A 72,089-nucleotide genomic window follows, 5' to 3' on the forward strand; every position below is an offset into this window, starting at 1 on the left:
TCACGTACTTACTAGCAAGTACTATTCCAACACAGACACAGCACGCCGTACATAATATATACACATACTGGTTGGTGGCAGCTGAAGTGCTGATGGCAGATGACCTATGCAGCGGTAGAAGGACACAGTATTAATGGAGGACAATATGAGTAACAGCACTGACATGTATGAAACATAGGAAATAGCATACCAATTACACCCTCCCTGTGCCGTGACTGTGGATCTTGTAGTGGAAAAATATAAACAAAGCACAAGATGTGGGTGTGCAACAGTGATGAATGCGGGCAAAGGTGCACAATGGCATAAATCACAGTGACAGGATATGGTAATACTCATGTGACATATGGTGCACATGTTGGCCAGATGTCCCTGTGTATGAAAAACAGCAACATTAATTTCATATAACACAGGTGTACTACACAGTGCAGCAGTCTATGAGCATGGTGGGAAACCACACCTGGTCTTCCCATAGGTGCACCTGCATGGCTCATATCTCCTGAAGATATATCTGTAGTTTAAAATGGCAAGAAAACATCAAAATGTTGGTATACACTACTGGCATGACAAGTGGCTGAGGAAATAACAGGTAAAGTTCACAGTAACAGTATATGGAGACTGTCATGTTTTGGTGCTGTGCATAAGTGGATGGATACGCATAAGTGAATACAGACAATTTTGCACATGTTTCTGGAAGTGTTATGCATGTACTGCAGTTGTACAATAACATACTATTACACTTACTTTGGTTGTTGTCAGCATGTGTGCCCCAATGTGAACAATGCAGTTCTGCTGCTGCCACACAAAAATAGCAGTACATGAATATGCATGCAACAACAATCTGTACTGAGGTACTCTGTATGCAACAATGTTCTGCAAAGTAACATTTGCGGCCTGGCACACCTGCTTCAATTCCAGCACTGGATATAAGTCTTCACCACTTGCTGTATGCAGGGAAGTCAGACATTGTGCCAGCCTGGGGGAATCAAGTGTGGGCCACCACTGGTGGCATCCCTCATCCTCTTATACCAACATATGCTGTTGCCTGCATGAAGGATCATGTCAGAGCACTGCTAGGAACAGTGCTCCTGGAATCCACTGTGACCTCTTACTGCATTGATCACATTGGTAAGGTCAGTCCATGCTTCATTCCTCCAAACTGTAAGGAGTCTACATTCATTCTGGCACAGAGCATCAGTTAAGATTTCATTCTCTTGGTTCATAGGTTCATAGGTGTGTACTATGCTAATGGGCCTGGAGCCTTTACAAGCCTAGCCCAGTACAATTGCCCAGGCACCTTGCTACCTGATGTTAGTTCATGGTGCCCCTATTCAATAGGGCAACTGGAATGATCCCTGGAGCGAACTTTCTGTTACCCATCCACTCATCAAGATTTCTCTTGAAGAGGGACAGCGAGGTGCACTGCTTGACATGAATGGAAAGTTTATTCCAGAGTATGGGAGTCTTTGGGAGATAAACCTGTCCTTCCAGCATGTTCTGTCAATTGTGGTAATGAGGTTGTGATCTCTGGAGTGTGTGGCACTGGAGGATTGGGATTTCTTTAGGTGTAGCATTTTAAGTAGGGCTGGGTCAGACATGGCTTTGTAAGTCAATCAGAGATCACCTCTAAGTAGACAATAAGAGACTGAGAACAGCTTAAGCTTCTTGTCTATCATGTAGGACATGTGTTTAAGGCCTAGGATCTTTTTTGTGAGGTACTTTTGTGACCTCTCCAGCTGTTGTAGGAGTCTGGTCATGTACATGCCAAATGGGGCGTTATATTTGATGACTGGTCTAATGAAGGATGAGTAGAGAGGAATGATGACCTCTTTCTTCCTTGATTCAAAATCTTTGGTTACAAGATGTGCCACATAGAAGGACTTTCTGACCATAGTGGCAATGTGGTTGTTGAAGGTGAGGTGGCTGTCGACCTGGGTGCCCAGATCTCTTATGTCTCTTCAGTGTTCAGTGGGCTCCCATCAATGTGGTAATTCAAGAAACTGAGTTTTTTCCAAAGGGAATGATAATGCATTTTTTGGCATTAAGCTTCAGGCCATGGTTCTAACACCAGTCATTGGTCTCAGGGAGGCCATTTTGTATGATGTCTGCATTACTTGAGGAGTTGACAATGACTCTTAACTTTCAGTCATCAGCGAACGTGGTCAGCCAAAGTCCTTCTGTGTTGGTCTGAACTTCTGAGAATTGTGGTGAAAAATTGTTACACTTAGGTCTGCTTGCCATCTATAAGACAGTTAAATGCACGTGGTTAGATTCATTTGGTGGCCCACATATGGACATGATTATGTCAACGGCATATGTCAATTAACCTTCTCTCCATTTACGTTCAGTACAAAACTATATACAATAGTCCCTGTTCTATATAGTACTGTGGTATATAAAACATATGTGATATGAAAACAATGTCTAAATATGTAACAACATCACAACTTGTAACATCTGTAGAGGTTGGATACAGGACTTGATCCCATTACAGTGGATATCATAACTGTGAAAAAGCCAGCCACAACACTGTTGTGCCCCATAACCAGCCCAACATAAATGCACTTCAGTCATTAATGTATTCATCATAACATATGTGTAAACCAGTAATGTTTTAAATGGCTGTCAGACACAAGTTCATGAGGCACAGCCTACTACTAACATGTACTGTCAACAGATGTTATGAAACACAAGGCTATATATAAAATCAATGGAAAACAAGTCAATATAGTAAAATGAACTATTATATGCTAATAGCTACATATCAAAATAATCAACAGTGAGCAGTCAATACTATCCCATTTCATTTGTATGAGATGAAATTCAATAACTACTAATATATTACTCTTATAAGAAAGTATCTGTACAGTAGCAATTGCTCAACTTACAGAAGCCATCAGAATGCCTCATTATCCGTAAGCATACTACAGACTGTGTAAGGTAACCAAAGATAAACACGGATATGTTTTTATTGGGACATTATTTATAGTGCATGAATTACTAAGCATCAATGGAAATCCATAACATAATCAATGAACATGCAACGTACAGATGCTCTCAGAACATGTCAGTTTCCATAAGTATACCACAAAATGTACAGGGTCACCATCAATATATATGGATGTTGTGGCAGTACCTCCTTAGGTAATGTTTACTGGGATTCTGTGCATTTATTTGTACAAGTGCATATGTGGAATTCCTGCTTGTTAGTGATGCACATGTACCCACCTGTATGCATACAGGTCAATCATACACTCTTCCGGTAAGTCACATACATTTGGTATGGCAGACGACATCAATGTAAGCCTGTACAAATACATTTGCAAGGAGTAATAATAGCACAGGCCAAGTAGAAGAGACATATATCCCACTACAGCAGTACCAGCAGTTGTCACATTACCTTTGAATCTAACTGTAAGTCAGGTATACCTGAAAGTAAGCCCAGCTATGTGCACACAGCTTTTAAGTCTCACTTGCACTATACATAATTAATGAAGTTCATTAACATTCAAGGTTCTGGAATCCCATTTGTACACATCCACATAAATTCTCGAAATTCAGCACACTATCCAATAATTCGGCATAAGGAAAAGGTGCTCCACACAAGTACCCAGTAGGTATCATTAAATGACACTATGTGTAACATGTTCCCATTACCCTCCAATGATCTCATAACACCTTATAAGTGTCACTTTTAAAATGTGAATTTGATACAGCTAGTTACGAAAATAAAATTGCCAAAGATTCCAAAGACAACCACAAAGCATTCTATAACTATGTCAAGAATCTAAATGGCAATGCTCAGATCTGCTCTGAGCTAAAACAGAATGGCATTAAATATACTGATCCAAAGGATATTGCCAATATCCTGGCAGATCGATTCAGTGCCAACTTCACCCCCCTCTCACCCCCTAAATGGCCCATCTCAATACCGGAAGATTGCCAGATTCCAGTAATAACGGCCACACAGGTACAAAACGCACTCTCTAAAGCCAAGAATACAGCATCCATGGGACCAGATGACATCCCGGGCTGTGTACTACATGAACTACACTATGAACTGGCACCTCACCTAAGTGTCATGTTTAATCATAGCCTCACCTCAGGTTTCATGCCCACTGAGTGGCGCAGAGCTACAGTTATCCCAATCCACAAGGGGATCCACCTTGGATCCCGGAAACTACCGTCCCATCAGTCTGACAAGCCTTATCTGCAAGGCCATGGAGCGTATTATCATGGAACTTATAAACAAAGACATTGGCAACCTTCAAACACTGGACCCCACCCAGTTTGGGTTTGTGAAGGGCCGATCGTGTCTCCTGAACCTGATTGACTTCTTTGAATCAGTCTCCAGAGCCATGGACAAGGGTAAGGTGGTCCACACAGCCTATCTAGACCTTGCCAAGGCCTTTGACACCACCCCCCACTCTGGAATCATAGATAAACTTACTAAGTTGGGCATTAATCCCTATGTCACCCAATGGGTTGCTAAATGGCTTACTGATAGAACCCACACTGTAAAAGTAGCCAACTCCAAATCCAGCTCCAGACAAGTGACAAGTGGAGTACCTCAGGGTTCAGTCCTGGGGCCGCTCTTGTTTGGCATCTACTTCTCTGAAGTACAGGTCAACACTAAGAGACTCTGGCTAACAAAGGTTGCACATGACTGCAAACTGGAAGCCATTATTGAATCCCCAAATGATGTGGATACACTACAAAAGGGCCTTACAGAAACAGATGCTTGGTGCCAGAGCCATGGGCTCAAGCTCACTGCCAAGAAATGTATTGTTATCCCCTTTGGGAAAAAACATGTATCCATGAATTACCCTATAGGTGGCAGTACACTAAACACAGAACGTGTGATAAGAGACTTAGGGACACAGGTGGACAGTGGTCTCACCTTCGATAACCACATCGCCACAACAGTCAGGAAATCCTTTTATGTGGCACACCTCATCACGAAGGGCTTTTCATCCAGAAAAAAGGAGGTCATTGTCCCACTGTACTCATCCCTCATTAGACCTATTATAGAATACAATGCCCCATTTGGTATGTACCTCTCAAGACTTCTGCAACAACTGGAAAGGCCTCAGAATTACCTCACTAAAAGAATTACAGGCCTAAAGCAGATGCCCTATGCTGACCACCTTAAAAAACTCCAGCTATACTCTGTCACATATCGTCTACTCAGAGGCGATCTCTGCTTAACATACAAGGCCATGTCAAACCCAGAGCTGTTGGACATGCTACACTTAAAGAAATCCCAATCCCTCAGAGCTACACGCTCCAGGGATCTAAACCTTGTCATCACAATAAACAAAATATGCTGGAGGGATAGGTCCCTGACCCAGAGACTCCCCAGACTCTGGAATAGATTGCCATACATGTCAAGCAGAGTGCCTCTTTGGACCTCTTCAAGAGGAACCTTGACGATTGGATGGGAGAAAGGAAATTCACCCCAGGGATCACGTCAGTCGCCCTGCTAGATAGGGGTCCAGGAAAGTAAATAATGTTGGAAGAAATAGCCAGGGAATTGTTATGGCTAAGCTTGTATAGGCCCTAGGACTGATAGCCTAGTACCAACCTATGAACCTATGAACCTATTTACAGATCAGACCATTGCTACCTGTGAACTGACTGGGACCTCAGTGAGCAATTTTTGGAAGTTTGATAATCTGAAGATCATCATCAACATGGCTACTGTGATGTGGCTTTGGTGTCTGTGCATGATGAATTCAACAGAGGAGGAGACCACCCAGATTCTGACCATCTATGCTGGCATGGAGCATCACATCTGAGTAAGACCATGGGACTTCGCTATGACTGACATCTGGAACTGGATTGCGAGGGAGCAGCAATGTCACACATGCATTTACCAGACTGGAGCGCAAGTTCACCACCATTATGATGACCTTCATCAGAGAGACACTGCGGTTATTTGCTCGGCACTGAGGTGTGGAGACAGCCTGTGGATGCGGACAGTAAGTGTTATAATTTCCAGTGTATCTGCAAATTCCTGTGCGACTCATACATATAGCTGTGACCCATATGCCAGAATTATTCTTTTATAATCATTGCTTAGTAGTTCTGTCATGTAGCTCATCTGCTTAATCAGTAAGGCAAGGTAACTGCTCCCCCCAAATGCAGGTTCAATTCCCATAGTGGTCCTTTCTTTAATATTGCTTTTGATGTATATACTGTTGAATATAAGACCTGTTTGCTTTCTAAGTTATAGAGTAAATAATTTTTAACCTCCAGCATGGCCATGTTTCACTGATGCCTATAGCACCAGGGCCACAGATGACTATGCATGTCTCCATTATTCATAATACACTGAGACCATTGGACAGTATATTTCTGTTTGCATGAATACTGACTCATACAGAAAACATCAGTCAACTCTACTTTAGAAAATGTACAGTATCGTTAAATATCTATTTGTTGAACACATTAGTGTAAGACCACTGCAGGTTGGCATGTCTAGCAGACTGTAAAACTTAAAACTATCTGGCTGTTACATATCTTGAGTGTGTGTGGAACATAAAAAGCCTATAGCATTTAAGTTTCAGATGGGTGTGTATTCCTCCATTATCTGCAGGGATAAAGACACACGCATCTATCAGTAGTTTGTTATGAGGTAAGGCATTAATCCATTGGTTAGCACAACCTGTTAAGCAACACACCACATACATATATTTTGGATAGGTGTGGATTCAAATCCACATAGGGCCTAGCTTATATTTAATTGTTATTTCTTTGTAAACATTTTGAAAATGCTTATATAGATGCCTGCTTATTAATGTTTACAGCTAATTTATGCATGCTTACATTTGTAGCATTTATTTGTCAGATTATTCTGAATATCTCCATTATCTGCATTTTTTTCTGGTAACAGCAGCTGTTGTTAATATAGCTTTATGTGTAAGGCTTTGAACAGAGGGGTACTTCAACTGTACACTTAAAACAAAGCTCTCAACCAATCAGGGACATATCTCAAAATAATCAGATTAATTCAGAAATAATCAGTGACAATCAGAGGCACATTTTCTGTTACTACTATTAACATGTGGCAGTGACAGTATACAGGAATGTGAAAGATTTTAAAATTTCCAAAGGTATACTGTCCACTGTCATAATTTAGTAGGTGCAATGCACAACCTTTCTCTTAGTGTTATTAAGAGGGAGTGAGAGGGACCAATAGACACTCCTGTCTAACCTACATTTTGGTGTACGTGATGATCAAGAAATCTGGTGTATTTGTCTGTTAAGAGAGGATACAGTATGAGTTCTATTAAAATGTCCTAGACTCTTTTTATGAAATATTTCAGTTGTAAGTTTTTTTTATGACCAGTGTGCTGACATGCAGTAAGGCTTGCATGTTTTAGTTTAGAAATGTACATCATATAATGAATGCTGGACTGTAGTTCACCCGTCTTGTCGTGTGGAAGTCCTGATCCTTGTTTTCAATCTTTCCTTGCACTGTCATACCTGTTAGCTGATTAACTGCAGTTACTCCATGCAATCATAGACAAGATGGCTAGCTAGGCAGGTGGTTGTCAGGGTTATAATTTGAACATAACTATGGGTCACAGTTTTTAATCTCAGATCCTCCAATCTGTGTTCAGTAGTCTTCCAGTTTGTAAAGTATTTTGTGTGACACACCAATAAATGAATATGCAGAATATGTAATATTATTCAATGTAACAGGTATAGGACAGGTGCTGCTCACTGTATTTCATTGTTATTTTATACATACCTAGTCTTTGCCATTTATACACGCTTTGCATTTTTTGCATGTGACAAAGACAAAGCAAGAAATCGCGCATTGTGCATCGAGCAGCTGCACAGACTGCAGGAGCAGCAGAGGAAGAGAGGTATGTGTTAGACATTTCCACGTTATTTTACCTAGAATTAATCATACCATTGTTAGAGGAGTGGGTTTGGTTTGCAGCTCCATGCATTCTATTATTAATGGAAGAGTACCCAGCATGCATCTGCAAGATAACTGCAATAGTCATAAATTCCCTGTGCTTATTAGTATAAATTTCATTTAAAACATTTACATGTAGTCATGAACATGGTATGTTTGCTGAGAGTAATATTTTTCCTTTTATGTCACAACCTAGATGACAAACATCTCTGTGTAACTCTGTAGTGGTTTTCATTTGTGCTGTTTCTCATGCAAGTTAGTTTTGTTTTGATTGTGGTTTATATGGTTCTGTGTGATTATTATGGTGCTTTTGTCTGTGATGTTTTCCATGTAAATGAGGTGTGCTTTGATTGCAGTTTGTGCAGCAGGTGGTGGCACGTTTGCAAAGCTGGCTGTGCTGTCAGCAGACTTTGTCTGGGTTGTAATTCGCTTTATCAAGGCTGTCACTTATACTTACAAGAGTGGTGATGCTTTGTTTAGAATATATTTGTATCCTGTGTTTAAGAATTGTTATGCCCATGGCCAGTAATTCTCTTCATTTACATTTACCTGTTACATAATCACTGATCAGCATTACGCTAGTTGTATTTTCCAGTTATATACATAGAAATCACTAAAAGATTTATGTAGGCCAATAATACATTAGCTGACAGACAGTAATGTGTGTATGACACAACTTATGGATTTATATGTCACGTGCTGTTACTATGTACATGATTGCCCAGTTGTTCTAGGATGTTGTATTTCATTCCTACTATTTGATGTTGTTGTTTGTCTGCTAGTGACCATGTTGCATTGTTCATATTATTTGCATATAACATTTATATTTCTCATTGATTTTTAATCTTACTAAATCTTCGTAAAACACATAGGTTATTTGGGGGCTGTTAACATGACTCATTACATGCACAGACACCTGGGTTACAGTTGTAAGTGGTTCACATATTCACACTCAATATAAATGTGAGAGGTACACATGCAACTTAGGAAATAAAAACATCATGAACATTTTTCAATCAATTTGCTATTGTAGTGAGGCATATGTTAAGTATTAACTACTACAGCCTGTAATGGTTATTTTTAGTTTTAAAGTGGTCTAACAGTGTAGTACTTGGTTTGTAAAATAAATTCATACCAGTGTTACATGCTACAGCATCATTGCATGCTTGCTGTCATATATCATTATGTTTGTGTGCTGCCTATGCACGTTTGCCATACATAAAAATGGCTGGTTACCAATTAGTCAGGTAATGGCATATTTCCATAGAGAAGCTGCCTAATGCATACTGTGTCATGCACTGGAGTAATTAGTTTACATTCTGTGATGGATATAGTAGCCCAAACACATGGGGTTTCTATTGATATCATCCATAAATACAGATAATAGGACATTGAGAATGTGTTGCATGCATGACTATCCACCTGCTGCTCTCACTTGTTTTTATTATACACCTTGTACATAATCCTTATAGGCCATATCATCTGAGAAGGAAGTTTTAATGACACCTGCAAAGTATGGTGATATACCTGTGCTCTCATATGCAGAGATCACGTGGAGGCATAGCACTTAATATCCATTTCATTCTTTATGTGCACATCAGTTTGTGTTTCATGACAGACATGTTTTGCACAAGAATGTGTGGACTGATAGAAAAGTGCTTTTTGATGTTATGGTTTGGATTCATCCCTTACATCACATATGGAGGTAGATTTAACTATGGCATATCTTATTATAAAGCATCATACCGAATGTTTTCCACCTGTGCATTGTGTCATAGTGGGTATGTTACGTAGTCATATAGCTGCAGGAGTGCATATTATGTACATTCCTTCTTATGTGTTTCACCTTGACAGAGCATGGAATCCATGGCTGCTCTCCTATTAGGCATTGGAAATGACCACATGCGAGACCACTACCTGCTTACTTGGATTCTGATGATGATGATGATGATGATGACCATGATGGAGATGATGATGACAATAAGGAAGGACTTGGACCTGCATGCGCCTTTATTTCTACTGCATCCTGGAGGAGCCATTGACCACTAAACAGGTAGATAATTTTTGGGACCAGATCAGGGAGGTGGTGAATGATGCCTTTCAGGCACAGATGAGGCACCTGATGAGTATTTTCTTCCAAGACATGGCATGAGTCATGCAAGACTCATTCAGGGAAACAGCCCACAAGATAATTTGTGATGTTCAGCCCCATAATGTCAGACTGTTAGGACAGTAAGTATTGTCTGTGTGATCAACTTATGTATTGCTGCCACCATGGTGTTTTCCATAAAACCATTTGTACTGTATAGGTACACTTCTACATGCATAGCATATTGCTGCCATGCTTATGTGATACATATTCACATGCCATTTTGCATTATGTTACAGCTGGAGTATTACAGGACAGACACTGCCACATCAGACATGCAGTAATCATGCTGATGTCCATGAAATGCTGCACTCGATGCACCCATTGCTCAATGTGGGCAGGTGTGGCAGTCCTTACATCTGAGTTTATATGTGCATTCTTGTTCATGCAATGCAGCATATTGTTGTTATGCCCAGTATACTATAACCTTATATGTCACACATAAATTTTGCAGTAAACTTGCTGCTACTGATGAAAGGGTTCCAGTGTATACTTGTGTGGGATTGACAGCAAGTTGCAAACATTTTCCCTGGTAGTTCACATATAACACAGAGAGATGCGTATGCCTTGTGTGTTGCCATGTCATGTCTGTTCACCAACAGGGCAAGTCCTTGCCCCTGTGCTTTCTAGAAAACTGGTGGGTCATGCTGTCACACTGGCATACTGGCTTTGTTTGTGGCATGTATTGGCCATGATAGTAATATATTGGTAATTATATTAGTAATATAGGTTCATAGGTTGGTACTAGGCTATCAGCCCTAGGGTCTATACAAGCCTAGCCATAACAATTCCCTGACTATTTCTTCCCACGATATTTACTTCCCTGGACCCCTGTCTAGCAGGGCGACTGATGTGATCCCCGGGGTGAATTTCCTGTCTCCCATCCAATCGTCAATGTTCTTTATGAAGACGGCCAAAGAGATGCTCTGCTTGACATGTATGGGCAGTCTATTCCAGAGTCTGGGGAGTCTCTGGGTCAGGAACCTATCCCTCCAGCATGTTTTGTCCATTGTGATGACAAAGGTTAGACCCCTAGAGTGTGTGGCTCTGGGGGATTGGGATTTCTTTAAGTGTAGCATGTCCAACATCTCTGGGTTTGACATGGCCTTGCATGTTAAGCAGAGATCACCTCTGAGTAGACGATATGTGACAGAGTATAGCTGGAGTTATTTTAGATGGTCAGCATAGGCATCTGCTTTAGGCCTGTGATTCTTTTAATGAGATATTTCTGTGGCCTTTCCAGTTGTTGCAGATGTTGTGACATGTACATACCAAACGGGGCATTGTATTCTATAATGTGTCTAATGAGGGATGAGTACAGTGGGACAATGACCTCCTTTTTTCTGGATGAAAAGTCCTTAGTGATGAGGTGTGCCACATAGAAGGATTTCATGACTGTTTTGGCAATGTGGTTATCGGAGGTGAGACCACTGTCCACCTGTGTCTCTAAGTCTCTTTTCCCACTTTCGGTGTTTAGTGTACTGCTACCTATGTGGTAATTCATGGGTACATGGTTTTTCCCAAAGGGGATAACTGTACATTCCTTGGCATTGAGCTTGAGTCCATGGCTGTAGCACCAAGCATCTGTTTCTGTAAGGCCCTTTTGTAAAATATCCACATCATTTGGGGATTCAGTAATGGCTCACAGTTTGCAGTCATCTGCAAACTTTGTTAGCCAGAGTCCCTCAGTGGTGGCCTGTACTTCAGTGAAGTAGATGCCAAACAAGAGCGGTCCCAGGACTGAACCCTGAGGTACACCACTTGTCACTTGTCTGGAGCTGGGTTTGGAGTCGGCTACTTTTGCAGTGTGTTTTCTGCCAGTAAGCCAGTTGTCAACCCGAGTGACATAGGGATTAATGCCCAGCTTAGTAAGTTTATCTATGATTCCAGAGTGGGGGATGGCGTTGAAGGCCTTGACGAGGTCCAGATAGGCTGTGTTGACCACCTTACCCTCATTCACTTCTCTGGAGACTGATTTGAACAAATCAATCAGGTTCCGGAGACAAGATCGGCCCTTCACGAACTCAAACTGGGTGGGGTCCAGTGTTTGAAGGTTGCCAATGTCTTTGTTTATAAGTTCCATGATAATACATTCCATGGCTTTGCAGATCAGGCTCGTCAGACTGATGCGGCGGTAGTTCCTAGGATCCAAGGTGGATCCCCCCTTGTATAGTGGGATAACTATAGCTGTGTGCCACTCAGTGGGCATGAAGCCTGAGGTGAGGCTATGATTAAACATGACACTTAGGTGAGGTGCCAGTTCATTTTGTAGTTCATGTAGTACCCAGCCCGGGATGTTGTCTGGTCCCATGGGTACTGTATTCTTAGCTTTGGAGAGTGTGTTTTTTACCTGTGTGGCAGTTATTACCAGAATTTGGCAATCTTTCAGTATTGAGATGGGCCCTTTAGGGGGTGAGGGGGGGTGAAGTTGGTACTGAATTGATCTGCCAGGATATTAGCAATATCCTTGGGATCAGTATATTTAATGCCATTCTGTTGTAGCTCAGAGCAGATCTGAGCATTGCCATTTAGATTCTTGACATAGCTATAGAATGCCTCGTGGTTGTCTTTGGAATCTTTGGCAATTTTGTTTTCGTAACCAGATCTGGAGGATTTTATGAGGGATCTCAGCTTCTTACTGAGGCTGGTAAGGGAGTTTTTTGCATCCTGGGATTTTCCTCTTTTCTGCAACAGTTTCTTCCTTTTGTTGTAAAGTTTGTTTATGGCAGGGGGACCACCAGATTGACTTCCTTTTTTGGAGGAGAGCATCTTGGTTCTATTTGGGATGGCACGCTTCATGCATGAGTGGATGTACTCATACAGTGCCTTAGTGTAGGATTCAGCAGTCGAACTTTCAGTTCCTGTCTGTATGATTGTCATGAGGTTTGTCACTTCTTTCTTTTGAGTAGCATGAAGTTGGCTTTGGAGAAGATTTTTTATGGAGGTTTCCTTACTGGACGTTGGGGAAGGGAAGTCAAGGGTAATTAGCTTATGGTCAGACCTGACCAACAAGGGGGTGGCCATAGGTGTGGAGCATCGATTTCCCATGTTGGTAATAACCAGGTCTAGGAAATTGGAGCCCCTGGTGGGACTATGGATTAGTTGATCCAGGGCATTGGAATTTATGAATTCTAAGAACCATTGGACAAAGGTGTTGGTACACGAGTAGTTTTCCCAGTTAATGGCAGGGTAGTTGAAATCACCCAGTATTAAGATGTTTAGTTGTATCTTAATATTTTCCAGTATGTTTAGAAAGGTCTAGTGAAAATTTTGGGGCATGGTGGGTGATCTGTAGCAAGCTGCAATTTGGATTGCAGTCTTACCTAGTGTTAGTTGCACCTGGAGAATTTCAGATGCATTGTGTTGGGCAACTAGCCTGGTGGTGTGAATATCCTTGGTGAATATGGACACTCCTCCACCTTTAATGTTTTTGTCCTGGTTTAGTGGCTGAAAAGTGTGGTAAGAGTTGTAGCCTGGTATTGCAGAAGTGCTTTCTCGAGCCTTGAACCAGGTCTCAGTTACTGCACAGATATCGATGTTCTCCATTTTTAGGAGTGCCTCGAGAGAGTGAATTCTGAGGTTTAGAATTCTAGCATTGAGTAGCATTACCTTCAGATTTTGCATGCTTGTACCTGTTGCAGTGGTGATTTTGTCCTTTGAACTTTGCCTAAAAAGGCACTGTAAGGGTGGCAGGAGCCTTAGCCAGTAACCTGAATCCCACGGGTGACAGGTGCAGACCATCTCTGGCTAAGCATCGTGGTCTGTCGATCATGTCTTCCCAGGCAGACACATACTGAATCCTCTTTAAATGACACCAGAAGCTTAGCCAATTCTTAAAGTCAATCATTTTGTCCTTATAATGTGATATCATTCTGGGTGAAGGCAGGATGCTACTCAGGGCTAGGGTCATACTTGCCTGAGCCACATGATCCAAGAGCTATTCCATGACTCTTTTCATGTAGTCCAGGGAGGTATGTCTCAAGTCATTCACTCCAACATGGACAATGACAGAGTCATATTTGTACTTGTGGAGTGACTTGAGTGCATGCTTTATGTGACAGATCCTGGCACCCAATAGGCAGTTGACTGTAATTTTCTCCTTGTTCAGCCTGGTGAGTGGGACATCAGTGTGCCTGACTATAGAGTCACCTATGACTAAAGTGTTGGGTACGTTGTCTTGCCTTAGGGGCTGTTGTTGGGTGGCACACTGGTGTTGCGAGCTATGTGACACTTTGGTTGTGATTGGTGTTTGTTTACGTTTCAGCTTTGGAGATCCTTGTTGCTTGGGCAGGTTACTGTTAAGGGCCTCCACATATAAGGGTTTAGTGTTGCTATGTGTGGGTGTTGGTGGTGTGAGTTTAGAAGGGCTATGTTTTGCTTGAGGTGTAGTGTGGGTGCTAACCTTCTCCTCTTGACTGTCTGGCACAATCTTGGGTGGAGAGAGCTTTGCTTCTAGTTTGGCTATGTAAATGCATCTCTCGCAGGTTGTAGTGTTGGGTGGTAGGAGGAAAGGGAACCTTGTTGGCTAGGCTTATTTAGGCCCTTGGGCTGATAGCCTAATGCCTACCTATGAACCTTTGAACCTATTGCATCATCTAAGTGTGGCTGGTAAATGTGGGCAGTCCTCTTTAACTTAATGTATCGATCCCACTGTACCATTTGTGTCTGCATCATGGAATTGCTGCTTTATATACAATATTCCAGTATGCCTTTGTTTGGCTTCTGTTATATTTCCACATGCATTGCTTATTCACATATATGGCCATATTTCTTCAGCTGGTGTACATATGTGCTGATTTATGTACATGTCTCTGCACATATTCTGATCAATGCAGAAACCCCATTGCACTTTGGAATTGTGAACCTTTATTTAATCCATGCTCATGTGCTGTACTGTTATTCACAGGAATGTCCTTTGCTCAGTCATAACATTGTTCAGTGGTATATATTACCACAGGTGTTCTTTCCACATTTTGTTGAACATTGGCATGACAGTATATATGTGTATGTTATACTGATGCTTAGCTTATATACTTATTCCTCGTTGTTTGATGATTGTACATTCCTGTATCTATGTGATTTGTATATGGCCATATTTAGTGCCATCAGCAATGCAGTACTCCCATGTGACATACATTTCCCGTTTGCTTCAATGTATCTTAGGTGGACTTCAACACCACCCTATATGGACTACACATGTGTTCGCAATGTGCCCCTTTACATGGTATTGTCCTGTTTTACTGTTTACCTACTTTGATTTGCTGGCATGTCCTCCTTGACGTGGGCTGTGTTATCCCTCTCCCTTTCTGATTAGTAAGTTTGGCATATATCTTGCACATATGCACAGTATACGTTAACCTTCCTTTGCATTATCATTCATTATCATATAGTTGCATTGTTACAATGCTATCTTGTGCAACCCTTTGGCCATTATATGCATGCAGAACATATGTACACAAGTTGCTGGTTATTGCTTGCATTATATCATTGTTTCTGTTATACTTGGTGTTACATATTATCCATAGTAATCTTTTGTGCTTTAACAACATGACATTCCTTATATAGTATTTAATCACAAATGTACTAACATTTATTATTCCATGTCATTGTTGTGTGTATGTATATTGACATAGTTTTCTGATAGGTTCCTTTTAGACCAATAAAGGTTACACATATATGTCAGCACCTCTATGTTGCCTCTGACATAGCATATGTCTGTTTGAGTTGTGTATATCTACATGTGTAAGGAGTGGCCACTTTGTTGGTTTGCTATAGTACTGCTGTTTGGCATATTGTATGGTTGTTTGCTTTCACTCAACCTGGTCAGAGGTTGTATTCTGTCCTCCTCTGAACTTCTCCAACATTTCAATGGCTGCATTTCCTTGTCTGTGCTGTTGCTTGGCTTACACTTGCACTGCTGATACAATACTTGGGTATTGGATTCAGAATGTGATGTGTACTGTGATCCCTATTTCTTCCAATATACCACATACCTGCCTTTAGTCATACAAATTTAGGCATGGCTGTCATACAGTTTGCAACATGGCATAATGGCTTAGTACATATGTACTTTTGTATTTCTGCATTTCAGCATGGCTGGTTTACAACCTTACCCTGTTTTCAGATTTTTATTGCCCATGTTATAGAGTGTGCTGTCTCTACCTTATCTTTCCTTTATGTTTATTTCTGACCTTTGCTTGTGATGTCTTGAAATATTTGTTACACACACACACACACACACACATATATATATATATATATATATATATGCTATTTTGCCCTTCTTTTCCACTTTAGCTACATGTTCCTTTCCTTCTGTTCTCCAAAAATATAAAAAAGAAGGTTATTCCCACCAGAAAGAAGCCTATGCCTATCTGACTGCCCCTCAGATTTTCCTATTCCAACAGACCTCTTGTGTGTCCTTCTTATTCACTCACACTGCATATCTGCTTGTCTTATCTCCCTTTTTCCTTCGTCGTGTGCATTACTTGTGTTCCCCATACATGTCCAGTACCCACTGCATCCACAGGTGACATAACCTAATTCCCTCCTCACCTGCATCACTTCTACTTTGATACCATGTTTTCAGCTGCTGCTTAAATCTCATATTTGCTACTAAAATTAATTCACATTTGATTTTCTACTCTGATAATATATTTTACATATATCAGTTGTCTGTGGGATTATCTACCTTCTGTGATTAGTCTGTTTGTGAATTTGCTCTATTTTCTTTTTTTTTTTTGTGAATCTCTTCACCTGGCATGTGCTTGCAAATGGTCTATAGTATCAGTGTACTACCCCAGTAAACAAACCAAAATAAATAAATAAATAAATAAATAAATACATAAATTGTTAGCTACTATTAGCCTCGGTGAAGTGGCCATGATTGTCCTTCACATTTATATTTTTTTTTTTATTAGAAATGTTACAGATTCCATCAGATTCCACATCTGTTGAATGCATTTTATTAGTACATGCCTTATGGAGACATCCGTACTTGTTTGTGGGGCTATTGGATGGATTGCTGTAGATATGTATTCCTTTAAATGTCCCACCTCTTGCATTGGCCTTGTATAATTTTTGTAGCTTTGGTACTGCACATCATGATTTAAAAGAAACTTTTCATAAATTATGGATTGGCTATGATAACTAGATAGTGCCGCAGTACTCCTGACCTCTTCTGTTTTGCACAAAGATATTTTAAGTTCACTGAGGCATATTTAAATACTACAGGCTTATCTGCAACTTTTGTGCAGATGTCAGTGAAATACATTGGATTCTATGAATGTTATGGAATCCATCCCTCTTTCTACCTGTATTTCGCTCATGTGCAAATCATAGACATTACCGCATTAATGTCAACCTTCAGTTTTATTCCTGACATATACTTGAACTCTTCCAGACATGCAATAGTGTATGCTGATACTCTGGGGCAATACAAACTGTTTCTGAATTACATAAGGCTCTTGCAAATGTTTTCTACTGCAAATCAGGTTTATGCAGTTGAGGACAGTATGTATGTGTACCACAAGAAGTCTTTTATTTTTTGACTCTTACATCTGTCTTTTCATTTATGCACCTCAATTACCTCATGAAACTATACTTCAATACAAATTTGTATTTCCTTTATTGCGAATCAATCCTACCAAAAATATAATTTTCATAGTATTCTTTTTGACCTGCTTTTTCTGTATTAAATGTTTTTCTGTTTCCTCTTCTCTAAATGTATTCCCGTGCTTTCTGCTTTTTCTATTTTTTATTATAAGTAGGTCACATGTTTATTTTATCCTCTGTTTATTTTGTATACTTTTTGGAGCTTTCCTTCCCAGGTCTTTGCTGCAACTGGGCTAGTGTCCAGAATGACTATCCCAGCAAATAAATAGACAAAGAGAATGAGCAGTAAATGCATGCATACAAACATATAGACAGAATTTGATTCAGATTCAGAAACCAAGGACTATGGAAGCAAAAGTCTAAATCAGATCTGCCCAGCTTAACATTTTTTTCACATGGTATTTACATGCTTTTTTCCAAACTTCAAAAGCATTTTTTAAATACCTGTCCTCATGTACTGTATTCTGAAATTAGAATTTAAACCCCGGGATTCATGAAGCTCGGCACAAGGACAGCGTTAGCCTTGCGCCGACCATGCGGCATAGAGATGGCACAGCAGCACCACATGCATATTAATGAAGGCACACTGCCACAACATCCACATGCATAGGAAACGTGCATGAGTGCAGGGGGCATGTCTAAGCGCTGCACGGAGGCGTGAACATGTCGGCTGCATATGCTCAACCTAAAATGCTGACTAGTACAGCCTGCCTCTAATAATAATCACTCCTGTCAGTGTCCGTGGATACTGAAATGTATGCAAAGCATACAAGACAGTTTTGCAAACACCAAAATAAAAAGTAAACACAAAGGCATGTAGCTGAATATTGAGTCCCCGTCCCTCGAACAAATGACATGTAAAACCTCGTGCCCGTATTCCATTGTAGTGTTGATAGTTATACCAAGTGGAAGCGAAACGCAGCATGTTAGCATGCTGCTGCCCTTTGCTAAGCCTAGCCCAATGATTAGGGTTACCACCTGTCCCACATTGTGAGGGACAGTCCCCCTCTGGGCAGTTGTGTCCATACCAAAACCATTATAAATGTTAAATGTCCTGCGATTGTAGGACATAATTATGTCCCATATTTTATGTAATAGTTCGATAAAATAGTTAATTCTGTATCTAAACTACCTAAATGTTACAAGAAACAGAATAAGCAAATAAACTGCTAAAAGAATAAGCTGTCACGTAGGCATAAAAGTAAAGTACTCTCCTTTGTACTGACCTTGGGCATGTGTCAGCCAGTAAAATCTGATTTGTGTGTCCCGAAGATGTCCCACTTTGGCCATCTGAAAAGGTGGCAACCCTACCAATGGTGAGAGCATTCACACAATATCAGCCCATTTGCAGTCCAGGTTGTCCCTGTCTGGATGGCCCAAAGATGTATGGGTATTACCTGGGTCTACCTACCATGTCATGAAAGATAGGTATTTGCGCGTACCTATTTGTGTGAAGTACAGCATGTGGAAGATCAAATATGCCAGGGTTGTCCTCACAATCATATTGGTACCAGAGATATGTAGAGCATGCAATGTGTTCTGTTGTCTGTGCCATGGACCATCAACCAGAGAAGGGATGGATGGTGTGTGTGGAATATGGGGGTGGGGGTGACAGTAATGTAATAATTTGTCAAGGGGGGACTGGATCAGATGGTCAGTAGGTGAACTGGAGGTGTACGAGGGAGCAGTCGGTGAATCAGAAAGGAAAACAAAGAACAAACATTCACATCCACAATACAACCTAACAGGCCATACTGCAGAACACAATCCCACAAACATATGAACATTAAAATGTGTGATAGACATGTACAGAAACATTACCAGCTCACACCCACATAATGGTCTGGCCTGAACTGAGCCATCCAACCCCAACACACCTGGATACATAATTGAATACCTATCATCCCCTCCACAGCACACAACCCCCCCCCCCTTGCTGAACGTCCACCAAAACTACCCATACATGGGCTGCTAACTTCGCGCAGCCATATCTGCACATAGTGACCCCTACCCACATCTAGTAGGAAGTTGCACCCTAGGTATCCCATGCATGCATAACCCTACCACATTTTCGAATAGCCAGCTAAATGGGGTCCGTCATTTACAATTTTTGGACATCCCTCATGGGATAAGTGTCTGTTCTCAAGATTAGACTTTGTGGCATAACACGATGTCCACCCCCGTTGACATTCGGGCACTAGGTCTACCACCTGTCCCACTTTGCGAGGGGCAGTCCCTCTTTGGCCAGTTGTGTCCTGCATAAAAATTGGAAAAATGGCAAATGTCCTGAGATATTAGGACAAACATACTTCCTATATTTAATGTAATAGTTGCATAAAACAGTTATTCTGTTTCTGAAACACCTAAATGTTATAAGAAACAGAATAAGCAACTAAAGTGCTACTAGAATAAACATTTATGTAGGCAAAACAGTGAAGTTCTGTCCTATGTACTGGCTGTGGTATGTTTTGCCTTGCAAACTCTGACATTTGTACAAAACATGTCCCACTGTGGGCATTTGAAAAGGTGGCAACCCTATCGGGCACAATTCAAATTAGCAGTACCTGACCACAACCCTGCTCAGCCTCCACTCGGTCCTGCAGATCCTACAATCCAGCATTAAACACCTGACCATGATGCATGTCTCCCCACGTGCATTATCGGAATGTTCCCATGAAGCTTTCCCATCTGGCAGTCAGAAATAGGGTGATTACGGTGCCTCAAAGCATGTGCAGGTATGTGTGACGGTAACTGCCGGTCATTCAACAGTATGCATGTGAATGTACAGATATATATATATATATATATATATATATATATATATATATATATATATATATATATATATATATATATATATATCCTTGAAGAATGAACATGGACACAATAAAGCAGTCCTAACAAATGTGAAGGGAAACAGCAGCAGAACCCCCCGTAGTATTTAGTGCTGTCATATCAAGCCGCCCAGAAGTGTGCAAACCTCCTGCATCCCCAACTACAGGTAGGATGGTAACAGTGAAAGTAACTGTGTGCACATGCCAATTCTGACTTTCAAACAGGTACAGGGCAGTCTCAGTCACCATTCAGACAAACCGAACTAGAAAAATTAATGAGCACCCTGACCATTATATGAACGTATGTCCCAGGACTATATGCTTGGGATGTCTGAATATACTTGGAGTGAGTCAACATGTAGGACAGGCCCAGAGAGTAGGAAATGGTGCATGTGTAGTGGTGTGGTTTTCCTAACTGGAGAATGGATGCCTGTTGTGTCAGTGATGTGTTGAGGCATGTGTACGGATAACTATGAACTATGGGTACACATATAAATGCAGCAGCATACGAATAGTGTAGTGGTTAGAGCATCCGTTTAATGAACAGGCATTCATGGTTCAAGTTCGACTATAGCACATATCATTTTCCATGTGGAATGAATGTCGTCCTGCTGTAAAAACAAAATAATAACATGTAAAAGTGAACTTGAGTATCACATGGGACTTTTTACCAGATCATTTCAATCAAAGGCGTACTGTCATAATGAATAAGGCACAAGTAAGCACAAATAAGCGGCAGTAAACATACATAACAAACAGTAAGCATATGCAACTGCACTTGCTCGGGTGTAAGCAGTGCCCAGCATAGGAAATGTATATGAGTATGTACAAATATAATATAATATATACATATATATATATATATATATATATATATATAATATAATATAATATATATATATATATATATATATATATATACACATACACACACATATGATTTATATATATATATATATATATATATATATATTATATATATATATATATATATATATATATAAAACGAATGAACGTCGTAACAATAAAGCATAAACCAGGGATGAGAAGGGAATCAACAGCAATTACAGTATCATAGAGTGCTGTCAGTGTATGCCATATCACGCTGGCCAAGAGTGAGAAAAGCACTGCTACACACACCACAGGCAGGATATTACCAGTGAGAGTAACATAGTTGAATTGCTCAGTCTACTTTACACACAGACAGAGGATAGTCCCAGCTGGAACTACCCAAAAATTAATAAGAGCGTTTAGTCCTCCGACCATTACATAAGCAAGGGCAGGTATGTTCAAAGACTAAATGGTGGGAGAGCCTGGGAATACACGAGGCGGGACAACATATGTGTAGGGCCCCTAACACTCTGGAGAGGGCAATGTTTGGAGGTGTGTCATGGCTGTGATAGCAAGTGCATATTGGAAGTTACACATGTAAGTTGAACACAGGTGGGGTGGAGGAACTATGGTTCATAGGTTCATAGGTTCATAGGTTCATACAAGCCTAGCCCATAGTTTTGTGGCTTACGCCACCCCTTTAGTATGGGGAACTATACCCATTATTTTGCTGTGCCTCTGTTGAGCAGTGACACTGAGGTAATCCCTGGGGTATATCTGCGATCTCCCATCCATTGGTCAAGATTTTTCTTGAACAAGGCCAGCGAGGTGCTCTGCCACACATATACTGGGATTTTATTCCACAGCATAGGGAGTCTTTGGGTGATGAATCTATCCCTCCAGCACGTCCTATTAATAGCCGTGTCGAGGTTTAAGTCTCCGCCTTGTGGCTCTGACGGATCTAGATTTTTTGAGGTGAAGCATATTCATCAAATCTGGGTTTGACATGGCCTTGTATGTTAGGCAAAGGTCACCTCTGAGCAAGCGTGTTTACTGAATAGAGCTGGAGTTCTTTCAGTCGGGCAGCATAGGACAGATGTTTGAGACCCTTTATCCTTTTGGTGAGGAACTTTGTGGCCTCTCCAGCTGCTGCAAGTGTCGGGTCAGATACATTCGAATGGGGCATTGTACTCAATCATTGGTCTGATGAGTGATGAGTATAGGGAGACTATGACCTCCCTTGATCTAGATGAGAATCCCTTCATGATAAGGTGGGCAATGTAGAAGGCCTTCCTAACTACTTTAGCTACATGGGTGTCGAATGACAGACTACTATCAACCTGGGTCCCCAGGTCCCTGATAACTTCTTCTGTGCTCAGTGGATTGCCACCTATTTGGTAGCTAGGGTAACCTTGTTTTTCCGAAGGGTATGACTATGCATTTTTGGCATTTAACTTTAGGCCATGGCTCTGGCACCAGTTATCCGTTTCTGTGAGACCCTTCTGAAGGATATCTGTGTCAGATGTGTTTTCTACTATGGTGCCCAGTTTGCAGTCATCTGCAAACTTTGTCAGCCATAACCCTCCTGTTTTTGCTTGTACTGAAAAGTAGATGCCAAACAAGAGTGGGCCCAGGACTGAGCCCTGTGGTACACCACTTGTGACAGGCTTTGAGTCTGACATGGCGCCAGCAACTCTGACCCTGTGGGTTCTGTCACTCAGCCAGTTTGCAACCCATCTTGTGATGTATGGGTTAACATTTAAGCTGATGAGCTTTTCAATGATACCCGAGTGGGGTATTGTATCAAGGCCTTCGCCAGATCGAGGTAGGCTGTATGGACTGCCTTTCCTCATCAATGGCTTTGGTGACTGTTTCAAAAGTCAACCAAGTTTAGAAGGCATGATCTGCCTTTGACAAAGCCAAACTGGGATGGATCCAAAGTCTGCAAATTCTATGTCTTTATTTATGAGGTCCATTATGATCCTCTCCATGGCTTTGCAGATAAGGCTTGTCAAGCTAATGGGCCGGTAATTTCCAGGGTCGGTGGAGGCACCGCCTTTGTGAAGTGGGACCACAGTTGCAGTGCGCCACCCCCTGGCACGTATCCAGAGGTAAGACTATGATTAAACAGCTGTCCTAGCTGTGGGTTTAATTCCTCGTTGAGTTCGTGGAGCACACAGCCGGGGACACCATCAGGTCCCATGGATGCTGTGTTTTTTGCTTTGGAGAGAGCAGTTCTCACTTGGGCGTTGGAGATGTTTGGGGGGCTGAAATCGCTTGGTATAGATATCTCTCCTTTTGGGGGGGAGGGGGGGGGTTTGCACTGAACCTGTCAGCCAGTATGTTGGCAATGTCTGTAGGATCAGTAATCTTCACATCATTTTGAACTAGTTCTGAGCATATCTGGGAGGTTTCTAACATAGCTAAAGAAGGCCTTATGATTGTCTTTTGAGTCTTTATGAAATTATGGATCCAGGCGTGCCAGGGTTGGATGGCCTGGTTCTAACTGGACCACACCGTGGAGGTTAGTGAGTTTGTAATAGGTATATATGCATACACACATGCAGACATCAATATGTAGAAGTACATTCTCTGTAACACATGCATTCCATTTGTAGACATAAATAATAGGAATGTGCACATACAAAGATCGACAGTAGATGGAATAATAGGCTGTGCAGAAGAGGGACGGGACAAAACTGCTACAACGCAGAGCCATGTACACTGTCCTAAGTCAGTGCTGTGCTGACGATAATCAAATGTGAGGACCTCCCCTCACATGGAATCATTCCTGTGATCTGCCCGCTACGGCAACGCCAATTACTAAACCGGTCTAATTGTAAAGGAAATACGCTGAACACATACATAAATAGGCACCCAATTATATAAATATATATATATATATATATATATATATATATATATATATATATATATATATATATATATATATATAGATATATACATATACGGTTGCATTCATACATATACGTACATATATATATATATATATATATATATATATATATATATATATATATATATATATATATATATATATATATATATACACACATATACGTGCATATATAAATACATAAATGCATATATATATATATCTCTGTGTGTGTGTGTGTGTGTGTGTGTGTGTGTGTGTGTGTGTGTGCGCGTAGATATACAGAGATATACAGCAATGATGGGAAAAAAAACACAGGGATGACATATGTCCACAGGCTATGGTAATGGAAGTGAGGAGCCCAGGCAACACACATGACACACGCAGCATGCCCTTCCACCCCCCCCTACAGCTGGGCATGGGAACTATACACACAATCAATGTAAAGTGTCCACTGCTCCCCAAACCACAGGCAGGATACAACCGGGGGGGACACAGTGCACCCCATGGATACTAATCATGGAACACATACTGGAGCGTCCCTTGCGGGACACTCCAAAAATTGGCAAAACAATACATATGAGATAGATCGGCCATCTTGTCTGCGGTGTATACAGACTTGGAATACAAGGGTGGGTAACTCTGTTGACCCATTGACTGAGACAATTGTATGAAATGGGTCCCGTGAAGTGGAGAGTGGGCAGCATGTAGTGGTGTGTCCAGAACCAACCAGGTCCCAGAGTAAGGATGGGTGCTGTCGAGGAGGCGAGGGTGGGGGAACTATGAGTATCTACTTATGGGTCTAGGTGTGCAGGTGTTGGCTGATGCTGGCCAATATGGACAGCCCTAGGGATGCAAGCAAATGTGTTAATTGGGCAGAGGCATCACCCAATGAGCAGCCACATCCACTGTGAGACCCACTAAAGCAAAGTGTAATCTATACGGCAAGGAACGGAGTAACCAGGTGTAGACCTATATATGTAGAGCTATCTGTGTGTATATCCACTAATAGCAAGATAGAGATATGCTTCTCCCTCACCGTAGTACGAATGTATACATACAGAGAATGAATACAGATACATACCCACATATGAATATATACATATGCAGACAACCATAAACCCATATGTTGTTAGATTATATATATATCTATATATATATATATATATATATATATATATATATATATATATATATATATATATATATTTATGTACAGCAAGATATGAATATACACATTGGCATACATATGCAGATATATCTGTATATATTAATGTAAATATATATATATATATATATATATATATATATATATATATATATATATATATAGATATATATATATATATATATATAGATATATAGGTATATATATAGATCTATAGATATATATATATGTTACAGTAAATGTACACATGTATATAGCTAGGATATGATACAGCAGTTATGGGTAACATATGTTCACAGGCCAGGCACAAGTTGGTGGGAGGTCCAATAAACAAACATGTAACAAATAGCATCACCCCTCACCCCTACCCCCCCAGCTATTCTGTAGAGACATACAGACAAACAATAAAGGTAAATACACCACTGCTTCCCAGACTACCGGCAGGAAACTACCTGTGGGAGTGATCTGCAAGATCTACACTTGAAACATAGACATCTATGTCCCTTGTGGGACACCAAAAATTAATGACCGGAGCCAGGCCCTGTAATGATTTCTCCGGCCAGGCTGTAGATGTACATGGACCAGTAGGTCGTGCAAGCCTGATAACACATGGATCGACACAACGTATGACATGTGTCCCGACACGAGGTGAGTGGGCATTGTGTAGTGGTGTGTTTATACCCCACCTGTGCTCATATTAAGGAAGAGTGCTGTAGAGTAGTGGCAGGTAGGGAAACTATGGGTATGCGATTATGGGCTTAGGCATGCAAGTGTTGGCTGGCAGAGCCATATTAAGGCCGCCCCATGAATGTAAGTAATATTCTGATGTGGGTATAGCAGACACCCATACCTCCCATACCCTAACAGCACATCCACTGGATAGTCCGTAAACCATTGGGGGAACACATAGGGACCATACCAGAGAACTGTCCCCGATTACCAGGGACGTCTGTGATTGTGACTCAAAATCTAACTCTATCCCACCTAAACCCTTCTAAAACTAGTGATATCAGGAGGAAAAGTGGTGGAATACACGTAATGAATAATGACAACATTTAAGAGTCATAAACAGCATATACCTCAGACAATGTGTATGACTACATATGGTCTGGGTCTGTCAATGTGTCAGGTTAATAGCACCAAACTTCTAAATGTGTCCCTGATGTTGTTATGCAGTGTCCCTGATTCAGTGTTCATTCTTCCCCATTCGTGTGAGAGTTCTGATAGTGGCAGAAAGTGCGTATTCTGCTGACTACCTTATAAAGATGATAGAATAGGTTAGGGTTACCACCTGTCCACCTTTGCAAGGGACAGTCCCCTTTCGGCAGATGTGTCCTGCAAAATAATTGAAAATATGGCAAATGTCCTCAGATTTTAGGACAAAGATTTCCTATATTGTCTGTAGTAGTTGCATAAAACAATTATATTGTATCTGAAACACCTAAATATTATAAGAAACAGAATAAGCAACTATAATGCTACAAGAATAAGCTTTTATTTAGGCAAAACAGTGAAGTTCTTTCCTTTGTACTGTCTGTGGGTATGTTTTGCCCTGCAAAATTGGACGTTTCTACATAAAAATCCCACCTTGGGCAATTGAAAAGGTGGCAACCCTATAATAGGTATGCAGTAGTATGACTGGGCCGACGGATGTGGGTCCCAAAACCCAATTACTTGTCTGTATTGAAGAGTCCTGGTTCCCATGTATCAGCCAGAGAGGAGCAGATTGTAAGAGGAGAACACAAATAATATGAATAAATCACTGGACAGGTCACCAATTCCATACAGTCGAATGGCATGCTGTTGCCTAATGGGCAGAAATTCCTGATACTGTAGGCATGTAATCCAATGTAATATGCATCACAAGGTAATATTGTGGTCCTCGCTCCCACCCTAGGGTGTGAGTGTCAGATGCAAGCACTGATGTCGATGCATTTGCAAGTGCGGGAGAGAGCCGGTGTAAGTCTGTTTGGCTACCAGTATGCGAGTACTGCACTGGTAAAGCAATGTAGAGGCTAATCGAATGTAAGAAACTGTAACCAGAGGTTAGCATCGCTTAACACCACGCAAACCCATGCACAACCGCTCATAACTGCTTTAATGTGCCTTACTCCCTCCATATCCAATGGGCTTGTTCTGCCCTGCGACCAAATAAACATCCTCTGCAAGGCTTGGAACCAGGACCCTGCACACACAGCTAATGTGATTTATCAATACGCCATGGTAGATATACAGACAATGGACAGTACCACAAACATATCATACAGCGCAGTCATTCAACAATATAGGAATGTATCCCATCATGCAGATGTATATGTGAGTGGTTATGTCAATCATATAGGCACATACATTTATAGAAATATATCAGGAACATATCATGTGGCAACAAAGCATTACAAATGAATGGAATGGGAAACACCAGCGATACCTATATTATGTAGTGGTGTTGTTCTATGTAATCTCAAGACTCCCTCAGACAGGCATGTGTCAGTCATTGTTGCAAACAGTTGTACAGTTGCACATTGGCCACATACATCACTCTGTGCATGTAATGTACATTAACACAACAGTACCTGCCCAATCATTATGTGTGAACGATACTCATGCAAGGTGCTGTGTGCAACATCCTCATAATAATAAAGGTAAATGGGGTAACCATAGAGGGCTGTGTATACAATAGGGTCGTCCTCATCATGTGTACCTGGACCATTTAGGAGTGATGTGCATACCAGATGCCTGAGGACAGGGGTGAGGATAACAGGAGTATGTTGTGATGCATATTACAAGGGTACATGTGTCCAGTGGGCACATGTGTGAAATGGACAGCTGTGCATAGGGCAGATGTTGTCCTAGGAGCCGCTTGGCCTTATGTTTCCATAGGGTGAGGGTCGGATGTGGGGGAAGGAGTGTAGGTATGGCTGTAGAGGATGGATAGGGTAGGATCACAGACAAGACAGCATACAGGGTTGGTATATGACACATGTGGGGGGATACACCTCAGACGGGGATGGGTGTTCGGCATTCACGAGCCCATGGGAACAGTAGGACGGAGGTTCCCAGCCATGGGCAGCCACCACTGCATCTAAACAGCTGCAAAGGAGGCAGTGCTGAGGGCTGTCCAGGAGGGGCAGCATCATCCTGTAAATGTGACACTCCACCCTTGAGCTTGCGTATCTGGCTTCGGAACCCCTTAGTGAGCCCCCAATGCAACACGTCCAGGACTGCACGACAGCAGACATGTACCTGTCTGGTCCTGCTCCCAGGAGCAACATGCCCCATCCTCAGTGGTGGCACCACCAGAAGGTGGTGCAGAGCCAACAGAGGTTGATATCTAAGGCTGGGCCTCAGATGTGCTGGAGCCTGGTGCCATGGTCAACTGAAATGGGACAGGAGGTTCTGCCAGGACCTCCCAACCCATTCAGCCTATGGTATTGCAGTTTAAACCCACATATGGCTTAGTGATAGACAATAGCTTACAGGATTACCTACAACAGTATGCATAGATATCACCATCAACCCAACACAACAGATGGTATACATTTGCAGAGGGAGTACAACACATGCATATATACTGCATGCAATCTGTACAATGTGCAGTAGACGTGTGACCGCAGCTATGAACAGTTGCCCATTATTGGCATGTCACTGGGAATGCCAGACAGTGCCTGTCATACCACTGTTTCATGTGACATATGTAATGTCAGGGATGCGATGGCAGTAACACATCCCTATCATCATGTACTGTCTGCAATTCTCACACTATGCTCCTGCTGTACACAGATGTGTGTTCAGTGTGTAACACAAGAAACAAATGGTTCCACACACTGACCAGTTCACAGATGGCCCTACAGATGGGGGTCTCTCATGAACAGAGTACAGTCATGTCTGTATTAAAACATGCAGAATAGCCATTACCACACACATGTTAAACAGGCAGCAGTCTCAATGCAGCATAGCTACACTTACATACTGTGGTCATGTGTGGCACATCAACCTCCTGTCTTTAGGCTATTTCCCACTGTATATGATGTTTGAGGTAAATCCAGATATCATCTGTGATACCGTTTCAGAACAACACATCCAGGTACCACTCACAGTGACTGTCATGGCCAAATACCAACATGTTTTTCCTAGATAGTGTACTGTGTTTATCATGCGAATGGCTATGGGAACACCATCACAGCTGTTTCACATGCAGTCAGCTAGATGAGGACTGCAATAGGGTGCAGAGGCCATCACCTAATAATGTCCATCACTTACAATACACATGCTACTGCTGAGCAGGCGTATACCTCCACATCCGCCAGAGAGTGTGTGGGTGGAACAGGCAAAGTACACCAGAGAAGGCTTGGAGACCAAACCATAAGCATTGTCTGCCACACACCTAACAGTACAGGGGTCAAACTCCTGACTGACTAGTCATTACTATTATATGTGCATGACGTTACTACATGCACCACGAAGCCGACATGTTGCTGTGCTGTAAGAACATATGTGTGTAGGTGAGAGACATCTGCAACAGAGAGTAGACATACATTAGGTGTGGCACACATGCCTGTCCAGTGAACGGATGCCATTGTCACCACAACCACACTCTCTAATGGACTCGCAATGACACTCTTTGCCAGGGCCACAAATACACAACCTAACTACTTCATTTGCACCACTGCAGTAATGCACAGGACTACATGCACCACAGGGGATATCTGGAGGTTCTATGGCCTAGACCATGTGAAAGTGTTTGACATCTGTTGGTATGCCAATGAGGGTTATACTGGGAGTGACTGTGGTTGGGAGCATCATAACCCACACGCAGACACAAGGTGCCAGTGCTGACATGCATGTATGCATTGCTGCATGGGTGTGTAGTGGTTGGCTGTGCAAGATGGCTGTACAAGGCAGTGTGAGGGGTACTCCTTGGCATCGCACCAACCGATAATGGTGTGCAGTGCAGGGTTGTAGTGTCTGCAATGTCCCACACAGATGGCTACTGCTTGATCTGCCCTGACATCCTGGTTACCAATGTGTATGGCCATAGCTTTGCAATGCATGCCATGTCTGTGTTTGATAGTCCTTCACATGGACATTGCCTGGGATGTGCATGTCCCACAATACTGTACAGTGACATTGTCAAAGGAAAAACAACTTCAAAAAGATCAACACATGGCAGGTTCAGGTTAAGGCACTTTAATCTTGCAGCAAGGAGACAAAAATGTGCTAATACAGAGTTTGTCTAACTAGAATCAGGAAGTTAAACCATTCTTATACATTTCTTACAAGACATTGCCTACTAAGCTGATGTAATAAATCACAAGTTCTTTCAATATTATTTCATAGCAGCTGTTTGTCCATGATTTTCTGCTAGCCTATCAAGTTTACAAAAAAAACTTCCTAAGAAAAACAACGTGGCCTTGATGACCACCGGTCAGATACAACTTCTCACTATGCAATGTTACTATTCAAGGTACTATGGCTAATTCGAGCACAAAGCAAGTACAGATTATAGTTCATTTCTTCAAGCAAACTGTATCTATCTTTTCTGCAGCTGTGCGTGTTCTCATAACACGAACAGAGCTGATTGTTCAAGTTCAATAACATTATAGAAAACAGTATTGTTCTATTCATTATTTTCCTGACCTAGCAGATAATCACCTGCTTCTCAGTAAATTTCCAAAAGGCATAAGCATGAATTTTGCTGTGCTAGCAAATATTAGATCAGAGAGCATCTTGCAGTTTCAGAAAGCATATTGCAGTTTGAAAAGCTTCTTTAGTTTCATATAAAACTAAGCTGTACATAAAATAGAATGAAATGTGTTAACCCTTTTAGCTTCTAATAAGCACTAAACATATACATTAATACATATTTTTCTAACATTTCCCCCCTGTTAATACTTTTTATTCTATTTTCAAAAGCGTAAACAGTTTGCTTCTTCTCCTAACCTCTTTCTCTTCAGAATTTGCAGTTAAGAGAGTAATTAAGTTTAAACTTATGAAAGTGTTTCATTTTTCAACAGTTCTTCAATTTTAGTACTTTGATACAAAGTTTCAGAAACTGACATGTCTATAAAATCTTTAATTAATCTTTTCATGCAAGGAATACCACAACAATCACACACTCCTAACAGGAGTAATCCCACACAAATGACAATCAGGATGTTGATTAGAATGCTACCCCACCTCCTAAACAAATTTTGGAAAAAATCCATCAGTGGGTTTGGGCCTAGTTTGGTCATGGCCAACACTTGCTGAATCACCTCAAGATGGTTGTTTATCTCATGCTGGTTGTCAGGAATATATGAACAGAACTCCTCTTTTATTAAAGTGCATGCACCACCTTTCGCCGCTAGAGTGAAGTCGAGAGCCATGCGGTTTTGAAGCACCGCAGTTCTCATAGCGTTCAGTTCATCAGTTACTAATTCGAGAGCAGAAAAAGTTGCATTGCTCATTACTTCGAGAAGTTTGGACAATTTTCTCAGCTCCCAAATCGATTTCACTGTGCCATACGCAGGGACTATACCTGCCCACAATATAATAGTGTCACTCAAGTCCATGTGTGTCAGTTTATCTTTGTTTTTCACGGAGTTATGGTTTCTCCAGCCTGCTTCGATTCATCCCATTGGATTCTCAGGTCTCTTGATTGGATATCCAGGTTTCTTGGTGACCTCTCTGACATTTCAAATTCTTCCCTGAGGCAAAACTGCAGTGTGTCATATGGCCGGAACCAGGTAACCCAAAAAACAACTGCCGGACCAATTCTCAGGTAACCATTTGTATGTCTTTTTCCCACACACAAAATAACAATTCTCTACTTTAGTATTAATATATACTTGCCCTGCATGAAACATTTTCTTATCAATGATAGATAGTTGTTTAAAAAGAACAGGATTACGTTGTACTTCATCAACCGTTTTGTGCATTGATTCAAAATATGAGTCATAGTTTGTATCACAAATATAACCTGCATTATTAGCTTTGGTATAACACTTGTAAGGAACAGTCACATTACAATTGCTCCAACCCACCTGAATAGTATCATTTTTGTAAAAACATACAATTCCCTTTTGTGTAACAGGCAGGTACAATGCTATTTTGTCTTGTGATTTCACAGTCGTAGTATCAAAAATCAAATTTTCCCAGGTTTCATTGACCCCTAGGGGGACAGCAGTCATTAACAATCCCCCGTATGCTGTCGGTATAGCTATGCAAATCCAGCAATTTGAAACATTGAAAGTTTCAGTATACACATATTTAATTGCTTGGTAAGTGTTAAAGTTCAGATGCCAGTCTATGAGTAATGCATCTCTTTTATTCAGTTCAGCTCGTGTTGCTGGAAAAAGGAAAGGCCACAGCAAAAAGATTAATGTTATCAATATAGTTAACAGAATGATCATGCAATACTTCTGAGGTTGTTCTGTATTTCTATTTGCTCTGTATCTGGTCATTTTGTTCTTGTGTAACAGTAACAGGTTTTTTGTCCAGTTCAAAGTTTTTAACCAATTTACAGTGTGTCAGATGAATCAGGGCGCTCGCTCTGCAATCTTGACTGCAGTGAGTGTTGACAGTAGCACTTGGTACGGCCCTTCCCACTTTGATGATCTCCAATTTTTTCTCTTGATGACTTTCACCCAGACCCACGTGCCTGGGACTACTGCTGCTTCCAATGGTCTGGTTTATTCTGTATCTGAAACAAAATTTAACTGCAAACGTTGTTTATTACTTAGAAGTCGTCTCATGTATTCTGCGAGTGAACTGTTGGCCTCCTGGTCTGCAGGCATGAGAGGTTTCCATTAAGGTATATAATATGCCCTCCCAAATAATTTTTCAAAAGGAGTTAACCCCTTTGCATTCGGAACAGTTCTCATGTTCAACAATGCCAGAGGCAGACAGTGCACCCAGTTCTTTTGTGTCTCACTAATTAATTTCCTAAGTTTGTTTTTCAAAACTCCATTATGCCACTCTACTAGTCCTACGGATTGTGGGTGGTATGCACAATGGTTCTTTAAGGAAATTCCAAAATATCGGCTCAACTGTTGTATAGTTTGATTTACAAACTGTGTGCCATTGTCACTGTAGATCTTTTCCGGTATGCCAAATCTAGGAATAATTTCTTTAACAAGGACTTTTGCAACAGTAGCTGCATCTGGATTTTTGGTCGGAAAAGCTTCCTCCCATTTGCAAAACATATCTATAATGACAAGACTATACTTCTTATTTTTGCATTTGTTCAGGTCTATGAAATCCATACAGATAGTATGGAACAGGTACGGTGGTGCAGGGAAACTCCCTTGCTTAGGCTTCAATGCCCCTTGTGCATGATGCTTGTTACAAACATGGCATGCCACACAAAAATGTTTTGTGTAGTTTGTAAATCCATATGCTGTGAACACTTGATTCACTAACTGTACCACCCCCCCTGTTGAGACATGGCACTGCCCATGGCTCAACAAAGCTGCATATCTAAACAAATTAGACGGCAAAATCGGTTTTCCTTCTTTGGAGATGTACAGCCCTTTCTCAAGAATTGCTCCTCGTTTTATCCATTTCTGTTTTTCTACTTTTGTAGTAAGTGTCTGCATTGTTTTTAACATTTCTAAATCTAAAATCTCAGAAGGTTGTAATTCCTCACTCAAAAGAAATATTTCTGAAGCTGAAGCTGCCTGCTTTGCAGCTGTATCAGCTCTCGCATTACCTTTCAAAATCCTATCCTGTTGCTTGGTATGAGCTACACATTTACAAGTAGCTACTTTCTGAGGTAACTGAATATATTCTAACAAATCTAAAATAAACTGCACATGATTAATTGGTTTACTAGTAGATGTTATCATCCCTCTATTTTTCCACTGTTGCGCAAATATATGTACAGTAGAAAAAGCGTACTGGCTGTCAGTAAAAATGTTTACACATTTACCCTTTGCCAAGGTACATGCCCTTGTCAAGGCAATCAATTCTGCTGCTTGTGCAGATAAGTTGTGTGGTAAAGACTTTGCTTCTAAAATCTCAGTATCAGAAACTACTGCATACCCCACTAGGTTCTGCCCTGTAGGATCCCTTCTGCATGAGCCATCCACATAATATGTTACCTCAGCATTATCCAAGGGAACATCCTTTTCTAGGCAGTATCTTTTGCTCAATCTCCTGCAGGAAGCTGTGTAGTGTGCCATCCGCAGGGGTCAGGAGCAAAGTAGACAGATTCAAAGTTGTACATCGTTCAATTGTCATATGAGGTTGGCTCAAGAGTATAGCCATACAGGAAAGATGTCTAGCAGGAGAAAGATATGCTACTTTTTCTTGCAGTAAAATAATCGTGACTGCATGAGGCACTCTCAATGTGAGAGGGTGGAACAATACTACTGAGGCCGAAGCCTGTACTGCCATTACAGCTGCTACTACTGCTTGTACACAGTGGGGCAGGGATCACACCACTGGGTCCAGCTGTGATGAATAGTAAGCCATGGGGCGTTGCTTATCCCCATGTTGCTGTGTTAACACTGATGTCATATAACCTTGCTTACAATCTACAGTTTGGAAAAAACGTTTATGATAGTTTGGTAATCCTAAAACTAATGAGGATGCCATCAATTGTTTTAGTTTGCAGAAAGATGATTCTGCTTCTGGTGTCCATTGTAATACATCTTGTGCTGCCATAGGCTTTTTGTATATCAAGTTGGTCAGTGGAGCAGACTCCAAGGCATAGTTTGGAATCCAACTCTGACAGAAATTAGTCGTACCCAGGAAGGACATCATTTCTTTCTTGGTAGTCGGTTTGGGTGCTTGTAAAATTGCTATTTTCCTATCTTCATCTAATGTTCTGCCTTTTTTGGATATTACATATCCCAGGTATTTAACCTGCTTTCTCCAAAGCTGCAATTTGTTTTTGTTTACTTCATGTCCTTGAGTGGCTAGAAATTGTAGTAATGCTATGGTATCTTCTCTGCATTCTTGCTGGGTGGGGGCTGCCAGCAGGATGTCATCTACATAAAGTAAAATCTGACTGCCTCTTGGTGGGCTAAATCCCGCCAAGTTGCTTGCCATCTCTTGTGCAAATATTGTTGGGCTTTCACAATACCCCTGTGGCAGTCACGTGTATGTATACCTTTTCCCCTGAAATGTGAATGCGAACCAGTGTTGGCTGTCAGGGTGTATCGGTATAGAAAAGAACGCATTGCTAATATCTACCACAGAAAAATACTTCTTCTGAGGCTTCAAATCATTCAATAGGGTGTGTGGATCTGGCACCGTAGGTGCTCTAGGTATTACTGTGTCATTTACAGCTTGTAAATCTTGGACCATACGCCATTCTCCATTTGCTTTCCTGACAGGAAATAAGGGTGTGTTACATGGTGAATCGGGAGATTCTACCATTACTCCTTCCTTAAGTAAAGCTGCTATTATAGGTTTGATTCCTACTTCTGCATCTTTCCTTAAGGGATACTGTCTCTTTTGAGGTCTAAATGCTGATTTTGGTGTAATAGTAACTGGTCCCGCTGTACGAATTAGTCCTACATCTGATTTCCCTGTTGACCAGAGTTTCTGGTATGCTCCGTAAAGCATTTTCTTCCTCTTCTAGTAAGAGTGCTAATCAGCTGTCCTTGCTAGACTGCAAGTGTACAGCTGGGTGTGTTTGTGTTATCCCATTTAGCCTCTGCTTCTGTACTCCCTGTTCTGACAATTCTAATTCTGTCTGTTTTTCCCACTTTGTGACTTTTTCCTCCTAGGTCTGCCCATTTCACATTCTTGTCCTTAATTAAACTAACATGTGGTAATCGATTAGATTTATAGAGTGCAAAGAATTCCTGGGGCAATGAACAGCTAACTACACTCTTCCCTTCTGTGTCCCAGTACAGATTACGTAATACTAATCTGTTTGCATGGTTTTTCAACAGTTCTTGCTCATATTCCTTATCAGGTCCTGGTGTGCTACAATAATACAGAGTACAGTGCAACAAATGCTGTTTATCAGTGTCAAGGGAGGGGGACTTACTGATGGCTACATTCATCAGTTCTTCGGTTACTGCCCCTGGACCAGTCGTGACCAAGTCCTGGCTGTACCAATAAAATGTTTCGCCCTCCAGTCACACCAGAAAAGTATCCATTTGTTGCTGTGCTTCCATACCCTGCATAGTTGGAACTACTGCTATGCCAAATATCTGCATAAGATCTCTGCCCAAAAGGTTTACCGGGCATTTTGCAGAAACAACAATTTTGCTTTTCTGGATCATCCCTGAAACAGGATCAGTTATTGCTATGTTATGGGAGAGTGGCTCCTGATACAGCTGTCCATTAGCTGCTTTCACTAATATGTAATAAAATGATTCTGAATTTTCTGGTAGTTTTGAAGGATGCATCAGGGTCCGTGATGCCCCTGAGTCACACAGGAATTTTACTTCCCTCCCCACTACCAGAAGTGTAACTTCCGGTTTCGTGTCTGCTAAACAGAGATCTAGGCTCAATAATGCTAAGTCTAAAATTTCACTTTCTTCACCATCTGCGATTTCTTGCACTTTGTCTATTTCTTCTATCACATCCTCTACTCCCTCTATCACATTTGCGTTTGTCTTTTCTTGGTTACTCCCTTCTAGTCATTTTTGACTATCATATAGTCAGTCCTCACCCTCCTTATCTTCCATGGCTGCCTTCTTGTTTTGCTTGCAATCCCTTGCTAAATGTCCCTTTTTTCCGCACTTAAAACATTCACCCCTTTTCTTTCTCTCTTCAAACTCTTCTGATCGTTTATCAGATAGTTTGTTTCCCTGGGCATTTTTCTTGCCCTTTTTCCTGGACTGTACTACATACACTTCTGCTCCATCTTCTACAGAAAATACTTGGGCTTTCTTTTTCTTTTTACTGTTAACATGCCTTTCGGCATGTCTAGCATATTCAAGTAGTGACTGTAATCTACTTGTATGATGGTCTACCATGTGCTTTGTAATAAAGCTGCTTATAGGCAAAATACTGCCTTTCAAAAATGCATTCTTTAGCTGCTGCTCATACGGGGAATCATGTGTTTGGTCTTCAGGTACCTGCATTCCACAATGGTTATTAAAACACTCTAATAATCTAACATAATATCTGTCAACAGTTTCACCTTCTTGTTGGATGCATTGATTAATGCAAGTCCAGTCTGCCCTAGGATTCCATTTTTCAGAGATTCGGTCTGTTAGACCTTTCACTCTGTTATCCAGTTCCGCGTTGCTATGTGGGAGTGGCTTGTGTTCTGCGTCACAGGGATTCCAGTTGCCACTGATCATGTGCCAATCTGGACCTATAATTTGTCTAACTACTTTTTCTACTTCTTCTCCATTTAAATGATAACTTAACCTCATACCTTGTAAGTCTTCTAAGAATTTTCTAAAATTAACTTTTGGATGGGGAATTCCCGCTGTGGCTTTCCGGATGTCTTCTGGTGTCCACGGTCTATATACTAGGAGAGTTGGGTCCTGCCCTTCCTGTCCTGCCTAAGGATTTGGTACTTCTATGAGTGGACATATCTCTTCTTCACTTATAGCTCGTGAATTTTTGTTTATTTGATATAACTCAGTATTCCCTCTTAAGTTACGTGTTCGAGACCTAGTCTCGATGGGATCTCTGACATACGGTCTTGGCTTCGCTTTGACGGCTGGGTATAGCGGAGGTGGACCAGCTTGTCCACTCGCTTCATATTCTGGTAAGGGAAGCGGAGGGGGCGGAGGGGCTGATGCTATTACCAAATTATTGTCTTCTTTAGCTAAAAACATAGCTTTTGAAGTATTACTTTTTTGTTCCCTACGGTTTGCTTCCTCAATCCACCTGTGTGCCTGAGGAATGCCTAATTGAAGTTGCTTTTTCACCTGACCTTTTGCGTCAGTTTTAAGCTGTTTGACAAGTTTAATAAGTGAGAATTTTTCTAATTTGCCATCAAATTCATATTTATTAACCCATTTTGTATAGTACCTAACATTGTTGGCACGCTGTAATTGCATATATTTTGCATCTTCAGTTAACGGTGGATCTTGGGAACTTTTTGTGCACTTATTTCCCATATTGTTCTGACTGTTAAAATGTTACGTAACCCTTCTTATCTTTACGTGGTACTACGATTTTTCTTTTTCACAGTTTATCTAGAATAACTACCTTACCCATTCTTTTTCCCTGATATATGACACGACTGCAATCTTCCTGTCCCTTACTTGTACAAAACAAATCTCCTGACAGATGATACAAATCAAGTCCCTGATCTAAAACAGAAAAAGATAAATCGCACCTAACCTGAGCCTCCGTGCTTGATCGCCAGGTTCGATGGAAAACCGTTAACTCATCCTCCAGTCGCAGATCAGAATAGTGGCTGGCCTCTTTTGAATGACAAATCAGTCGAAGGTCTTTCAGAGCAGAAGAATCAATGTGGTCTCTTCCCCGTATGGTTTCATGCCACCTGGCCCATCTGACCTGAGGCAAAGTGAGAGTTTCTGGTCCAAAGGACCAATCTGTCAAAGGAAAAACAACTTCAAAAAGATCAACACACGGCAGGTTCAGGTTAAGATACTTTAATCTTGCAGCAAGGAGACCAAAACGTGCTAATACAGAGTTTGTCTAACTAGAATTAGGAAGTGAAGCCATTCTTATACATTTCTTACAAGACATTGCCTACTAAGCTGACGTAATAAATCACAAGTTCTTTCAATATTATTTCATAGCAGCTGTTTGTCCATGATTTTCTGCTAGCCTATCAAGTTTACAAAAAAAACTTCCTAAGAAAAACAACGTGGCCTTGATGACCAGCGGTCAGATACAACTTTTCATTATGCAATGTTATCATTCAAGGTACTATGGCTAATTTGAGCGCAAAGTAAGTACAGATTATAGTTTATTTCTTCAAGCAGTCTTTGTTCAACTATATCTATCTTTTCTGCAGCTGTGTGTGTTCTCATAACACAAACAGAGTTAATCGTTCAAGTTCAATAACATTATAGAAAACAGTATTGTTCTATTCATTATTTTCCTGACCTAGCAGATAATCACCTGCTTCTCAGTAAATTTCCAAAAGGCATAAACATGAATTTTGCTGTGCTAGCAAATACTAGGTCAGAGAGCATCTTGCAGTTTCAGAAAGCATATTGCAGTTTGAAAAGCATCTTTAGTTTCATACAAAACTAAGCTGTACATAAAATATAATGAAATGTGTTAACCCTTTTAGCTTCTAATAAGCACTAAACATATGCATTAATATATATTTTTCTAACAGACATGTACAGATGTACTTGGATTGGCAGATACATGTTGTGTACACAGACTGTAATCCCCCGATATGCCTATACTGTCCTGGTGTGGCGAAACCTGTTTATAGTGAGCAGGTCAACCCTGCACCTGCATTGATAGTATGATACAGGTATTCCCTGGTGTCAGTGGCATTGGTCCATACAGGGTACATGTGTACAGCATTGTATGACCTCTGTGGATAACATTTGATGGCACCACATATGTTGCAGGCATCCAGTGGGGAACATAGTGAAGGCACAATGTCTGCAAATATGTGCCTATTGTACCACTGCACAGGGTGCCATGTCCTCTGCAGGCCACTGCATTCACGCCATGCCTATCTGTCATCAATGTGCATGGTAATAGCAACATAGCGGGATATCCCAGGCACCTGTGTTTGTGCATGGCACATGGGTGCAGGACATATACCGGGTACTAGTAGGGTTGCATACGTTGATCACCAGGCCTTTTGCCAGATATAGGGGTATGGCTTGCCAACACAGTGCCATGGCTGACTGACAGCTGTACACCTCGTGAGGTGGCCAGTTTGTCATAAGATGGACACCATATAGGAAAACTACAACATCCGCTCCCCAACATGTCCAATGGTAAGACACTCACAGCCACCGCTACACAGGCTCTGACAGACAAACACACATTTGCCATGTCCTGTATACGAACCCCAAACTACCGTATCACATTGCAGCAATATGTTTTTAGGGCACGCGCTATGGCAAATACTGGGTTACAGCACACCTACAGGTGTAGAACTAGGTAGGTGACAACAGCAGGACTGGCAAAGGTGGTCATGTGATTTGTACAGAGAGTGCATACTGTACAAAGCACTGTACTTTTCTCACGCAAGCAGACACACACACAAACACCTAGCATGTCTGGGATTAGAGCACCAACCTAACTACTTTAGCACACTACAGCATTACACAGTTACAGAACGCGCTACCCAGATTACTGGGTTATAGTACTCCCAGAGGTGTATTTGTAGGTGGTTGACATCATTAGCCTTGCCAAAGGTGGGTATAGGAATTGTATGGAGTATGAGCAGTCTAAAAGCATTATTCAGTCTTCAGGCAGACAGACACACACTTGACAATTCTGGGATTAGAACACCGACCTAACTACTTTATTACATTACAGCATTACTCAGTTACAGAACGCACTACCGAGATTACTGAGACACAGCACTCCCAGAGGTGTATTTGTAGGTGGGTGACATCATCAGCCTTGCCAAAGGTGGGGATAAGAATTGTATTGAGTGTGAAAAGTCTAAAAGCATTATTCAGGCAGACAGGGACAAACACACCCACACACACTTGGCAAGTCTGGGAATAGAACACCGACCTAACTACTTTATTACACTACAGCATTACGCAGTTACAGAACGCGCTACCATGATTAGTGGGACACAGCACTCCCAGATGTGTATTTGTAGGTGGGTGACATCATCAGCCTTGCCAAAGGTGGGTATAAGAATTGGATGAAGTGTGAGCAGTCTAAAAAGCATTATTCAGTCCTCAGACAGACGGGGACAAACACACACCCACACACTTGGTAAGCCTGGGATTAGAACACCGACCTAACTACTTTATTACACTACAGCATTACGCAGTTACAGAACATGCTACTGAAATTACTGGGTTACAGTACTCCCAGAGGTGTATTTGTAGGTGGGTGACATCATCAACCTTGCCAAAGGTGGGTATAAGAATTGTATGGAGTGTGAGCAGTCTAAAAGCATTATTCAGTCCTCAGGCAGATGGGGACAAACTTACACACTTTGCAAACCTGGGGTTAGAGCACCGATCTAACTACTTTATTACTCTGCAGCATTATGCAGTTATAGAACGCGCTACCGAGATTACTGGGACACAGCACTCCCAGAGTTGTATTTGTAGGTGGGTGACATCATCAGCCTTGCCAAAGGTGGGGATAAGAATTGTATGGAGTGTGAGCAGTCTAAAAGCATTATTCAGTCCTCAGGCAGACGGGGACAAACACACACACACACACGCCAGTGGTGGGAACTGAACACTTGCCTATCTACAGATCACTATTACGATACTACATAGTTACGAGTCACGCCACACAGACTGCACATTTCAAGGCTGTCATTATGACCTTCTAGGAATGCAGACATCAACAGGGATGCTGGCAGTTAAGATGTACATACCTATGAACCTGTGTGTTTAAAGTAGGAATCCATCCTGACCTGGAGTATGCCCAACTGTGGAATGGACGAATGCTATCACTATACAGGGTTACAATGGCCATGCCCATACACAGAGGCACATAACTGACACAAGGTGTTACTGGGTATGCTCACACACTTAGTAGCACAGGACTGTTCGGAATGCACTATGTGTCCATCTACACAAGGTTATACTGGGCATGCTCATACACTTAGTAGCACAGGGATGTCTGGGATGCACTCTGATTCTAAACACAGAAGGCCACAGTGGCCATGCTATTGCAGTTAGACATAAAGAACACATTGTAATGGGCTCTGGTGTTAGTAGTTGTCATTGTTAGCAGGAATGCTGCTCTACATATATTTGACACCGGTCTTTTACACAATGTCTGCTGATGTCCTTCCCCTTAGATGTACCATCCTATGCCAAGCACAATACCACCACTCGCAGTGATGTATTTCTAGGAGTGGAAACTGCTTGGCCAACACAACGAGCCTTGCTAGGAGTGGCAACTGCTTGACTACCACAATGTCCTGCTGTAAGTACGAGGTTGTCCAGTGTTTGTCATTCTGGGATGACATAACTGGCAGTAGACAGACCTTTGACACATATCACATGCATCCATGATTCAAGGGAGTGGGGATAATACCCAAGTCGCATCCGCCCATATAGTGCCATTCCAAGGCAAATGTCCTAAACACAGGATAACACCCTGACACCTAGAGGACAACTACATTGTATGCTTATGCTAAGCAGTGATAGATGTTTAGCATCCATAATCACAGCTGCTCACTATAGATCCAACAATGGGGAGTACTGACATCTGTGCAGTGAAGAACACCTGGCTGAAGGCTCTGTAGTGCACAATAGCACTACCATCATATACCTCAGAACCAGACATGTGGGCCATAACACAGGTATGGACCGCTCCAGGTGGTGGTGTCCCCACATACATAGAGGCCACTCACATGTTCTGACCGGTACCCCCACGAAAGGCATCACAGATGAGTCAGGTGCAGGACACAATGTCAAATGCTAAATTCTAGGATGTAAACATCAGACACCACCATGCCCTCGAACCACCAATACACATCCATACATGTTGTGGGACATATAAGAGTACACCACCATGTGACTCTTGACCAGTGGACTGTACCAAGCTCTACATCAACTGTAAAGAGTACCCATGTACTGACACAGTTGCATCATGTGTTATGCAATGCAATGATACCACTGTCTCTAACCAGGTCAGCTGTACACATACCAGGGGCCCTTGGTTATTTACAGCATTAGCAGATGACTGTTGCTGTACACCAGTACACACCCTCATGTTTGGATATGACATACATGTACCTGCCCTGGATATGTACATGCCACACACACACAACATGTAAATAGCATAGCTGATGTTGTCATTTGTGAAGACAGGTGGCTACAGCCATTACACACATGCACATGGAATGTAGGTCGATGGCTGCTGAATGCTAACAGTACATAACGTGTGATATCAGCGTTAACAGAGGTAACATTCCCTCTGTACCGGTGACCCATTACACCTATCATATCATACAACAGTCCATGTGTCATGTATGTCATTACACATGTCCACCAATTGCAATGCCTACAAACATGCCCAAATGACAAGATTGTAGGACCTACACACATGTACATGTAGTGGTGTGAGTTCAGATACAATGCTTGTGCAGTTGCTGATGTATGCAGGTGACATGTATCTTAGCACATCATGCAGTTGCAATGCAGTCTCAACATTGCCAACTGTATATGGTGATATGCTGAATGTATGGAAAGATGTACCTCAGGTATGGACAGATGTGTGGAAATAACTAAGTGGTGGGGCATCTTTGTAGATGGATGTTTGCTGAGGACAGCTCACAGGTGTGTCACAAGCGGTCCTACAATAACCTGTGTATCTAGTAAGCAATGGATTTGTTAATTGAAGGACATAACACACAACATAGACAGTGGTCAGGTTGACACCGAAGGTAAATCACTTGACACCTGTAACAGTTAAGACGTCCCGTGTGCATATATCAGCACTGTTGCCAAAGGAAGCATCAGTACACTTTGTAACGCATGTAATACTGCTGTAAGTCTGTCATACATATCGTGAGCTAGGCAGGTGTTTGATTCACAGTACTGGCATATGTGATTGCGTGTGTCCATATATGTCACATATGGTGGGAAATACATCTCAATTGTTACTCACTCTCCTGTACACTAGTGTACACATCTGTACAGACTGCAATGTAGAAAGCAGGACATAGGCAGGGGTGTGTATCTCACACATATGAGGTATCTGTATGTGCGTGACATAGGTGTATTCAAAAGTGAATGCCACAGTGTGTGTGTGTGTGTGTGTGTGTGTGTGTGTGTGTGTGTGTGTGTGTGTGTGTGTGTGTGTGTGTGTGTGTGTGTATGTATGGCTGTCTGGTCCCTGGAGTGAGGATGTATGTTACCATACTGAACTGATAAAACCCCTCCCCCATCCAGGTGATGCAATCTACTATTCGTGTTGATGTCCCCGATCTTAGGCGATACTGAATACCTGTACATGTGCATCCTTTGTGCTGCGTCATGTAGGTGCACAGTACTTTAATGATGATTTGCACATAGGCAGGGGTCCTCACCTCAACAATAGCAACTGTGTGTGTGTTACTGTGTTGGTGAATCCGTGAGTGTGTGGGTGTGTTACTGTGTCACTGAATACATGTTTGTCAATACCTGAGTGTGTGGGTGCAGTTATGTGTTGGCATCTTGTCATGGGAACATGTATTACTGCTTCCCAATGAGGCATCATACTTCCCACTGGCATCTACCCATGTAACCTGCTAGACTGCTCTCTTAAGTCACCATTCCATGTAACTGTACTTGTGATGTCACCCAGTATGGATGTCACTTCTGTAGCCACAGTAGCTTAATATACAGCTATCATGCTCTTGGATGAGTAGACGTGTTTGGAACGTGGGATATTCTCACTGTTATGTGGCAGCTACATGGTGCATGCTGGTATATTCATACATACCTGTGAGTAGTCCACATTGACATATGGGACACTAACTGCAAACACTGACATCCACCAGCACGTGCAATTAGACCTGAAGGAGGAAAGCAGAACATCATGACCAACATGCAGTTACTGTTGTTACACAAGATACATACTGATAACAGTATGAACTGCCTTGTACACCTATAGTACATGGCATGTCTGCTGCCTGTCAACAGAACTCTACAATTGTAAACTACACTTATCTTCCTAGTCTGTTCACCCTGTGCATCAGACCATATGAGCATGTCCCTGCACCGATGGTGTGGATGTCAGGGATGCGGCACAGGCATCATCATATGCACATGGTGATAATGTTTGCCAGAGGCCTAGGCTGCACCATTGGATGACATCATGTATGTGGGTTAGGGCCATTGATCTAATTGGGTGTGTGTGGATGTTATGCATTTGTGTGTTGCGGTGCCCTACATATGTTTCCAGTGTGTGCGTGTATGTATGCACACAGTTCTGACATGTGGCTGGCTTACACAGTGGTATTATTGACAACTGCGGACTGTACAGGCCAGGTTTTACAGTTCACAGTGGCCAGCCATGGACATGTGACCTGTGCCTGCCAGAGGTTGCACAGGCACTACCAGGCAGAGGTGCAGATTTGGTACTGTATGATAATACTTGTCCACTGGAATCGTGTCCCTGTTGGGACCATCAAGGGCCATGTGCACGTGGCCTGTTGTGTCATGGTGTGGACAGCACAGCACCAGCTGCACTGCTGCTGCTAACGCTACTATGGGAGCAGACATGTGAGGTAGCTCATTCATGTAGACCTGAAACTGGTGATGTAGCAGGCCTACGTCCAACTTCCCAATGCCTCACTCATACCAGATGTTCCAACACATACAACTCATGCTCGTGGATTGTCATACCACAGTCAAGGACTCCAACCATGTCACCAACCATCTATCCAAAGCTTCAGCAATCTACTGTTGAGCATTTACCATTGCCTGGATGTTATTTAAAGAAAAGACGGCAGCCCTCTGAAGCCTCTGATTTTCTCTGTTGTGCCATTCAGCATGTGCCTGTGCCTCCATTACAGCCTGAAACATGCGTCTGCTGACACCAGCTGCTGTGCTCTGTCTTGCAGGGGCATGTTGGCCAGATGTCCTCCTATGAGCAGCACTGGCCACATGCCTGTGTGGGGCACCACCAGTCAGTTGGCTGACACCATGGTGTGCAGGCACACCTTCCATAGCCCCCACACTTTCCTGTTCCAAGCTACCACATGCCAACTGTCCTTCCTTTATGGCCACTAGTGATGGGGTATGTGTAGGCATGGGATCTGTGTGCGGGGATGAGGGGGATATAGGTGGAATGGCAACCAGTGGCACAGATTCAACCCCTGACAACCCTGCCTGTGCCTCAATCATACGTTCATCATCACTGCTGGAGTCTGTGGGGACACTAACATCAGATGGACCGCAGGAGGGCAACGCACCTACATCACCTGTGAGGGGTAGACAAGAATTGTACATTACAATCTATACAATAGACACAGACACACACACACTATGGCACCAAACATACATGTGATATGACAGAAGGCATGCAACATGCATGTGATACACAGATGACATGCAGCACAGACGATAATAGTGGTTAGTCATCATACATCCCTGGGTTGCACACAACAGCATGCATATGTCATAGCAAAAGGCATACAAATTGCACAGTCATAGTAGTAGCTAGGATACATCCCTGTGTTACACCATGTAGACCAGCACAGATTAACAGTACACCTGCCTGATGTGTGGCATATGACCTTGACAATCACATGTAGTATGACATGTGATCTGCTGGCATGTGCAATGACATGCATACATGTTTAACACAATGGTGTCCTGTCAAATATACAGTGGGTAATGGTGTCCCAATGCAGCATTGCCTGTCCGTCCTACAGATATACTGCACATTTAGCTGATGTGCATGGCCATTGCAGGGAATCTTGAGGCGTCTCTATTGCTATACAGTGTGAGTTACAGACACAGTTCATAACCATGACTATGTTCAGATACAATACATATATACTGTGGAATGTGACCCACATCACTGAGGTGTATACACACTAAACCATGATGTGGAATGTGTGACACAGGTCACTGAAGGGTATACGGATGACACCCCTGCACATCTGCAACGATATTGCTGCTGCCTGGCAACTATGGCCAGACATGGCAAACACATCAATACACCATGTCCCACATGACATCTGTGAACCACACAGACACACACACACACACACACACACACACACACACACACACACACACACACACACACACACACACACACACACACACACACACACACACACACACACACACACACACACACACACACGAGGAGCAAGTATGACATTGATGTCCGACACCAGCAAGGGGAATGTACTGTATCTGTGGGCTGATGACTTTACGCCCCCTATACAGAAAGGTTCTGAAGGAGAGGTGTTGGTTGAGAACCAGGAACAGATTCAGGGGAATGATTTTTACCCCGAAGGTCAGAACGCATTCGCAATCAGGGGTATCCACCAGCAGGGACCCACCCTTCATTGGTGCAACCTCCCCAACATCAGGGGAGAAGGGTGCAACCCCGGGGGTGGAGAAGGAACAGGAACCAGGACTGGTAACCATTGGTAATTTTATAGAAACTAAAATAGGTGACTACTATATGTATTCCAAGGATGATTACTATATAATTACAGTGATGTTCCTGTTACCGATACCTGTTTTATGCTTTTCATGAAAGGTTTTAAATTTGTTCCCAGTAGAGGTAGTAGTATAGTTCATACCATTTTGGACCTGAAGTTATTTATTCACAAGTTAAACTTAGAGAACTTGTTTGGGGAGACCCCTGGGGCTCCCAGTTTACATCTGAGGAAGTCCAGTACATTCAATCCTCCTTTACATCCCCAACTCAAGAATTTAGAAATCAGGATTGAGCAGCAACTCAGAAAGGAATTAAGTAGGGCCAAGTATGCAGCTAATTTAAGTTCAGAAGAGGCATCTTTATTGCATGATTTAGGCCACAATTTTTCTCTTATAGTCATGGAGCCGGACAAGGGTGGGGGGACGGTACTCATGGATCAGAATTTGTATGAACCCAAAATGTACAACATTTTACATGATTATACTAAATATACATCGGCTTCTATTCATGAGATACATTTATCATATAAAAAGATCGATTTGGCTATTAAAGACCTGTTGGACCAGGAGGTTATCGAAATGGATATTTTTTCATATCTCGACAATTCTGATCCAAGAGTGCACACCGTGTTTGGCGTGCCTAAAATACATAAAAACCTCTCAGATCCACCCTTGAGACCTATAGTGGCGGCACAAGGGTCGAAAACACACAATATTTCAAAATTTTTGGATTGGAAATTGAAGCAATTGTGGGGGAGGCATGATTACATTCTTAAGGATTCATGGGCTTTTCTTCGTAATGTGACTATGGACCTCTTCAAGCCTGAAGTAATATTCCTTACCATAGATGTGGTAGATCTTTTTTCTGTTATCCCATCAGATACAGGGTTAACATGGATGGAAGAGGCCTTATGGGAATGCCCAGGGGTTACTTGTAATGATGTTCATATGGTTATTGAACTATTGAGTTTAGTTTTGCACAATAATTTCATTTTCTTTGCTGGAGAGTATTTCCAACAGATTTCTGGTGTGTCCATGGGAGCCAATTGTGCTCCCATTTATGCTGATATTATATTGTCCATATGGGAGAAGAAATTTGTTCTTAACAGTGAATTTTCCACATATTGGAACCACTATTGTATGTTCTTGGATGATATCTGTATTTTTTGGGTTGGGCCTGTTGATCGTATAAATGATTTTATTGCTTATATCAACAATTCTACTACATTCTTGAAGTTCACCCATCAAATATCCTACAACAGTGTTAATTATTTGGATGTGACCATTACCAAGGATGGTGAAGGGTTGAATTCTTGTATATACAGGAAGCCGACATTCTATAACAATTACATCCATTATCAAAGTTCACACCCTAGATTCCAAAAAAGAGGAATACTGAAAGGACAATATGTCAGAGTTTCCCGTATGACCTCGGATGACCAACAATTTGGTCATGAGTGTGATAAACTAACATCGTTGTTTCAAGATAGGGGGTACCCTATGGCCATGATTCAATCAGTTCGGGAAGAAGTGGAGGCAGCTTGATCTACTAGATTCGGTCCTATTTTAGGTAGGGGAACTGGTGACGTATATGGTCCATCTAATGTGAGTGTTTCAGGTATATTTAATAGTAACTTTGCTTTTATTACGGATTTTAGTGCCAATGCAGGACATATTAAGAAAATTATGGACAAGGAATGGCGATCATTTCAGGATCTCACTGATCTGAGTCACCTTAAGGGCAAAACCTTAAAAATGTTTTTTAGGAGAGGGTTTAACATTAAGAGGGTTTTGGAACAGGATGACCACCTATTACGTTCCAATCGACAGAGAAAAGAGACTTACAAATGTGGTCGGTGTACCCTATGTAAATACATAGTTCATGATGATCATGTATATCTGGACAGTAGAAACAGGGATATCAAAGCCCTTGAATACTCTAATTGTTTCTCCGCTGGGGTAGTATATTTGGCTGTCTGCCAGTCCTGCTAGGCTTTATATATCGGCAAGACTGAAAGGCAGCTAAAGCGTCGTATATATGAACATCAATATGACATAACAAAATTCAACAGTAAAAATGCACTATACAGACACTCCATTCAGTGTGAGGGAGCTAAGTTTTTGTTCTTTGTCCTGGAATCCGTCCCTAGGGACATCAGGGGTGGACCTTGGGAAACCAAACTTGCCCATAGAGAGACGTTTTGGCAGATATTTTTAGAATCTAACAAGTTTCCGGGTCTCAATGACTCTATTTATATTGCCCCCTATTTAAAACTTAAGGCAGGGCGAATATAATGGTGTGTGAGGTTACATTCTAAAAAATCTTAAATATAAATTTTATTTAGTTGGTATTTTGCTTGTTGTATGGATTTAAAATATGTGCATATATGTTCTTACATACGTTTATGTTTTGTAAACACATATTTGGTTACTTGGTTTAACTTATTTTACTTTATTTTATTTAGGTTGTTGTCTTAAATATGAAGGATTTTAGTATTAATTTATATTTAATTGTTTAATTACAACACATTAACATTAATTGTATTAATTGAAGTGTGTATTTAAGCAGTTTCATTTTACATTGTTTTTATCTGAAGAAGTCGCATTGTCGATGAAAACATGTTTTGTAACAAGAACTGTTTGTGGCATTAATAAACCTGTGTTTTTTGGAGCTTGAGGTACCTCATTGTGAGCTGTGTTAATATCAGGCGGTGGTCGTTTACCGGATCGGTTTGCTGTTTTTGGGAGTTATTGGTGAACACAGCATTTTCTTTCTGTGGATCTGTGGGCTGATGTGGATACTGTACAGGTGACTGCTGTCATGTCGTGACATACTCAAGATGTTCAACACATCTTATGTGGTGGATTGATGTCACGCCTACACAAGATGGGCACAGGCCTGTAGGATGTCTAGTGTTCCACATCCGCAATATAACCATTACACAAAGGCCATAGTTGGACCATGTGTAACCATTGTATGACAGGGTGTATACACAAGCACATCACATCTACTGTGTGTGTTGCTTCATGTCCCTGGCCTTCCTCCATGGCCATGTGTGTACATGTGTTGGCCAAATTATTGTGATGAGCATCTGTTTCACATGTCTGTGTTGTCCCATATGACATACACCCATAGATGTCATATGCTCCACTGACGACAGGGTTATGCAGACAAAGGGTGGTATGTTTGGTATGTGGGATATGTTTTTCAGGATAGTTAGGCAGTGTTACAGCCAGGCCACTGGATGTCATGGACATGTCAAGATAGCACATCACATTGTGTGACATTCATAGCAGGGTTATGATCCACACCAGTGAATCCTGTGGGCTGGCCATACTCCAGCTCACTGTGTAGTACTGTTTGTATTCCCCACATGTGTAGTTCTGATCTGTAGTACATGTCCCTACAGTGAACAGCACCTCCACCATTGTATGCACAGCTGTACACACATCTGGCAATGACAGTTTGTGAGGATTCATGTCGGTGATTCACATAGTTTGCAAGTGTTGCACAAGGGTAGCCATTGTGATGCATTGCAGGTCTGACCTGTATATTGTGACAGGACCATACATTATGTGTACATGTGGTAAATGGCCACATGGCTGATAGATCTGTGCATTACGATGCCTGATAAATAATAACAGTCTCATCTGCAATGGGCTGCTGTCGCAGCAGAACACCAGAGGTACCTAAATAGGAGTAACACAGCAGTATGAGCATTATCCATGCCTGCATGATAGCTAAAGGGTGCAATGTGCATGTTAACACATACACCAGTACATTAGACTATACTATGGTGTATGCACATGTGTGCATACACAGAGTAGCATACTATAGTATGCGGCATGTGTGTATACATGTCTTGCATATGATGTTACATTACATATTGTACAGTGACACATGGAATATAGTTGTTATAGGTGCAGTAGTGATTTACCAAGCAACCCCAGGCTCGGTGGTTGAGAGACACCCACCTCCACAATATCGGCTAAGGCTTGTGGATGTTGTTTTGCAGGTGTCCCCAGTTTGGCCAGTAGCTCCTCGGTATGTGTGAGTGGGGGCTGGGTTGGTGGTCCACCACCTGTTGCGCCTTGTTCCCTGTTGATTGCATTCACACGCTGTTTTGCCCCTCTAATGAGGTCTGTACAGTGTCTGCACACCTGCTGGTATGTGCAGTTGTGGCCACCCACATCATTAGCCCTTCTGCAAAGTTCCATCCACAGAGCACCCCGCTGCTGTGCATCCTATGGCACATGGCTGAACAGGATATCATGATTGTCATGTAGGTATGGGATGAGGGCCTCATCCTCCAAGCGGGTATAAGGAGGTAGCATTGCACACGGCATACCTGGAAGACATAATGATGGAGACAGGTCACAGTAACTCACAGAGACATACAGTGCTACAGCTGAACATACATGCATATCACATTTATTATGAGTAAATAGTTATCTTTGCAAATCTACATGACACTGACACCACTGACATGTTTGTGTCACACACATGTGACACTCAATGGTGAGTGGATATTATCACTATATATGTGTGTGTGTGTCACCTGATTACATTGCTCATACTCCATGTGGATGCTGTCTTGATGTGGGCATGTCTGTTTGCCTGTACTGGTGTTCCTAACTATCAGCACATAGCTGGATGTGTCCACATTAATGCCGTCGACCTTGATGCTGTGTATATGTCACATATAAAGACTTACACTGCCTTAACGGACATGACCTGTGACCCTCCGGACTTGCTCACGGAAGGTTTTACATGTATGTGTTCTGCCATATACATCTACATGGCACTGTACAGCAATTCAACATCCTGCCATGTATCACCTGTGTTGCACATGTGATACACATGGGACACTGGCAAGCCAGATGGTATTTGTAGGGATGGATATCAACTATAGCATGTACAGTCAAAGTCAACTACTAGGCTATATGTCCTGGGCCATGTATGAATCTAGGATAAAAGGTTATCTGGCTGTAGCCAACAAGTGGGTCTCTGGGGCCAGGTGGAGCAGTGCCACATAACTGATCCACTGGGTTAATGATACATTTACCATGCAGTCATCACACCATGTCTGAGAGGGGGCGATGTGCAGCTTTGCTGGACAGGAATGCATAGTATAGCAGGACTATGTAAAGTGTATGGGACAAAGATCTGCACAGCATGTGGTGATCCTAGTACTAGAAAGGTGGATGCCCATGAAGTATGTGTTTGAGATCAGGATGTGTATGTATAGCATGTCCAACATCACTGGTTGGACATGGATTTATTCAGGGTATGCATCATGCTACATAGTGGAGATGGGGAATGGGAAGGCTGGTGTAGGCCATCTGAACATGGCCAATACCTCTTAAAGGAAATATGTGATCAGATATGGGCCACTTGAGTGTTGTGTATGGCTGGACAATGATCTCTATATTCATGGATGGCACCCTGTCATGATTAGGGTTACCACATACGACTACCTGACAGGTGTGGTGATGTAGCTATCACAGGAAAGATAACTGCCCAGCTGCATCCCTTACATACAGTGTCCATTATGTTGACCACTGCCTAGGTGGAGTTCATGGGTACAGGGTTATTAACATAGGGGTAACAATATAATATGTAGCTGTCAGATTGTGGCCATATGTCACACAAACCTCACTCACAAATCCCCTTCTGTATGTTGTCCACAACACTCTGAGTCGGCTATTGCTCCTAGGTCATAGTCATTTGCATACTTCTATAGGCAGATGCCTTCTGTTAGTCTGTGTGGTATGGACTACAATGAGGGGGGATACAATTAATTAACCCTGTCTTACTGTAGCTGGTACTGGTGTGATGTGCATGTATTATTCAGACACCTTCTGTAGTGTTGGTTCTGCCATCAGTCCCGGTGCAAAACACTCCTGTGACATAGGAATGTACATCTAGTATACCGAGTGTAGGTGGAACACAGTATGGGTGATGATGTCCTATGACCTGACAAGGTTATGGTATGCAGTGTGAAATAAGCCTTTCTGTCATCTACATCTATACTGCTGACATCAAATAATTTGATCAAGGTTCATGGCCTTTCAGACCAGACTCAGCAGGGTAGTAGTGCAGTACTTCCCATTATCAGTGGTGTCTCCACCTTTGTGGGTTGTGATACCTGTTGGTGTGCATCATTCAGTGTGTACACATCCTGACATGAAGCTATGTTTTACATGATGTGTATGTGGAGAACAACTTGTTTTGTCATATGTGTATGATACAACCTGGGATGTGGACAGATCCCATGCAGCCTGAGTGCAGCTTGTACCTGCATAGTTGTGGGTACAGGGGCTCTGTGGTATACATGGATATATGATTGTGTACCTGTTGGGGGGGGAAGTGTGTGTATGTTATCCAAGACCCTATCTGGATTGCTTATTCATGCTCAGCACTTGTTCAAAACTTGTAAGCACTACATAAGCTACTTATTACTATAGCACTCAATCTTCCTTATTACCTAGAGGTAAACAGGTTTTGTACATACTTTTCTCACTTGCTTAGAGTAAAATAGCTCTTGTACTCACTTTCTTCACTTATCTAGGGGAAATTAGTTTTATATTTAGGCATGTCCAAGGGTCAGCTCCCAGTGTTCTCTCCTGTCTATCTGATGAATCTGGACATCTTGAGGCAATGTAGACATTGCCTCATGTACACAGACAACCCTCTCCACCTACCACCCAACACTACAACCTGTGAGAGATGCACTTATCTAGCCAAACTGGAGGTAAAGCTCTCTCCAACCAAGCCTGACCCTGACAGTCATCTGGAGAAGGTAAACATTTGCACCACATCACACTCATCACATAGTCTCACTGAATCTACCCCAACATTAACTGAGAAAACTACTCATGCACCAACTTATTAGTGCAACGCTTTCTGGAATTCATAAACACCAATGCCCTGGATCAACTTATCCACACACCCACCTGGGCAACAATATCCTAGACCTAGGCATTACCAACATGAGTGACTGGTGTTCCACACCTGAAGTCAACTCCTCATTGGTCCGATCCAACCATAATCTGAACACCCTTGATATCCACATCCCGCCCCCACCCCCATTAAGGGAACCACAGTATAATATGTTTACAATGCCAACTTCATGCTTCTTAAGACAGACGTGGTGAACTTCATGACACCCATGTAGATGGACAATACTGTTACAACTGCTGAATCCTACACAAATGCACTCTATAAGCACTTACACAAGTGCATGGATTGTGCTATCCCAAACAGAACAAAGATGCTATACTCCTAATTAAGGAAGCTAGTCTGGTGGTCCCCTGACATAAACAAAATGTAAAACAGAAGGAAGACACTTTTGCAAAAGAGAGTACAATCCCATGCATGGAGGAGCTCCCTGGTCAGACTCAGTAAGAAGGTGAGATCCCTTATAAGATCCTCCAAAGCTAGCTACAGAAACAAAACCGCCACTAATTCCAACAACAACCACAAAGCATTCTATAGCTATGTAAAATATCTTGATGTCAACAACCAGATCTGCTCTGAGTTACAGCACAAAGGCACGAACATTACAGAACCAACTGATATTGCCAACATCCTGGCAGATAGGTTCAGTGCTACCTTTCTCTCCTCTCATCCCCTAAAGGGCCCATATCTATACAGGAAGAGTGCAGAGTCCCTGTAATCACAACTACTCAGGTAAAAGTTGCACACTCTAAAGCCGATATCACAGCATCCACGGGACCAGACAACATCCCAGGCTGCGTTTTACACAAACTTCAGAATGTACTGGCTCCCAATCTATGCACCATGTTCAATAATAGCCTCACATCAAGCATTGTGCTCCCTGAATGGCACACAGCAACAGTTATCCCACTCCACAAAGGTGGCGCCACAATGGACCATGGGACCTATTGCCCTATAGGCCTTACTAGCCTGGTCTGCAAGGCTATGGAGCACATCATCATGGATCTCAGTCACAGAGACATTGGGTACCACCATACCTTTGACCCCTCCCAGTTTGGCTTTGTTAAGGGAAGACCATGCCTCCTAAACCTGGTTTACTTCTTAGAGACAGTTACCGAGGCATTAGATGAGGGTAAGGATGTCCACACAGCCTACCTTGATCTCTCAAAGGCTTTCAACACCATTCCCAATTCTGGTATTATTGACATACCCATCCACCTGAACATTAACCCTACATCATGTGATGGTTTGCAAAGTGGCTCACGGACAGAACCCACACACTGGGAGTTGCATACCATAGGTCCGACTGTATACCAGTTACAAGTGGCGTCCCCCAGGCCTCAGTCCTAGGACCCCTCATGTTCGGTATGTAATTCTCTGATGTACAGGCAAGCACAGGAGGGCTTTGGCTGAAAAGGTTTGCAGACGACTGCAAACTAGGGACCATAATTGTTTCCCCAGCTGATACAGACACTCCCCAGAAGGGTTGCACTGAGATGGATACCTGGTGTCTATATCATGGCCTCAAGCTGAATTCCAAAAAGTGCATAGCCATCCCCTTTGGATATAACTAATTACTCACGGACTACCACATAGGTGCTAGTCCCCTACATACAGAAAAGCTAATAAGGGATCTGGGAACCCCAGTAGATAGCAATCTCTCCTTTGATACCCATAATACAAAAGTAGTTAGAATATCCTTCTACATGGCCCCCCCTAATCTCTAATGGGTTCGCATCTAGAACAAAGGAGGCCATTGTGCCTCTCTACTTATGACTTATTAGACCCATTAAAGGATACAATACCCCATTTGGGATGTACCTTATAATACAACTACAACAGTTTGGAAGACCACAACAGTACCACACCAAGAGGATTACTGACCTCAAACAGATGACCTATGCGGCCCAACCTAAAAAAACTCCAGCTGTACTCGGTTTCAAACCACATACTCATAGGTGATCTCTGCTTGACATACAAGGCCCATGTCCAACCCAGTATTGCTGGATATGGTCCACCTAAGCAGAAGCCCCTGAGAGCCACATGCTCTAGGGATATACACCTAATCAGAATGATGACTAGGATGCGCTGGACGGATAGATTTCTGACCCAGAGATTCCCCATACTTTGGAACATGATTCCAATGTACATCAGGCAGGGCCCCACACTAGCACTCTTCAATGGAAACCTTGATGGGTGGATGGGAGACAGACATGTACCCCGAGGATCACTGCACTGGCTGCCATTCAGAGGCACAGGGAACTAACCTAAAGGGGTGGCGAAAGCCAACACACTCTAGCTAGGATTATAAATACCCTTGGGCAGAAAGCCTAGTACCTACCTTTGCACTTATTACATGTCTTATGTGCATGGATAGTTAACTAGCTCTTCCATTTTACTTTGCTATCATGCTGATAAACTATCAGGTGACTGACTACAAGTCATATGTATCCTGTTATTGTGTATTGTAAATGCCAATAGACATAACTAATGTTTGCCTAACATAACAGTAATGATATGTAACTTGTAATACATATCTGCCTACAATACTGTACATTACACAGTTATTGGCACAATATCCCACACTGCAAATCATAATTGCACAGTGGGCCAACCTTCAACAGGTTATTCTCAGTAATACACCCATACATATGCTTACTGTTACAATATATCAACATATACTATCCCCTGTTATAGCACATACTTGTTGGACCAGCCTTGCCACTGACAGCGGCTGTGAGGAATATTTGAGTTCAAAGCCCTTATATAGAATCCCTAGTGGTGTATGCAGTGTTTGCCTTGTGACCTACAGCAGTACACACATAAATACTACAAGCGTTACTATGCTCAACATTACATCACTACAAAATAACTGTTTCCACTATATGGATTGCGTGCACTTTAAATATTACAGAACAGGTACTACATACACAAACATACTGAGTGTTCTACATACCTTATTAGTAACCTGAGGTGTCGTTGACAGTTAATTCAATCCTTTTCAGTTTGTGTTTCAATCTTCTTTGTAATGTTCTGCTGGTATATGCAGATGGTTTGAATGTGTGATAAGCCATCCTTTTATAGTTAAATATTGGTAACATGTGCTATCCTGACCACCAATTGGTGTACCAAAGTAGTTAATTAGATACTCATCAGCTGTGCAGCTACTCCATTAGCCAATACCATGGCAACAGTGGTGTATAACTGAGTACTCTACTTGGACGTTGTCCGTTTGCCTTACTTTCGAGGAAGATGGCCTGGATGTGTTGTTTGTGATGTATTTTAACAGCTATATGGAGACAGACAGAGATATATTAGCTTCATGACTCCCGTGGATTGTGTGTAATGGCTAGCAGATGTTATACATGTGAGTACAGCTGTTATATTTCAGAACATTGCTACTTATGCAGGGTTTGTTTGTACCTGATACTTCTTCAGATGTTTCAGTCTGGCAAAGATGTTTGGACAGCTCAAGGCTGTATGGCTATGCATGAATTGTTAGGTGGTTTACAGTGTTCTCACCAGACATCCTTGGTTTGCTGTACATGTGCATCATACTGTGCTGTTAATCAGTAAATGGTAACACTTCCCGGTGTACACACAACCCTCTGAAACGGGATTAGTGCAAACAAACCCTGTAACATCAGCAGCTGTTCCATTGTATAATAGCAACTATTTCACATAGGGCCATGTTAGTGTGTCTCTGACAAGGTATGTTAAGGCTTCTGTAGATGTACAGTGAGTGAATGATTTGTGATGTTATTACAGTTTGTATTGTAATTTGTTTGGGTGTGGGGTGATGTTGGTGGGTGTACATAGCAGATGCAGGTGTGTAGGAACTGCTTTAATACATAATCGATATGTGCATGAGGGTTCCTTCCCTATTTGAACACCTATCCTATAGTGGACTAATACTATGGTAATTGCAGGCTGATTCATTAAGGCACTGTTAATTGGTTCCTGTATAGCATGCAGGTGATGTTAGTCCTTGAATCCTTTCTACAATACATCAGAATGTAATAAAGTATTGCTGCATGAAAGCTGTGTATTTCTGTCATAGGTATTTGCAGTCATTGGAGTTGGGTTGGTGACTGCCCCTATTTGGCTAGGATTGCCACCTTTTCAAATGGCCATAGTGGGACATTTTCGGGACACACATCAGATTTTACAGGCTAACACAAACCCACGGTCAGTACAAAGGATAGAACTTTCCTTTTTTGCCTAAATATAAGCTTATTCTTGTAGCAGTTTAGTTGCTTATCCTGTTTCTTGTAACATGAAGGTATTTTAGATGCAGAAAGAACTATTGTATGCAGCTATTACATTACATATGGGACATAATTATGTCCTACAATCTCTGGACATTTGCCACATTTAATATTTTTGGTCAGGACACAACCGCCCAAAGAGGGACTGTCCCTCGCAAAGTGGGACAGGTGGTAACCCTATCATTGGCTCATGTCCATAGCACATACTTGTAATAGTGTAAAGGCATATACTATCCATATCCTTTGTTCATTAAGTTTGGTCATGGCGGAATGTGTGATTGCTATGGTCCATGTTATACTCATATATGAACACTTCAACCGCTGTATACGGGATACCTACAGAATCCCGAAACCACACAATTCCAACGCCCACAGTACCGGTCCCAGACTCCCATACCCCACATTACCGACAGTGACAGTAACTTGTGAAAGTAACACAAACATGGAACACACGCACGCACGCACAGACACACTGCTACCCACCACATCCAAGCAAACCATTCTACACTACGTATGACCAGGTGGGCAAGCCCCCCCTACACCCCCCATGTGGGTGCCTGCACCCCCCCACACCCCCTACTTTAATATTCTACCTCCTAGATCGCACAACAGATGCACAAAGCAAACCCACACCCACACATTACAGTCTGCCAGGAACACACACCACACTCAGAACACACAATTACACACACTACAGCCCTCAGAAACACACTTACACACAGTAACCTACCTGAACCGCAACACCAGAAGCACTGACTAAATGTCCCTTAACATCGGGATTTTAAACCTCACGCTTCTGGTGTTTCAGTACTGTGGTCTTTCAGACTTTAAGCCTCATGATTACACTCGTTGGTATGTCAAGCAGTCGATATGTGGTAGGTATCCCATTTATATGTACCCCCATGGTTATGTAAATGTTGTTAACCTATCTATATATCTACATATATATGTATATCCCCATATATCGACAACTCTCTCTCTCTCTCTCTCTCTCTCTCTCTCTATATATATATATATATATATATATATATATATATATATATAATACACCTTTCATTGGGTACATGCCGGTTTGTCCTATTTCCACACATTCCTACCTTTTGTTTTAACCTGTCAGTATACACAACTGCCATTGGTACATCTCAGGTAGTTTAGTGGTAGGCTATTGTGAAGATTGTGTACATGGTTGCGTGTTCTAATCCTGGCAGTGGTAGTTTTACCTTTCAGAGCAGGCACTGGTAGTGCAAGAGTGATTAATGCACATTTCAGCGGTTGCGTGTTCCAAAGGTTTATTAATCTGTAGAATACTATATATATATGCAAGCTGTGGTTAAGGTATACTATGTAACATGTAAATCATCTGAGAAGATTCCTGTCATGGATACTCCCCATTATTTGAAACTACATCCCTGATTACATTATACGAAGCCCCTCACTAACACTCCAGGGAATCCTTGCAGAGTGGGTGATGAACAGTGGATACACCTCAGGGCTCCCGCAATTGGCTCTGCTCCACAGAGGGACAGTTAGTTAATCAAAGGGGTGGCAACCGCAGACACTTTTTGGCTATGCTTATGAGTGGCGTCGGGCCTACCTATGTATCTATGAACCTATACATACAGTATGGACACATGCTGATAGCTTAATTTACTGTTCAGGTATTGACTTAACTTGTGCCATTGGCAGTTGTGTGTACAATAGTTGAGGGATACCTATGTAGGATGCACACAATAGACCACCTATACTTGACAATTTACAGATGGTCATGTGTGTGTGCCATCCATGTTTGCTGTGTGTGCAGGTGGAGAAGGGTGTCAGTCCATAAGTACCTACACTGTCAGCATGTGTGCTATACGTTCCCTTTTTGCCAAGGCATGGGCAAACTGGGCATGCCTCCGTTTGCCTACTGGGGCTGGCACAGGGTGTTCATGGTCTGATTCCCTCTGTGACTGTGGGGCCCTTGGCAATGGTGGTGGGCTGTGAGGGCCTTCACCATTCTGTCCCTGCTGCAGCTGTTTCTGCAGGATCATATTGTGTAGCATGGGACATACTATGAAGATGTGGGCACATGTGCCTGGAGAGTACTGCAAGGCTCCACCAGATATGTCCAAGCAAAGGAACTGTGATTTCAGCATCCCAAACACGTGCTCTATGATGTTTCCGGTTTCTGCATGTGCCTCATTGTGGCGTTCTTGCGTGGCTGTGTGTGCATTTCTGATGGGAGTCATCATCCATGGTTCCAGTGCATAGCCAGCATCCCCCACCAGGTGGCCATATGGGATGTCCCACCTGGCAAATACCTGATACAGCTGTGAGGCATGCCAGATGTGGGAGTCATGATAGCTTCCAGGGCTGCCAGCACACACATCCATGATAATGCCCTGGGCATTGCACACGACCTGGCAGTTGATGAACGGGTATCCCTTGCAGTTTATGTAGTGCCTACCCTGCTCACTGGGTGGTTTCTTGATGTGTATATGCATGCAGTCTATTGCACCCAGTACCTCCAGGTAGTCTGCCTCACGGTGGAAGAGACGCATATCACTGGCCAACTCCTCCTGAGTTCGGGGGAAGTATATGTGCTCATTGGCATGTGGTAACATGGCATCCAGGAACTGGTGGAGTACCCTGGATGCTGATGCCTGTGAGATTCCCATGATATCCCCAGTTGGCTTTTGAAAGACACCTGTGGCTATTATTCTCAAGCTTCCACATACCTTCTTGTCCACTGGGATGGGTTCCACTCTGTTACTTCTGGCTCTGAGGCGTGGCTGGCACAGCTCAACAAGTTGCTGTATGGTGTCCCTGTCTACCCTGTAATGCTCTACTATTTCCAGATCATGTAGCCCCTGGTAGGTTACCCTGGGTCTGAACACTCTTCTCCTCCTCCGGTGCCTGAGATGGTTGTCAGCATCATCCTCCACACCACTGTCAGTCTCCAACACATGCTGGTGAATCAAAGCTATGGCAGCCCCTAACATGTACATATTAAATGTTCCCTGTCTATATACACCAATGGTGCAGAGTGTCTGGGAATACACAAGTGTGTGTGTGTGGGGCTTTCACATCTTATACTACTGTGCAATGGATGATGCTGGTGTAATTGGGTGTGTATGTGCAATTTTAGCTGCAAGGTATCTTAATTATTTTTTTTACAGCAGGTACTGCTATTGTTGGGCCTTTGGTGTTGACTTACACTTGGCTGCCATGATTCATCTATTGCCCTTTACTTCACTTTTCAACCCAATTCCTCTCCCATTGTCAGGCATGCATCCAGCTGCCTGCTTTCTTGTTTTGTACTTTCCCAACCCAGGATTGTGTTGCAAAATGTGTTATGTAGCTGATCTACTGCAAGTTTGCTTTGTTCTGCTGTGACAGTTCTCTTTTCTTTGCAGCACGGCACCTCCCCTTTCCTGTTGTGCAGGTAGCTGCTAGCAGCCTTGTTAGCTGTTGTCAATGGCACACTGTGAGTTCCTAGGTGTCAATTACTCATTTGTACTCCAATTACCATGCTGCAGCATTTCCTTGTTGTCTTCCCGTATCCTTCCTGTTTCAGCTATGGTTCGCGCCTCGCACAGTCGTTTACTGGGTTTCAACGTGTTTTCATCCATGTTCACATGCACTTTTGGTTACCTTGTGTGCTCTCAGCTAAGCAAAGCTATGGCTACTTCCATACCCCTATCCTGCGGCTTTGCTTAGCAACAGGCAACCTGGATTAGCAATGCTCCAATGTGCTTACAGCTACGGTGGCGCACCCCTCTCTTGATGTCATGTTTACCTCCAGGCCACACCTCGGTGTTGTACCACTACACTGTGTGGTACATCCATACACCGGCAGGGAGTTTGTGATCCAGTATTACTTGACTCATTTGCATGGCATTGACTACTAATTACTAGTTACCATGCAGAACACTGTCACAGACCATTAGCAACCCTTGTGCCATGGTTGTGGTGTAGCATGCGTGCCATTGATTATTATGGGGAATTCATGAATTGTGTTACATTGCAGTTTTATGGCATCTAAATATATTTTCATTGTGATCCCGTTTGTGCACCGATGCACTGCGAATTTACTTTGTATTAGTGTGGCCATGACATTAAATGTTATTTTTTATGTGTTGTGCATTTTTTTATGCTATTCGCTATACATTTAGCCATTGGCATATATTAACATTATAATACATAAGTTTGGTCCGCTTTCATGGCTCCGATTTTATGTTTGAAAAAATGTAAACCATTTTTTTGGTTTACATTTCTTCATGCTTATGCTACGCCTGCACCACTTAATGAATCGTTATATACCTTCATTTGCATGCTACACTGCTGCGCATGGGGTAATTAGCATACATGCGACGGGAGCTACACAGCTCTGGTGTATGCTGGTAGTGCACTTGGAAACAGCTCGTACCTGAATCGCTTGGCGGCCATATTTGGCAATAGATCGCCGACGCTACTCAGGCGCCTGGCGCAAGCTTCATGAATCCTGGGGAAAGTGTTTGGTTTATTTAAAATAATTCTGCGGTGTCTTCTGTGCATGCTTTCAAACGTCTTTTGATTGATAACACTAATTTTCAACTTGATAAAACTCACTTATTGCTACTTTACAGTATCACACATGTATATTTGGTAGATGTTGGGATGGATTCCAGAGCAAAGTTGCAGACAGTATAGTATGTTGAAGGAAACATTAGGACATCAGCAGTAGACATGATTCCATAACAGACACTAAAACCAGGACCGAGTAATTATCTATTCAATATAGGATAATTGCAGATGTTAAGCACACATGTTAGATACCAAAACACAATGAGTGCACCCAACACAATTTAAATGTGACAAAGTACTTCACTGACAATTTTCTGAAAGCACTTGGTACATGCCATTTGCGCTTACCATTAACACTACCCTTTTGTACAAATTCCTAAGCAATCCTGCGAATTCCACAAACATAACTTAAAAATTAACTTGCAACCGACATTTAATGCACTACATGTAGCTATGTATTACAGATAATTAGCATGCAAAGTTTGCTGTACAATAACCAGTACCACAATAAATCTAGGCCATGTAATGTATGGGACTATATCAGCACAAACATTACCAAATTATAGGGCTCGTACACTAACAGTGATGCATCACACATAGTATAGCGTAGTCATGTATAATGGCATAATACAATACACTATATAACATATAGCAGCATGAATAATGACACCCATGTCAAGGACAAGCCAAACTGAAACACACCACAGACAAGTTTCACTTCATGTTTAGCTTGTAATGCCACACACAAAGCAACACTATGATGCACAGGTTATTGCTGCAACATGAGGCAGTTAGGTGTAAAAATACTTTCAATCATGTAGATCATCAGTGACAGTCAATACACATCAGCCATGAAACATGAAGCATTGTTTGAGATACAGCAACATAAGTACGTGTGTGTGTGTGTGTGTGTGTGTGTGTGTGTGTGTGTGTGTGTGTGTGTGTGTGTGTGTGTTTGTGTGTGAGAGCAGGTAGATATGGGAAGGCACACATGGGAAGTATATGTCAGCAATAGGATAATAAAGGGAACATGTCCGCATAAGTGCATGTAGAGCTGAGGTGAGGTAAGTGCACTCCACAGGTATACATACACAGACATACTGTGCATGTATGAATGGCAGACAACAAAGAGATGTATAATGTAGCAATCAGTGCTGGATGACTAAGATAATGTTAATCATGAACATATTTGCTATACATCAACTATCAAGAAATGCAAACATGAAAGCATGGAGATTGTCACATAGAGCACTGCTGTCACCACTATATGAAATAATATAAGTAATGACACATATGTACAATGTAACACAACTTGAAGATAGTCATTTAGGTCTGATAAATGATCAGAAAATCCCTGTGGCATAAGAAATTTGAGAAACCACCTACAGATGGATTAGTCAGTGGGCTACACAGTGGTTATCATTGCTACAAGGTCAAAATAACACAGTAGGATACACATCAAGCCAACTGTCAGTGTTACTCTAACACAGTTTATGGTGCCCACACTGATGACTTACCCCATGGTCCTGGCTGCCCTTGCCATGTCTGAAAACACTTTACCCACAGTGCTGTGCTCAGCAGTTGGATGTGGTGACACTAGTACATTGGGACACAATGTCAGTATGAGCAGTATTGTGATGCATCTATCTGGACATGATTGCTGGGTTCTGAGTTAATTGTCTAACAGCAGATGTGTGAGTGCATGTTGCAGTGCAGACAATGATGTCTGGTAGCCAACTGTGAATCTAATGAAAAGGGGTCTGCCTTTCCTCACTGGAGATAATCTGCTCAGTACAGTTAGGGCATGTAAAACCCATTTTATACTATGGTATTTCTCTAGCATCACTGAGGCAAGGCTTTCAATAGAGTGTGCAACAGATACCACATTGTCATGCTGTGTAGCTAATGATGACATGATCTTTCCATTTTTGTGCTCCTGACCTTTATGTAACACAGGCACCTTGTATTTTCCATTATTGGTGACACTAGCAAGTGTACACAAGACAGAGCCATGCCATCTATGTGAACATTCCTGTGCTTGTAATAGTAAGCAGACATCTTCTGACAAGCATCTATGCACATCAGTTACATTCCAATGTGTAGTCTAACATTACCAGTCCATTGTGGGGAAGAGTTACCAACAGTACTGGACTCTATATGGGACAGCTGGTCATAGTCATCATCATGTCCATCATCTGATGTCCCCACATCATCAGAATGGCCAGTCATACTATCCTATCAGACGCTACACCGTGAACAACACATCTATCCCCTTCTGGACTGGACAATGAACCCTATGCAGTGGCCTATGTGCCATTAGCCATATTATCAGAGTGTGACACATCACATCCCACATCAGGATTAGTGGATGGTCTACTAGAAGAGGCAGGTAGTGGATGTGCTCCAAAAAGAGACAGATGGCACATGTCATATACAATTACAGAAGTTAAATGAGACAACATATGACTAGAATTTTGGACATATATATAACAACAGTGCTAATAATGACACGGACTTATTAGGTCATCATGGCAGTAGGTGGTATATGGGCCCTGAAAAAACAGAAATATGTCATTCAGATATCAAGCAAATGTGATGGAAAATATGACTACAACTACTAAGACCTACCTGACATCGTCCTCTGATTCCACTCCCAGTGGTGAAGGTTGAAATGCTATTATCATGTAAAAAAGGTAAATGTACACAACAAGTCAGTAGTAAGCACACACACGGCATCATGTAGCATTCAACATGATGTATGGCACACAGCAAATAAGATATATGTATATGGGATGGGTGACAATGTCATGCAGATTTCAGGTGTTCTATGCAGGTGAACAAGATCACATTAGTCATGAAGGTCACAGATGTAATTAACAATACTGAAATTTAGCAACTATACATTTTTGACTGCCTTACCAGGTACATCCTCCCCAGGTGTTGAAATTATCATCTGTTGTAAAGTGGAACATGTACCTGTAGTTTAAAATGCTATGCAATCATGCAGACAACATGTGAGTATTCTTTTCAGTCATAACAGGAGGCAGAGGGACATAACAGCTATGGATCATCCTGCCACACAAAGGAAATGTGGCAAATGATGCTGACATCCAGCTGATATAACTGTGTAGGGAGCAGGCTTACATTAATATCAAAGATCACAGGAGTGCTGTACAGTGTTTCACTATAGCAACTATAAAAACAACCTTACCAGGTCTGTCTGTCTGTGTCTGATCATGCACATTCTATGTTGTGCAAAGATGCCTGTGTGGGTTAAAATCACACACAAGCAACAGCATGCAAGGATGATCCTCAGTCATAAAAGGAGGAAGAGAGAAGGAGCAGAGTGCATTGATTCCTGACTGTTTCTGGTTGGGCAGTGAGTGTCTATTCCTGATGTTCCTGATTGGTCTGGTTGATATTCAAAGCCTCTACCAGGAAAGGGCTACAACAAGCCTAGAGACCCTTGCATCATCTGGGACAAGACTGTGGATCACCAAACAAGCTGTGGCCTGCTTCTCCTCTTAGGGGTACTAATGTTTTGTTTCTAGACAGAGAAGAAGCAAAGAAGCATTGTATCCCAGCAGAGTGATGCTGTGGTGAGACCAGCACTAGTAGTAGACAGGCAGTAGCCATTCCCATTACTCCCCTCTTTTCATCATTCTTGACAAGCTAATTCTTTGTTTTCAGTAAGTACTGCTTGATTTGTTTCTAACTTCAGAATATCTGCCTAAATACTTCATTTTTAAATTTTCAGGGTCTGCTTATTAGTTTCCCCTCAACTGTTTGGCAGTGCCCTGTATAGACAGAGACAACCTGAGTGACATTTTTCCTGCAAAAGCATGATTGAAATTTCACCAATATCTAGTTGCACTGAGGATGACTAGTTTGCAGTGACAAGCTGCTGTCACCAGAGTTGCAAACTAGATACTCCTGACATTGCTTTACATTCTCACTCCAACTGTCTTATCAATAAAAAGGGCCTGTTGCCATGGATATGAACTTTCCCACTATCTCTGTTACTGGCTTGGTGGATATGGACATCCTGAGGCAATGCAGAAATTGCCTCATGTTTACTGACAACCAGTTAATTCTCAAACAAACTGATATGGTATGCGAGAGATGTATTTACAGAATGTCACTGGAGACAAAATTTCGCATAAAAGTACTCCTAATGTCAATAAGGCTGTCAGTAGTATACATGCTACACCCATCACTCACAATTCAAAACAGACATATAGACTCACATATGTGAGGTACTTAAGTGTAACCCTCCTAAACCCAATGACCTCCTAGACAAAGTACATATAACAAATACTCTCAGCAGCCTCAAATGCACTCTTTCAAAACAACACCCACATCACCACATACAACCACTTCTCACGGAGCCTCTGCTTCTAAGCCCATAAGGCAAATCACCACATAGTCCAACATTCTGGTCATTGAAGAATCTATCATGAGACCCACTGATGTCCCTCTTACCAGGCTGAGTAAGGAGAAAGTCATGTTCAGTTGCTTATCAGGTGCTAGGATCCACCACATTATGCACACACTCAGGTCACTAGACCACAAGTACCAATATGACTCAGTCATAGTCCATGTTTGTGTAAATGACCAGAGATCTACCACCTTTGACTATATAAAGAGAGACATCATGGACTTCTTGGAATATGTGTCCCAGGCTGGTACTGAGCAGCATTTTACCTTTTCTAAGGATAATGCCACAATATGAACAAGAGATCACTGATTTTAATAATTGGCTTGGTTTCTGGTGTTATGGTAAGGGAATACAATATTTGTCACCATGGAAGGAGATGGTGAAGAGACCACGCTGCTTTGCCAGGGATGGTCTGCTCCTCTCCCCTCTAGGTTTTTGAATATTAGCTAAAACATTGTCTTCTCCCATAGTGTCTTTCTAAACAATGCCAAACTGAAAGTACTTCCGACATAACGAATCAAAACAAAGAAAATCTAAAGGTATTGCTGTTCAATGCTAGGAGTCTAGACAAAAAAACTCCACTTCCTAGAAGCTCTCTTCATCCTAGAGAATGCTGATGTCTGTGTGGTCACTAAGACATGGTTTAAAGCCATGGAGAGCACACCAACAGTGCAAGGTTGTAATGCCTTCCGCACATTAAGACCAGCTGCTACGCACACAGGGACTAAAGGCAGAGGTGTCTCAATTTACATAAAAAATAAATATACCTCAAGGCTGTTCAAACAGGACAATGCACTTGAGCTACTCTATATTCAAATCAGCATAGGCAAAATCAAATACCACTTCTTTGTATGCAATAGGTCCCTCTCTATGGCTCAAGAAACCCATAACATTTATTTAAACTTATTGGAAACACTCACCACCCAACCAAATATGATATTCAAAGGTGACTTTAATTACCCACTATTAACTGGGAATCCTATACGACACCAAACATACAGACACAGAGATTCCTGGATTTTGTAAACACAAACTCCCTGGATAAAATTATCAGTACACCAACCAGTGGTGCAAACATATCAGATCTGGTCCTCATTGGGGCGTGGCCAAGGATGAACACAGGATAGCAGCAGATTTCTTCAGCTCCACCAATTTCATTACACTGACAGGAATTAATTACTTAAAAAATTAATTTTTGAAGTAATTTTCTTTCTAAATATGTTTGTTTTATATAGTTCTTGAACTATATTTAAAAAAGAAAGGAAATCTTAACAATATTCCTGTCAGAAATCACTTTGGAAATTTTCCTGTCAGTTTATCAGTCTGAAATGAGTTCCAGTAAGACAAATTCTCAAGACTCCAGCATCAAGAAAGAACTTCAGTCTCTGATAATTATAATCCAGCAACTTACTGCTAAGATGGATAAAATGGATACTAAAATAGACACCTTCATAGAAAAAACTACAAAACTAATAGACTTGTTACATATAGACCTGCAACAACAGAAGGTCCAGATGACAGGCATAGAAGAAGCTGTGAATGACATGGAAAATAGAATACAAGAAGAGGAAATCAACACTGAGTTTCTGCTGAAACAAAATACACATTTACAAACAAAGCTGGATGAGCTGGAAAATAGATCTAGGCGCAATAACATTAGGATTTTTGGACTGCCAGAAAATATTGAAGGTAACAATATTACTTCTTTTTTAACAACATGGCTCCCTAAAACTTTAGACTTACCAGAAGCATTCTCTTTTGGTATCGAAAGAGCACATAGATCTATAACTAATACTAACTCTAACAAAAACTATCCTAGATCAGTTATAGTTAGATTTCTATCATCTTTTGATAAAGAGATGGTTCTTAAATCTGCTTGGGCTAAAGCTCCTGTTAAGATTAATGAGACAACTGTGCGTTTTGACAATGACTATTCTTCCATGGTAATAGCTAAAAGAAAAGTTTTTCTGCCACTAATAAGGGAGCTTAAAAAAGCACAGTTTAAAACATACCTTCTGTTTCCTGCCAAGCTTAAAATCTTCCTTCCTGATGGTCCTAAAATTTTCGATGACAGACTCTGCCTTACTGTTTATCAAAAAAAATAAGATTTTGGATAAAATAGAAGAAATGGAGTGGGCTAGTCCTTCATTAAAGAGACTGGCAACTGAAACTTTGTGGAAGACTTCAGAGAAGAAGAAGAGACTAAAAAACAAATTATCTGTTCTATGTATTTTTTTTTCTCTCATCATTTTATTTCATTATTAATCTTTGTAAATATAGTTCCTGCATTTCCAAGAAGCAACAAATATTTTGAAAAAGATTTAATCAAAGTTATTCTCTGTGTGCAAAGAAATGTTTTGTTTCATAACTAGTCAAAATATCTGGAGATTTAATGGCAAGTTGTGATTCAACTTGTTTCTCTTTCTGAAAAGGAGAAGTAAGGTCAGTAATTTGATACATTTTTTCTTTATCTTTTTTTTTTCTTCTCCTTTTCTTCTTTTCTTTGTTTAAACAATGACATTCTATTTAGATTATGTAGTGGGTAAAGGGTGGGGGAGGGCAGGAAGAGAAGAGTAATGAAAATATGATTAATAGAATAATAACATATTTATTCTTTGTAAAAAGTTTATATGTTCTTCAAATGCTATTCCTAATTATACTTTCTTGATTACACTGCTTATGCTTGTTTGTAAATAATCTGTCATGCTTTAACTAATAATAATTAGAACTAAATAACAGTAAATGATATGTTTTATTTTTAACTCTATTAATATAAACAGTAAGTAATATTCCATTGTATATACTTCTTATAGCTTTCTCTTACATTTTTTTTATTTCTGCCTTACACCCTTTTACTTTGTACTCTCTTTTCTTTTCTTTATTAATATATAGAAATGCTTTTGATCATATAGACACAGTAAATAATAAGATTTGCATAAAAATTGAGTTGGGACAAAAATATTGAGTTTTATTACTTATTAATAATTTTGGGCTTAATTCCACTTACATAGAGGCTGTAATAACCTGTAAAATACATTGTGAAGGTTTTGTCATGTTTAGATGCATTTACACTGCTAAATGAATGTTTGTCACTAGTTTTTAATAAGTTTCCCGCCAAAATGTTAAGAGAGACAATCTGGGATGTGGGCTGTCTCATGCACAGTGTCCATGAGCTACTTCAAAAGCTTCAACTCTCAGAATTCTCACAGAGAAGCTGAAAGCAGCTAGTCTCACCTTTGACCTAGATATCACACTGACACATCACAGATTCAGCAATGACACTCTACCAGGAAATAGAAATGATACAAATGCGACTATGTGAAGGAAAATGAACTCTTTAACATCTAAATGTGAGTTATTTTATATAATTACTTAAATATCTATGTTATAATTCATAAAATATGTCAGTTATAATGAGTTTAAATGATACAGTTTCTTGTAGTAAGTAAATGTCTTATTTTAGAAGGCATAGAAAATGAAACATTTATTTAAGTGTTTTTGAAAATCTACTTAACAGCAGCTTAATAATCTGTGTTAAAAACTTATGTTCCAAACATATACATTACTACTCATTTAATTCATCTGATTGACAAGCATAAATAATTTTATAACTCTATACTGGAAGAAATTGTCATGTGATATATTTTAAAGCAGTAGTATAGCATGGTTATAAAATCTGGTTACTAAAATGTGTTTGCTGTGCATTATTTTGTATAAAGCAGACAGATTTATTGTAGGAACAGCAAGTAAGATGGTGCTCAGTAAGGACACAACTCAGTGAGATCAGATATATATATATATATATATATATATATATATATATATATATATATATATATATATATGTGTGTGTGTGTGTGTGTGTGTGTGTGTGTGTGTGTGTGTGTGTGTGTGTGTGTGTGTGTGTGTGTGTGTTTGTGTGTGTGTATGTGTGTGTGTGTGTGTGTGTGTGTGTGTGTGTGTGTGTGTGTATGCATATGTATATATATATATATATATATATATATATATATATATATATATGTGTATGTGTGTGTGTGTGTGTGTGTGTGTATGTATATATATATATATATATATATATATATATATATATATATATATGTGTGTGTGTGTGTGTGTGTGTGTGTGTGTGTATGTGTGTGTGTGTGTGTGTGTATATATATATATATATATATATATATATATATATATATATATATATATATATATATGTGTGTGTGTGTGTGTGTGTGTGTGTGTGTGTGTGTGTGTGTGTGTGTGTGTGTGTGTGTGTGTGTATGTATGTATATATGTGT

The sequence above is a fragment of the Protopterus annectens genome, chromosome 1.part2 (genome assembly GCF_019279795.1).
Source record: "Protopterus annectens isolate FY-2018-M chromosome 1.part2, PAN1.0, whole genome shotgun sequence".
Classification (NCBI taxonomy): Eukaryota; Metazoa; Chordata; order Ceratodontiformes; family Protopteridae; genus Protopterus; species Protopterus annectens.